Here is a 72,089-nt window from a genome sequence, read left to right as displayed (position 1 = left end):
AGCTCAGTTTTACTCCGTTTAGACTTGTTGTTGTACTTCACCAATGACCCTTTCTATTCCTCAACAGTTTCCTTACTTGTCATAGACTGTTGCACTAAGGAACCAGGTTCCCTAGAGGCATTTTTGTCTATCTGATTTACTGACACACTCTTAATGAAATCTTTGGGATTCATTTTCCTCTTTTCCCTTGTCTTGACGCTCCTCTTACTTTTCTGCAATGAGGATTTAGAATTCTCTTGCTTTAGTGACCTGGTGATGGGTGATTTAGAGGAAGAATCCAAGAGCTTGGAATGAACAGGAGGTACATGAGTGAGTTTGCATGGAAGTGAATCAGGTTCATCAGAAGGCTTTTCTGAGAATATCTCATGACCCAAGGACTCGAGGAGTGTTGTGGTTCTTACATCTCCTAGGAATGGAATGCCTTCCCCCTGATACTCAGAAGAGAGATAACCTCCTTCATTCATCAGACTCTTTGTAGATATAGCCATAATGTTATGAGATGCTTCCTTTTCAGCTGACTCCTTGAGAGTCACTGAGTCCAACATGGAGGTATTCAGGTACTGGTCAGGATCATCCTCAGGGGCTTCTAATATTCGAGGAGTAAGACCTCCTGTGTGGTCTTTGATGAAATCGTAGGATTGACTAGACATATGATTCTCAAAATAGTGGTGAACAGGGTTTATCAGAAATGGAAACACTGTAGGGGTGGAGGAGGAACCAGAAGTGTGTAAGGTGGTAGAAGGCGTGAAACAATAATGTTCTGGGAATGATTTCAATGATGATGAAGAAGTGGGAGCAGTGTTAATGGAGGGGGAATGAGAAGATTGTTCGATCGCCATTAGATGAGTACTTAGTAGATGAGTAGAGAGAGAGAAAGATAGATGGGAAGAGGATCCTAGCTATACACGGAAGATGAAGGTTCATGACTTGCGGTGAGAGAGAAAGAAAGTTTTATTGAAAGGAGAACTAATGATGAGTGGAGAGCGAATCAGGTTTTGAATAGTTTTGAAAATGGTGGTAGGTTTGTAGGGAAGTGTTACCATGCAGAGGGGATGAAGGAATTTGACAGACAAGACATGACACACAGATGTTGAAAAGTCGGATGATGTGGCAGCTGAATTACGGATATTTATATTAATTTTTTTTGTTTAGGAAGGGCATGCAAAATTTAAGCACATTACTACTAACCTGAGATACAGGAACCTGATGCTAGAGCAATCTTTTGAACAAGGTTTTAGCAGCCCCCCTCTTGCAGTTCATAACTGTACCTTTAGCTTCTATGATCGACATGCGTGTTTACCTGTAACGGTATTGATGTGAGCTAGGCTTGGTCAGAAAACACTTTAGCTGTCTTTACCCGGTGTTGTCTTACATAGCCAACTGATGGAGGATCAGGTTCTTCATTTGGCCCTTGTAACTCCATCTTCACTTTTGATTGATCCAGAGTTCTCTACTCGAGGCTTTGATGCGGATGTCTGGAATTTTGTCTTCTGTTTCTTCAATATGCTTGATCTTCTTCCCCTTTTTTGATTTGAAGACCTTCTTCAGTTGTTGATGAAGCCATTTAAGTTCTACTTCATTGTTTCCCAAGGGATGAGGCATGCATCATGACAAGAGAACCATTCCAAAAGTGTTTTCCTTTTCCATAGAAAAAGCCTGCATAGATAACATTTTCATACCCCAACAGGATTAACAAAACTATCACCTGAGTGGTAACACAGGACCAGGTCCTGAGTTCCTCTAAGGTATTTCAACTCCTTTGTGGACATCCTACAAGTAGGATTCCTACGAACTTGCACTTTGGATTTTATTCAGGAGCGAAGAGAGAAAGAAAACATGTTTATCTAACTCTTAGAATAAAAGAATGATTGACTTTGATTAAAGAGGGAGATGTGGAGATTAATTTAATTCCCCACACTTTGTGTTCTGCTACTTGTGTTGTGCCATGAGCTGCATCCTTGCTCCTCTCTCAGCTTCAGTGGTAAGGAGTGACGTACCAGGTTCTTTGTGAGACATGGAGAATGATGTTGCATTGCATTTTGCCAGTCCCCTTCATCTTGCTCATTTTTTCATTATTTCTTTCTTAGCAAGAGGAAATGTCTTGCTATGAGCACCCCCTATCATTCAGTGTGCCCTTTGTTGGAGACATTCTGGCCTTGTTTCGTGGATTGTATTCCAGAGGAATTCCTTTGCTCATCCCTTTTCATTGAGCTTCCCTGGCTAATCCTTCCTGTTGTCGAGGACATGGTATTCTTGTCTATTCAGTTTTTTCTTTCAGCAATATCACTTTACTGTGAAGTCCTTGATTGTTGGGAAATTGTGCTTGATCCCTTCTCTCCCCTCCTTCTTCCTTTTGTGAACTCATGTCTAGGGACACTTGAGCTAACAAACCATGGGCCAGGTCCTCTTGAGTTAATTTATTCGGAGGTGAGAGGTTTACATATACCAATCCTTTGTGCCGAGGTTGCGACTTTACTCATCTCATACCACCAGCTTGTGGGAATTCACACTTAGTTGGAGTGGATGTTCTTGTTTCCTTTGTCAGCTGAGACCACTTAGCGAGTTATCAGATTGGTGACTGCACTCTTTAGGCCATTCACATAGCGCACATTCCCACTTGAGTGCCAAAAGAACTTATCTACCTTTTCATTCACTTGAGAATGTACCCTTTACTTCTTTCTTAAGGATACATTCCCTTCCTGTAGGGCTGTCAGTGAGAAGAGATTCATGTTATTTTTAGCTGCATGCTTTACGTATCCATTGTTCATGATCCATAGCAGCCCGCTTCCTCTCACTGTTCCCTGCTCATGCAAATTAAGGGTTAGATTTAGGAACTCAAACTAGTTTGGCTCCCTTGTTACTATAAAAAGGATGAATGAGGGTTTTCCTAGTCCACGCAGGCAGCATACGCTTTTTGCAAGTGGTACTTGGTCCTTTGCTAGTAGTCACTCTCTCAGTAAAGGCTTTGTTATTCTGAACAGACTAAACCCTAGCCTGAAAGTTTTCTTTAAAATGGCCATTGTTTCCACAATGGGTACATAGTCAGTTATTAGGTACAGTGACATACTTGCTATATGGGTTGTAGGGAGTTTTCTCCCTTTGGAACCCGATGTCATGCTTGTTCCCACTATTGTTTAGATACATAGAAGTAACAGCATTTGAGGACCAGGTCCACTTCAAGGATTTCTCATGATCATTTCTTACTTTCTCCAACTCAGATTGGAGTTGTTGATTCCTCTCGAGTTCACTGCAAAGACTAGTTTTTACAGCAGTTAACTCCTTTTCCAGCAAGATGTGCGACTCACTGGCTACTTCCTTCCCTTTCCCAAGACTTACATTCCTATGTTCTCTATTGAGTCCCTCAATGGTTTCCTCTAGATCAGCGCATATCACTAGAAGGTCATCTCTTTCCTCTTCAGTGGAGGCAATTTTTTCTTCTAAGGAATGTTTCTCATTGCTAAGACCTTCTATTGTTTCTTTTAGATCAACAACTACTACCATTAGATCATTTCTCTCATTCTCCACACTAGTTATTTTTTCATTTAGGGCCTCCTTCTCTAGTTCAAGATTAGATATGGTTTCATTAGATTATCTCTAGATTGTTCGGCCTCCCCTAGTTCTTCAGTCAAGATCTCCTTATCATTTACAAGACTATAATAAGTGTCAATTAAGACATTTGATAAAGACCTTAGTTTCTTAACATCCCTGAAGTTTACCTCATTGTCTTCACCTTCTTCACCATCATCATCTAACTAAAGCCATCAGCGCGAACAGTGAATCGTACTTCGTTGCTTCAGTTTCCACTTCCATCATGGAACTGTTTTCTACATCTGATTCCCTTTCGGATTCACTTGAGGAGTCTCCCCAAACAGCAAGAGCCTGCTTAATGATATTGTCTGCAACACTTTTTTGATTGAATCTTTTCTCTGGAACCAGTTTCCTTTTTCCAGTTTTGTCAGGATTTTGCTTGTACTGCTCCTATTTCGCGGGAGGGCAGTCTTTGATGAAATGCCCTGGCTTTCCACATCCATGACAGATATAGTTGTTCCTTGTTTTGCGTGAACTACCCCACTTTGGTATGCCATCATTTCTTCGAACCATTTTTTGAAATCTCTTAGTAAGATAGGCCATGTCACTCTCTTCATCACTTGAATCACTCCTTTCAGCCTTAAGCACCAGGTTCTTTTCCTGCTTAGGCTCTCTTCTTTCACTATCTTTCTTTCTTTTCATCTCATATATTTTCAAATTACCAATCAACTCATCCATGGTCAAAGTATGTAGATCATTAGCTTATGTGATGGCATTTACCTTACTTTCCCAATACCCAGGTAGAACACTGAGAATTTTCCTTACAAGCTTGTTTCTAAGAATGACATCTCCAAGTGAATGAAGCTCATTTATGATGGAGGTGAATCTGGTGTGCATATCTTGTATGAACTCATCATCCTTTATCCTGAAGAGCTCGTATTCAGTGGTGAGCATGTCGATCTTGGATTGTTTGACTTGAGTGGTTCCTTCGTGTGCAGTTTGTAAGGCTTCCCATATTTCTTTGGCAGTATCACAAGCTGATACTCTGTTGTACTCATCAGGTCCTATGCTACACATCAAGATCTTCTCGGCACGATAATTCTTTTCTACAGCTTTTCTGTCAATGTCGTTGTACTCTCTTCTCCCTTTGGGCACCAATAGTCCTATTTCTTCAAGTTTCTTCATGGGAACATGTGGACCACCACAAATGATGTCCCACAGTTCTGAATCTTCACCCATTATGAAATCATGCATCCGAGTTTTCCACCATCTATAGTATTGACCATTGAATCTGGGAGGTCTATAGGTTGATTATCCTTCTTCAAAGCTTGGTGGAGCAGCCAATTAGAATCCTTCCTAGGTGTTAGCTTGATAGGAGAAACCCGCTCTGATATCAATTGATAGCTTATATGAGTCCACCAAACTATAGAGTACCTGGTACTTTATGAGACTGATACGTAGAATGTTGTAAAGGCTGAAAGTAAAGAAGGTAAGAGATTTTTCTACGTGGAAAAATCTCATACAAGGGGATCAAAAAACCATGACCTACTCTTGTAGGCTTGTAACTCAACTAACTTGTAATCTACCTATTACAACCCACTTTGCAAAAGCCCTATTGCAAAGACTTTAAACTAACTTGTGATGCAACCACCACAAGCCAATCTCTAACTCTCCTAGTTACAGAGGATTTAACTTATGACTATTTCCAGTCATAACATAAACTATAAAGTTTACGAATTTTGTTTATTCTTAAAATAGTGCGTCTAAGAAAGCAAACTAGGAATTACAATGTAGACCAATTAACAAGATTACAACTCAATTATGGATATACATAAGACTTAGTTTAGAAATTGATCCTTAGTTGAGTTGTCTTCTTGTTCTTGACACACCAGTGATTTCAATGCCGGATCGATGCTTCTTCTTCTTGAGAGAATATCACTAAATGCACAAGTAATGGTGTGTCTTGAACCAGGTTGTTTTATCACAAAAATATCATAATAGATAGTGGTGTCAACTCTTGGTGTACTTCTTCTCAGTGAGAAGTGACTACTACACTATCTGCACAGCCACTTCTGGGCAGTTGCGTTCCAGCTGGACTTTGTGCTTTATGTCAGGACATACCAATGGATCAGGTCCTAATACTTCTGTCAGGACATACACTAGGACCAGGTCCTAGTTGTGTTCCTCTTTCTGTAACAGTTGCCAGATGGTCACTTTCTTCTGCTGCATTCCGACTGTGCACTTGACTTGTACTTTGGTTAGAGAACCCTAAGGGAGCAGATCCCTGTTGTGTTCCTCTTTTTATTGACTGCGTACAGTTACTGACTTGTGCTTTTGTCGGAGAACCCTAAGGGACCAGGTCATCAGGTCCCTGTTGTGTTCCTCCATGTGGTCATTCATCCATTTGTTGATGTTCTGGGTTAATCATCCCCAGCAGAGTCGCCAGAGCTGTCACACCTCCTTTTTGCGCGCCCGCGCAGAAGGGTAGAATGCGCGAGGAAGTTTTTCCAATTTAAGTGACAATATTCGAAATGGGATTATTTATTTAATTCAGAGTCGCCACTTGGGAAAGGTTTGGCTTTTGGTGTCCCAAGTCACCGGTTTATCTTGAATCCCAAATCGAGGAAAATATTCGACTTTTCCAAATGAAGTCTGCGAACCAGAAATTCTAAGTAAGGAATTCTGTTGACCCGAGGGAAGGTATTAGGCACCCTCGAATCCCGTGGTTCTAGCACGGTCGCTTAAATTGTTATAATGGCTAATTATCTGATTTAAATACATGTTATGACTTATGTGCTTTTATTAAGTTTAAACCGCTTTGATTATTATCATTTTATTTTATAGAATTGCAACGTCGTGAAAATGTATCTCGAACTACGTTGCAATCAATGCACCCGTAATTGTTAAACACACTTCGACTCCGTTGAGATTTGGAATCGGGTCACATCAATGTGCACCCGGGTTTAAGAATGTAATTTAATTAAGTCGCGCCTAGAGAGTCTAGCGCATTATTATTTTGTAGGAAGCCATGAAATTCGCTAAAACGGCCTATCCTGAATTCTAAATATTTATTATGGTTAATTATTGAGGGCCCCGCAATTTACATTTTTCATTTGGCGAGGCTCGTCTCATTATTTTAGAAGGAACATCCTAAAGCGACTACATTTCTAATGTGTTTATCTCAGAAATAGAAGAAAAGATGCATGCTAATTCAACTATATGTTTGGCCAAATCCAGATTTTAGTTGATCGTCTGATTAATTATTTGCAGCGTGAAGAAACGTTGTACCTCATGAAAACATGCTTTTAACTTGACAGAAGAATTATATACGAGATTGATGAAATGCTACGACTGTTACAAGAGCTCCCTAACTTTAACTTATTCAGACAAGATTAATTAAAATTGCTTATTAGAAAATGCGACTAATGATATTTGAAACTCATCCTATAAACTGCCTAACGAAAACTGAAACTCAAGAGTTTGAAACTTTATTATCTTTAGCTAGATCTAAAAAGCCATTTGCCCTTACATATTCCAAGCATGCTGAAAGAGCGAGTTTGAGTTAACAATCGTATTAAATGGCTGCACATTTCATGGATTGTGTTTACATCTTGTATACTACTAAACGAATAAAATGTCACAGTTTCAGATTGGCATAAACTTTAATTAAGTACAGCCTTACTAATGTATCTCTATTAGGCTAACAGACCAAAAACTTACATATCTTAACAACATTTATATAAAAAAAAATTCGTAAGCAATACAACAGGTGATTATAACTCCTTCAGATCTTTTGATTCAGCTTTCATTGCAACATCAGACAGATTCGAAATGTGTACCTGAGGAAATGCTTATAATGAAGAAGGTAAGGGAGTCAGTTGAGTAATGGAAGCGATACCAAATAGCATCAGTAACAGCAGGTACCAATAGAACAAAAATCCCAGTGCAAGAGACCAGTAAAGCCAATGGAGGAAGGGCAGAATGAAACAAATTCCCAGTAGTATGGAATCAGAGATCCAGGCAATCCAATTCCGGGAGAAACAAACAATACAAATCCAAAAAATAGACTTAGCCGCACTTGAAAGAAGACAGAACTGATTTGGACAGTTTGAACAAACTGAGAATCGAACAAACAGTAGGAAGAAGACAATTTCTGATTTTTGTGATATCCCTTTCCCTATCTCCTTTCTTTTCAAATTCTAATGCCAATCCTCAGTTTTGAAATCTATTTGGGTTATCAAAAAGAATTCTTTTCCAGTTTCTGTTTTCAGAATTTGAACTCTCAGATGTTCCCTCTCAGTGTCTCTCTCTATCTCTGTATGCTCTGTCTGTGTATCTCTATCAGCTCTCTCTTTTTCTCTTATATCCTCACAGTGTGTGTATTTTTCCTCTCTCTATCTCCCTTTTGATCTTAGTGTCCCCCCCTCTATCTTCCCCATCCCTGCTTTTATAAGCCTTTCATTACCCCTTTTAACAGCCTGTTTAGAATATCACAATACCCCTCCCATGTGCCTTCCATTTTCAGATTCCAATTGGCTAATTAAGTATGAACAAAACCCATGATATTCCCTGGCAGACTCACTTTAGGTAATGTTTATTATTTCTGAGGTTAAAGTAGAGTATGGGCAGCAGAATGTATCTGACAGCATATGCTGTCAAATTATTTAAAACTTAACAAAAACCTTTATGCAGGCCACAGGTTGTGCACAATGCACATGAGGTGCACAAGTGCACATGCCCTCCAATTCAGAACTTAAACAAAACATTCCTTTTACATTTCTGATTCAAATTAACAACTATAAGTAAACCAACTCAGTTCCTAATTGATTCCACAAATGTGTCCAGAAGCAAATCGATTTGTTATTGTTCAGGCAGTTGAAATTAATTGACGACACATGTCGACTCGACTATATTAGTTATAACACATACAATCGACACCAAAATCAGACATTCAAAAGTATAGGACACATGATTCGAATTGTACTGACTAAACAGAATTGTACTTCGAGGAATCAGTTAATCAGTACAAATTTGGAATTCAAACTAATTGCACAACAAATACATACATACATACCATCAGAACAAGTAGAAGAAAGAAACAAATCAAACACAAAGGCTCGGGCAAGGTGGACAGGACACAGTTAATAAAACTCAAAACACCAGATTCCACCAAACATGGACAGTTTTTTAGAACAATCACATGGACCAAAACAAATAAAGAAAAGAAAGAAACTCACCTTAAACCTTGAAAAATCAAAACCTTAACTCGGACTCGGACAGACCTTTCTTAAGGCTGAACGGACTTTAATCGAAGTGTTTCTCAGATGAGAAACACTTTGATTAAAGTCCATTAGACCTTAATCTCTTCGGTTGAAAGGATATGGACCAGTGACGAAAAATCAGAAAGTTCCAAAACTTAGATCTGGGATTCATGCTTCCCTGATTAGATTCGGACCAAACCAAGCATGGTTTGGTCACGAGGGGGGTCTGGGGAGTGTCTGGTGTGAAGCTGGGGTCGGTTGGTGTAAATCGGGTTCCGACTCGAATCTTCAAATGAAGATTCGAGAAGGTGGGATGGGATTCGAGGTGTGTGGTTGGTGGATTTGGGTTCAGGATGGTGAGGAGCATCTATGGTGTTGAGGGTAGGGTCACCGGCGTCCATGCCGCCGGCTTTCATGGTGAAGGATACAGGGGCGGCTCTAGGGTTTGATGGGGAAGATGGTGAGGACGGGAGCTGGGGTATCAGATGGGGGGCAGGGTAAGGTTAAAGGGCTTATATATGGAATGGGTGGGTTGATCTCAGCCGTTGGATCAACTAAAATCAATGGCTTGGATCTAAGGGCTTAGGGGAAACGGTGTCGTTTCAACTAAAGGGGGTTTGGGTTGGTCCGGGTGGAACGGGTCGGGTTTTGTTCGTGGGTATGGGAAATATGATCTTGGCCGTTGATCAATCTGAGATCAACGGCCCAGATCAGGCTGGATTAAAACGGCGTCGTTTGGACACCCTGGGTATCAACTCGGACTGGACCGGGCAGGCCTGGTTTGGGCATTGTTTGTTTGGGCCAATTTTAACAAATTGGCCCAAATCCGGAAAAAGGAAAGGCCTCTTTTTTTCTTTTTTTATTATTATAAAAATACAAAACTAAGTAAAATCTAATTAAAATAAACACTTAATACAATTATTTGCACACACATTAAAATAATTCAAAACAGGTAAAAATCGAACAAAACAAAATCACGGACAAAGATGCCTGTTTATGCTTTTCTATTTAACAACCATGTTACGGTTCAGATTATGCATGACACGTACATTTTTTGTATTTTGTTTAAATAAAGTAAAAATGGGCCAAAGTCATAAACAATTAACGAAGTGCCATGTAAAAATCCCAAAAATTGTACAGCAGGGCCAATTATTATTTTTTTATTTCTTTTGGAGCGATTGTCGTGCGAAACAAAAATCACGTGCTCACAGCTGCCCCTCTTTGTTCGGAAACACGAAGAGTTTTCGTGCAAAGATAAAGTGAGCGTGTATGAGCGATTTTTTGCCTATGGACTACTCCGTGTGAAACACATGTTTTGAAAGATCTGACCGAATCTTGCTTCAAAGATTTCCTACATATCCTGGGCTAAACAGGAATCAGGTCAATGTAGTTCGGGAAGTTTTGGTAGCTGGGACTACCATGGGATTGCAATGCTTGCTGCTACTGCTGTTGCTGTTGTCACTGCTGCGTCACTGACCGCCTTATTACAACCAAACGAAAATTGGAAACTGAACTAACTACTTATATGCATGTCAACTGCTAGTTACAAGATTCCTATCTATGATTCTTTTACGACTTGATCTTGGGTCTTAGCTGATTCTGCTTGTAGACTCCGATCTGAATCTTGATACTTGCGAGTTGCGGCGACTTGTTTAATCTCTGGGATACTGAGTGAGACGCGATTGGCAGGGTTCAGGACCTTAACCAAATGTTGGAGTCAATTTGCCTTCCATTTACTCCGATATCTCGGGACATCTTCTCTCTTTTTCTTCTTTTTCTTCGTTGATTTCGAACCAGGACTCATCTCGTGGGTCATTTAGATCCATGTGGCTCGAGGTTAGACCTGCGGGAGAAAACAAACAAACGAATGAAATTTTCTGCCCCAGTTTCACTAGGAAAATTTCGTTGATTATTCGCCAGGAAGTTCATAAAATTGATGAAGGAAGATAAAAATGTTCAGTTCAGGGTTGGAGCCCTAATACCGACTAGTTGGGGAAAGGTTCAGCTTAGGGTTTTAAAACCCTAATGCCGAACAAAGAAAAAATTCAGTTTAGGGTTTTAAAACCCTAATGCTGATTGCATGGAAAAGCTCAGTTTAGGGTTTAAAACTCTAATGCTGGCTGAATGGAAAAAAAACTCAGTTTAGGGTTTAAAACCCTAATGCTGACTAAAGGAAAAATTCAGTTTAGGGTTTTAAAACCCTAATGCTGATTGCATGAAAAAGCTCAGTTTAGGGTTTAAAACCCTAATGCTGGCTGAATGGAAAAAGTTCAGTTTAGGGTTTAAAACCCTAATGCTGACTAAAAGGAAAATTCAGTTTAGGGTTTAAAACCCTAATGCTGATTGCATGGAAAAGCTCAGTTTAGGGTTTAAAACCCTAATGCTGACTAAAAGGAAAATTCAGTTTAGGGTTTAAAACCCTAATGCTGATTGCATGGAAAAGCTCAGTTTAGGGTTTAAAACCCTAATGCTGGCTGAAAGGAAAAAGTTCAGTTTAGGGTTTAAAACCCTAATGCTGACTAAAAGGAAAATTCAGTTTAGGGTTTAAAACCCTAATGCTGATTGCATGGAAAAGCTCAGTTTAGGGTTTAAAACCCTAATGCTGGCTGAATGGAAAAAGTTCAGTTTAGGGTTTAAAACCCTAATGCTGACTAAAAGGAAAATTCAGTTTAGGGTTTAAAACCCTAATGCTGATTGCATGAAAAAGCTCAGTTTAGGGTTTAAAACCCTAATGCTGGCTGAATGGAAAAAGTTTAGTTTAGGGTTTAAAACCCTAATGCTGACTAAAAGGAAAATTCAGTTTAGGGTTTAAAACCCTAATGCTGATTGCATGGAAAAGCTCAGTTTAGGGTTTAAAACCCTAATGCTGGCTGAAAGGAAAAAGTTCAGTTTAGGGTTTAAAACCCTAATGCTGATTGCATGGAAAAGCTTAGTTTAGGGTTTAAAACCCTAATGCTGGCTGAAAGGAAAAAGTTCAGTTTAGGGTTTAAAACCCTAATGCTGACTAAAAGGAAAATTCAGTTTAGGGTTTAAAACCCTAATGCTGATTGCATGGAAAAGCTCAGTTTAGGGTTTAAAACCCTAATGCTGGCTGAAAGGAAAAAGTTCAGTTTAGGGTTTAAAACCCTAATGCTGACTAAAAGGAAAATTCAGTTTAGGGTTTAAAACTCTAATGCTGATTGCATGGAAAAGCTCAGTTTAGGGTTTAAAACCCTAATGCTGGCTGAATGGAAAAAGTTCAGTTTAGGGTTTAAAACCCTAATGCTAACTAAAGGAAAAAGTTCAGTCCAGGGTTTAAAACCCTAATGCTAACTAAAGGAAAAATTCAGTTTAGGGTTTAAAACCCTAATGCTGACTGGCTGGGGACAAAGTTCGAGAATACTAAACGATCTCCTTTTTTTTTGAATTTTCTTGTTTTAGTAGAAGATAAAAGGGAGTTTCGTGGAAACTTACCTTTCGAGTTAATTCCTCATTGCCAAAGTATTTCTTGTGCATCTTCTTCTTTGGGTGACACCTGCTTCTTGCACGGTTGTCCTGGATTATACCTGTTTCAACTTTTCAGACAAAGAACAATTGTTAGTTCGGAAAATGACGGTCGATTTGGTGACCTTGATCGTTCCCAGTTGCTTTGTTGCGTCTCTATTTCTGTTGGGAAGTCCCGCCATTGATTTGATTCGAATGGCGAAACCCTTTAGACTGCTCAAGCTTGTATTTCCAGATTCTGCGATGACTTGCTTCGTAAGGCTCTCCTTTTTTTTTCCTTTTTTTTTCTTTTTTTTTTGTCCCGTTTTGCTTGGAGGTTCTCAACGAGGATTTTATTGGAGGTATTCTGTGGGGATTTGTACAAAAGGAAACTCTGTGGGGGAATATTTACAAAGTGGATTCTTTGTGTGGATTTTTGTACAATGGGGCATGCTGGGGATTTATTTCAAAGCGGGCTTTCTAGGATTTGTTGGGGTAAGCTTGTTGGGGAATTTTTACAAAGGGACTCGCTGGGATGTGCTGGGGAGATTCCATTTTTTTTTTATATTGGGGAGACTCTGTGGGAGATTGTACCAAAGGAGAGACTCTGTGGGGATTTGTACAGAGGGAGATTCTGTGGGGATTTGTCTGAAAGTGGACTTGCTGGGGGGGAAATTTCTCTTTTCCTCTTTACTTTAAACACCATCACACATCATGATTCATCAGGCTCGGACAATAGTAACAATGAAATGAGGCGTTTTCCTTCATGAAACGGGATTCCGTGCAAACGAACCTGCCACCTGCCCTTTTCGGTGTATCCTGAACTTGGGGTTAAAACATAAAAGAGATTCGAAAAGAAACAAAGAAAGGAGAAAACAAATTTCAGGAAGGGAGTGTCCTTTCGGGACGAGAAAAACTTATCTGAGGAAGATAACGCTGGCTTTAGATGACATGACATGCTCTTTGGACTGGACGCCTGACCTTCCATGAACTTGCGTTTCCCTGAACCAGAACGGATCTGTGATTCCAAACCGGTGGAACTTTGTCGAGACTTCCTTGGGGTAGAGTCATTCTTTTTTCGGCCAACAGCGCCCTTTGCGGGTTTTCGCTGGCTGACCTCTCTCATTTCTCTTCCTGTCATCGCTTGATAGCACTCTTTGTGAGTTTTTACTAAAAAAAGCTCTCTCATTTTTGTTTCTCTACTCCCGTCGCCTCGTGGTGCCCGAAGGTTTTCACCGACGAGACTCTCTCATTTTATCTCTCTCGATTCAGAGTGTGCTGGTCTCCATTTGCGACGCTTATTGGTTTCCCACCATATTTGGTAACTGATTTGAAAGCTTGTGCTTGGTAAAGAGAGGTATACGATGCTAACTTCTCAACTGCTCGACGTGCCCCGGTTTCAATTTCAGGGTGAATGGGATTTTATTGTTGGTGTGACTGAACCTCAGGGAGAGGCTGCCTACGTATCCTTTCGGAATCAAGTCAAACGTAGTTCAGGCCTCAATCAATGTTTTGTTTTGTTTTCTCATTTTTTTTTTTTTATATTCTCCTTTTTTTTGTAGAGAGGATTGGGTAGTGTTTGGGAGTAGTGGGGGATAAAACCTTCGCCATTTCCAATGTGTCAAGACTACTGGAGTATAATTCAGGCGTAGTATCTCTTGACTGCATCTGCATTTACTGCTGTGTCGGGGTCATTTCCTTCGATATCACCTAAATACAATGCTCCTCTCGGCAATATCTTCCTTACAATGTATGGGCCTTTCCAATTTGAGGCAAACTTTCCTTTTGCTTCTTCATGATGCGGCAGAATACGCCTCAGTACCAGCTGGCCTACTTCGAAATTCTGGGGTCGGACTTTTTTGTTGTAAGCACGGGCCATCCTTCGTTGGTATAACTATCCGTGACAAACTGCGGTCATTCGCTTTTCATCAATCAACGTCAATTGCTCCAGTCGAGCCTTGACCCACTCGCTGTCTTCGATTTCTGCTTCGACAATGATTCGAAGCGAAGGAATTTCTACCTCTGCCGGTATTACAGCCTCGGTCCCATAAACCAAAAGATAAGGAGTCGCTCCCACCGATGTGCGTACCGTAGTGCGGTACCCCAATAATGCAAAAGGTAACTGCTCATGCCACTGTCGGGAACTTTGGATCATTTTCCTCAAAATCTTCTTGATGTTTTTATTTGCAGCTTCCACAGCACCATTGGCTTTCGGCCGATAAGGAGTAGAATTCCTATGCGTTATCTTGAACTGCTCGCATACATCTCCCATCAAGTGACTGTTCAAGTTTGCTGCATTATCTGTAATGATAGTCGCAGGAATACCGAAACGACAGATAAGATTTGAGTGTACAAAATCCACCACAGCTTTCTTAGTGACTGACTTGAGAGTGACAGCTTCTACCCATTTTGTGAAGTAATCGATGGCAACCAGTATAAACCTGTGTCCATTCGAAGCCTTCGGTTCGATTGGTCCAATGACGTCCATGCCCCAGGCGACAAATGGCCAAGGTGCAGACATGGGATGCAGCTCCGTGGGAGGGGCATGAATCAAATCACCGTGCACCTGACACTGATGACACTTCCGAACGAAGCTAAAGCAATCCTTTTCCATGGTCATCCAGTAATAACCTGCTCGAAGGATTTTCTTTGCTAAGACATAACCGTTCATGTGAGGTCCGCACACACCTGCGTGTACTTCGTGCATGATTTTTCTTGCCTCCTCGATATCGACACATCTTAGATGATTGAGGTCCGGGGTCCTTTTATACAGCAATTCACCGCTCAGAAAGAAACCACTTGCGTGTCGCCTAATGGTCCTCTTTTGATCTCCAGTAGCGTGCTCGGGGTATTCTTGTGTCTTCAGGAATTTCTTGATGTCATGGTACCAAGGCTGCGTATTTGACCCTGCCTCGATTACATTGCAGTAACCGTGTCTTTCCTTGATTTGGATTTCCAAAGGATCGACGTGGGCGTTGCCCGGGTAGGGTAGCATTGAAGCCAAAGTAGCAAGTGCATCTGCCAGTTCATTGTGGCACCTCGGAATATGCCTGAACTCTATTGATGTAAAGCACTTGCTGAGGTCCTCCACATGTTGTCGGTATAGGATAAGTTTGACATCCCGAGTTTCCCATTCACCTTGGGCTTGTCGGATGATCAGGTCAGAATCTCCCATAATCAGTAAGTCTTCGACATCCTGATCGATTGCCATATGCATGCCCATGATGCAAGCTTCATACTCAGCTGTATTATTTGTGCAAAAGAAACGAAGTCTAGCTGTGGCGGGATAATGCTGACCAGAAGGCGAGATCAAAATTGCCCCAATCCCTACACCCTTGGCGTTCACGGCTCCATCAAAGAACATCTTCCAGACATGAGCGTCCTCCGTGATCACTTCTACGGTGTTTACTTCTTCATCTGGGAAGTAAGTACTCAATGGCTGGTATTCCTCATCGACCGGATTTTCGGCCAAATGATCTGCTAACGCCTGGGCTTTCATTGCCGTGCGAGTGACATAAACTATGTCGAATTCCGTAAGCAAGATTTGCCATTTAGCCAGTCTCCCAGTAGGCATTGGTTTCTGGAATATATACTTCAAAGGATCCAACCTGCTTATGAGGAGCGTGGTGTGGGCTTGGAGATAATGTCTCAGCTTTTGAGCAACCCATGTGAGAGCGCAACATGTTCTTTCCAATAGTGTGTATTTGGCCTCGTAGCCGGTGAATTTCTTGCTCAAGTAGTAGATTGCTTGCTCCTTCTTTCCGGTTACGTCGTGTTGCCCGAGGACGCAACCGAAAGAGTTCTCCAAGACTGTTAGATACAAGAAAAGTGGCCTTCCCGGTTCTGGAGGGACCAAGACCGGGGGATTCGAAAGGTATTCTTTGACTTTATCAAAGGCTTCTTGACACTCAGTTGTCCACTTAATCGCCGCATCTTTCCTTAACAGCTTGAATATGGGCTCACACGTGCTTGTCAGCTGGGCAATAAACCGACTGATGTAGTTCAACCTGCCCAAAAGACTCATCACGTCTTTCTTTGTTCTTGGGGGAGGCAGATCTCTGATGGATTTTATCTTAGTTGGATCTAGCTCGATACCTCTCCTGCTTACGATGAAGCCCAAAAGTTTGCCCGACGGAACTCCGAAAGCACATTTGGCTAGGTTTAGCTTCAAGTCATACTTCCTTAATCTCTCACAGAATTTCCTCAAGTCTTGGATGTGATTATCCTGTGTCCTGGACTTGACTATCACATCGTCCACGTATACCTCTATTTCCTGATGCATCATGTCATGAAAAATGGCAGTCATGGCCCTCATGTAGGTAGCCCCCGCATTCTTCAAACCAAATGGCATGACCCAGTAGCAGTAGGTGCCCCAAGGTGTGGTGAAGGCAGTTTTCTTGGCGTCCTCTTCATCTATCAGTACCTGATGATACCCAGCGTAACAATCCACAAAAGACTGTATCTCGTGTTTGGCACAATTATCAACGAGGATGTGGATGTTGGGTAGCGGGAAATTATCTTTAGGACTTGCTCTGTTCAGATCTCTGTAATCTACACATACCCGAGTTTTCCCGTCCTTTTTTGGAACTGGAACCACATTCTGCCAACCATGTTGTATATTGGACTACCCGAATCACTCCCGTTTTCAGTTGTTTGGTGATCTCCTCTTTAATCTTGTCACTGACCTCAGTTTTGAACTTTCGTTGCTTTTGTTGAACTGGAGGACAATCAGGATGAATCGGCAATTTATGAACCACTAGATCAACACCTAGCCCCGGCATGTCATCATATGACCAAGCAAACACGTCTTTAAATTCAAAAAGAAGTTGAATTATCGCCTCTCGCGTTTCCTTGTCCGTGTGAATGCTTATCTTGGTCTCCCGGATTTCTTCTGGGGTTCCTAAATTTACCGGTTCAGTGTCATTCAGATTTGGTTTAGGTTTATTCTCGAAATATTCCAACTCTCGGTTTATCTCCCTAAAAGCCTCTTCAGCATCATATTCTGGTTCTGGGTTCATTAATTCGCAGTTAAATAGCTCATTGTGATCTGGGCGTGAAGTCCGCAAGCATGTCATATTTAAAGCCGCATTATTAGGATTGAAAAGAAAGATAAAAGGCAAAATAACAAAAAATTAGAACAAAAGGAATAATGGGAAAGCAAAGATGATTTTTTTTTATTTTTTCTTTGGAAAGTTGGAAGACAACAATGTTTACAACTTAGGAATTCAAAACAACAATTGAAAAGGAGAAAACGTTCAAGTTATGTCCTGGAGATAACTTGTGACACAGGAAAGGTGGCAGAACAGGTCTACCCGGACTTCCGTCTAGTCGGGAATGGTGTGGCCTCCCAGTTTTGAAGTTGGGCGTTCGGTCCCATGTACAGCATCTCAGCAGTGCTTGTGCCTTCACCTGGTTGAACCATGTGGACCTCGTAGAGCATTTCTCTCATCGCCCCACATATCTCCTCGATTTCCTCAGCTGTGAAGACCTCATCATCTTCTTCTTCAGCGTACCTTGGCCTGATGAAGGTTGCATATAAATCCGGCAGTGGTTGAGGTAATTTCCAACCCTCATTTTTCCTTTTCTTTGCCAACTCTTCGTCTGCTGGAGTAGGTTTGAAACCTAGTCCAAAAGGTTTCTTGGTGACTGGCAAGGTAATGGGTTCTCTTATTCCTTGAAGGGTTCATCCAAGTCCCTTCCCTGGCCTAAATCCATGTCGGATCATCTCTTTGGCCACCATGATCGAGGCGTTAGACAAGAAAGGCTGGGGGCAGGGTATTCCCTCTTCGTGCTGCTCTGCTAGTACAATCTCAAAAGCTTGATAGACCGTATGTTCGCTCCCCTCTTTCGGTTCAAGATACGGGATGGATGGGTCTCGATAAATGGCATGCTCATCTTCCCCATGGACCACGATCTCTCGGTCGTCGTACTCGAACTTCACCATCTGGTGAAGAGTGGAAGGCACGGCTCCTGCCGCATGGATCCAAGGTCTGCCAAGGAGAAAATTGTAGGATGTGTCCATGTCGATCACCTGGAAGGTTACTCGAAATTCGACTGGTCCTATGACCAACAACAGGTCTATTTCTCCCATGGTATCTCTCTTGATGCCGTCGAAAGCTCTTACACAGACATTGTTGGGTCGGATTCTTCCGGTCCCAATTTCCATCCTTTGTAGCGTGGAAAGCGGGCAAATGTCAACACCTGATCCCCCGTCCAACATTACCCGCTTGACATAATAGTCTTCGCATTTAACTGTTAGATGCAAAGCCTTGTTGTGTGCCGCTCCTTCCGGGGGTAAATCATTCTTGCTGAAAGAGATTTGGTTAACGGCGAAGAATCTTTCTGTCATCCGCTCTAGTTGTTCCACCGAGGTTTCAACCGGTACATATGCTTCATTCAAGGTTTTCAGTAAGATCTTTTGATGCTCGGTTGACCTCATCAATAATGACAGCATGGATACTTGCTCAGGGTACTTGCGCAGCTGATCTATCACTTCGTAATCCGGCATTTTCATTTGTTGGAAGAACACTTCCGCTTCTTCAACACTCACGGGCTTCTTTGGAGGGAAGCGCCTTTGTGTGGCGTTGTTCAGTTCTTGGGTATTTGAATACCTTCCAATGAAAGTGTTTTTTGGAAGTTCTCCCATGACCTCTTTACCTTTGTACATCACCAAAGTCTTTTGGTAATTCCACGGCACTATGGACGGGTTGGTCATTGGCTTTTGTGGCACGCGTCCGATAACCACTGGCTCATTCAGCCGAGGTGGTTGAATCGTCCCCCGGACCACATAGGCCCCTTTCAGCACGTATATAGGTTTTGTCATTTTGATTCCGAAGTTCTGCGTCTTCTTAGCTTGACCTCGTGGTATGTAAAGAACTTCATCCTTTACCGGTACCACTTTCTTTTCCAACTTCTTTTCAGGCACTTTCTTTATAGCTTTGGCCTCCTCCCCCTTTTCTGGTTTCTGGTCTGTCTCGGGCCTCTTCCCCGTGTCGACAATGGCAATTATGGCTTTCAGAGCAGGGTCGAATTCTTTGTCTTCGCAAATCATTCCGATCAGCGGCCCATTATTGTGAGTAGGTAATGGATTGTTAGTTACATTCGGGATCTCCTCGTCCCTTAGCACTATTTTCCCTTGCTCTATCAAATTCTCGACCACTCTTTTCAACGACCAGTAGTCATTTGTATCATGTCCCTCGGCCCCTGAATGATAGGCGCATCTGACTCCAGCTTTGTAAGAAGGTGACGTCGGGTTTTGCCTTGTTTGAGGGATTGGTTGCAAGAAACCCAACTGGACTAGCTTCGGGAACAAAGTAGAGTATGGTTCACCGATGGGCGTGAAAGTCCGCCTTCAAGGTGGCTCCTGAGGGCGAAAGTTATTCTGCGGGGGTTGTGGGTTATAGTGGTTGCGGTAAGGAGGCTGATTTCTGGGAGGTGGAGCTGGGCCTCGGTTGGCTTGTTGTGGTGGATGGGTATAAGGTTGGGCATTCATGACCATATAAGGTTGATGAGCATATGCCAAATTTGAGTGGGGGTAGTAGTGTTGTGGGGCTCTTTCCGGAAAATGGGGCCTGGGATGACGATACTCCCTTGCTTCTGAGGCTGCCATAGTCGTTTCTTCCTTCTTCTTCCCCCTTGTCGTTCCTCCGGATCCGCTTTGGACGGCCTGGGAGGTCGCCCTTATGGCTGCTTGACTCAGAATCCTACCTGTTTTCAAGCCATTTTCCACCATCTCTCCAATCTTTATCGCTTCCGCGAATGGCTTACCCATGGCTGACATCATGTTTTGGAAATAGTCAGACTCTTGAGCCTGGAGAAAGGTAGTGACCATTTCCACTTCATCCATGGGAGGCTTCACTCTCGACGCCTGTTCACGCCACTTAATAGCATATTCTCTGAAGCTTTCCGAAGGTTTCTTCTTCAAATTCGACAGAGAGTTTCGGTCTGGTGCAATGTCGATGTTATACTGGAATTGTTTTACAAAATCTCTGGCGAGATCATCCCATATATGCCATCGGGACATTTCCTGATCCATATACCATTCCGAAGTTATCCCTATTAGACTTTCCCCAAAATACGCCATCAGCAGTTCTTCTTTTCCTCCGGCTCCCCGTAATTGGTTGCAGTATTTCTTAAGATATGCAATGGGGTCACCGTGCCCATCGTATTTCTCGAACTTAGGGGTCTTGAAACCCGTTGGCAGGTGCACGTGAGGGAACATGCACAGGTCGGCGTAAGAGACGCTCTTTTGTCCGCTCAATCCTTGCATATTCTTCAAACTTTGTTCAAGGCTTCTCATTCTCTTGGCAATCTCATTTTGTTCTGCAATTCTGGGGTTCTGATCCTGCCCAGGTGCAAGCTCGCACTGAGGCGGTAGAGGATTAGTACTGGTAGCGAACCTAGTTGGTTCCATTGAGAACGATGGTGCTTGGAATGTAAAGGAGGATGAGTCAAAGCTTGGCTTGCACGTGGTTGGCTGTGTCGCGATCGGGCAAGGCGATGCAGTAAAGATATTCATGCTTGCATCGGTGGCCGACACTCGGGGATGAAGTTCAGAAGGCGATCCAGCAGAGAAGGCTGAGGTGGCTGGGTACCCGAATGGGGTAGCAGGATAATTTATGGGAACATTAGAAATCCCACTTGACCTGGAGAATAATTCAGGGAATCCGGGGACGACACTTGGCGGCTCTTTCCCATTATTCAAATCGTCCAGCATTTCCAACATGCGGAGCCGTAGGATTCTATTTTCCTCCGCAGTTGCGGATTCAGGTGTGAGGACGGCTGAGATCGAGCTTTCTTCGGAAACAAGGATTGTTTGCAATGGAATTTCTGAAGACGTTTCCACACTTCCTTTTGACCTGGTGAAGTAAGTGTGAGTACTACTTCTGGTCCTAACAACAGGTAGTTGAACACTTCTCCTTGACCTCGTGAAGTATGAGTGCGAGGCCAGACTTTCACCAAACCGACCGTTTTTTCAAAAACCCTGGATATACTCAATGACAAACGCACGGTTAATTTGCAGCAAATAACAGATAGTTAATCTCACGTTGGGCATGATGCACCTATACAGTTAAGTGGATTACTATATGTTGCTACGAGAGCATGCGTCATTCCGGCATTTTTCCTCTTATTAGTTTTTCCCCTTTTTTTTCTTCTTCTTTTTTGTTTTGTTTTTATTTTATTTTTTTATTTTTTTTATTTTGCAGTAAAAGAAATGCGACCGGATCCGATGAGGATTGCCTACGTATCACGATGCCTACGTGAATAAGATCATTACGTAGTTCGAAAAAAAAAACACAAATGAGCGTAAAAGAAGAAACCTCTTTATTGTTGAAATGGTCTATTACAAACTATATTTTGCAAAAGAAAGAGCAAACTTTGAAAATAAACCTAGACTCAAAAATAGACTAAAAATACCCTGATGGAAAAAACAGGCAGAAGATGCTAAGATACAGGCTTGACTTATGAGTGCATTATGGTTTTGAAAATTGGTGTCCGCGGGGCATCGTTCGGCCTCACCGCGGTCCTAGGCGTGAGATCCATCTCAAGTTGCTCCAGCTCATGCATAGTCTGCTTGACATAACCCATTACTGCCGAGAGGACGGTAACGCTGGACATGTTCTCACATTGTAGACATCGTCTGGTGATGGCATGGGCAATGGCCTTGATCCTATCTCTGGTTTGCTTTTTCTCTACGAGTAGGCGTTTTATCTGATCGCTACATATCTTGAATACTTGAGCATCCTGTATATGCTGATGCTTCAGTCGCCGTACTTCCAACCTTATCTGGGCTATTGAGTCGTACCAGTATCGGCTCTCAATTTGGAAATCCTTGGCCTGATTAACTGCTTTGATCTCAAGCGCAGCCATCTCTCTCTTTATTTTAGCAACAGTCTTCTCGTGGTCGCCTTCCAATTGATTCAGGTATCTGCGATGCTTATCTGCTCTTGTATCCCACTGTGCCCTGAGCTCTGCTATGACGTTTTCAGATTTCTCCAAACCATCTTGCCATTCCCTGATTTCACTTTTTAGCCTTTTTATCAGCTGCTCATCTGATCGATGCCTTGGCTGTTTATCTGCGTCCACCCTTATCTGTTTGATCTGGGCTCTGAGTCTTTCGTTGTCCTGAATTAACCTGTTCCGCTCTCCCAGATTGGTAGCATCTTGCACGTTGTGCTCATATTTCAAACTTTCCACTTGTTGCTTTAACCTGCTGATTTCGGCGCAATAGCCTCTTTCCTTTGCTAACCAATCCCACTGCTTTTGCGATGATTCGGTGAAATTCCGGATGTGGGGCCTCTTAGCTGGCCTTTCATGCTCAAGTTCCCTTCTGTACCATGCAAGGTAACCTGGCACCGTCTCTCCTCTGGCTCGATCCCGCACGCAGGTATCTGATTTCAAATATTGACACTCACTCCAGATTTGGCGAATCTTTGCTTCTGGGAATTGTCCGTTAGGACTTATCTCAATTGCTTGAGTGCTAAGATCTTCCTCATGAGGTACTATCTGGCATCATCTGAACTGTCTCAAAACTCGGCAGGGTGCGTAAGGTTGAATGCTCTTAAGCCCCATTAGTAAGAAATGAGTTTTAGCTGCAGACATATACAGGATCTCATCAACAGGCAACCATCCCAACGTCCATTGTATTTGGCTGGCAGTAAGAGCTTGAAGGAACGAGGTCCATGCCAGGACTCCTTTGGGCAAACTGATCTCTTTGGCTCTCATGTAGGATTCTTCTATGCAAGTCTTTCCCGGGGAACCATGGCTCAAAATCTCGGAATGATGGCAGAGGTGCTCGGTCATCCATATTTGTAGGAGCAAGTTACAACCTTCGAAGAAATTTTCCCCAGCTTTACAAACTGTAAGAGCTCGAAAGATGTCAGATACCACCATAGGTGCGAGAGTACTGTCACTTTGCATAAGCAAAGTGCTGACGACCCCGGATACTTTTAAATCAATGTTCTCGTCTTTCCTTGGAAATACCAGGAAGCCCAGGAACATCATCATGAACGCTACCCGTCTGTGCTTGTCCCACTTCTGACGAATTCCTTTGCTGCACAGTTTGTTGATTGGATTATTGAATCCTCCCTCATGACCGTACCTATCATATATGAAGCATGGAGTACAAAATCCGGCTGCCAGATCCGGGTTGTGGACTGTTCTAGGTATCTTCAATGAATCTAGGAACCGATGTACCGTGACGACTCTTGGGGCGACCAAGTATTTTTCCCTCAAGGGAAGTTCAGTATTCCCGATGTATCCGGCCATTTCTTCCAAAGTCGGGGTGAGTTCAAAATCAGAGAAATGGAAAACGTTGTGCGCCGGGTCCCAGAGGTGATCAAAGCCCTTATGATATCTCCCCGAGGTTGGATTTCCAACAGACCCACAAGACCTTTCAGATATTTCTTAACCTCATTTTGTCCTTCAACACCTAGATCATTCCACCATAGCCGTAACTTGACAGGGATTTTGGTCATTATTGAAAAATGTTCATTTTGCATCGTGCTCATCCTGCACATTTATTAAGGTGATTTTAACAAAAATGACTGACTCAAAATATTTTTACAGAGGGGATCAAGTTTTGAACACGGCCTTTAAACACTTCGGGGACGAAGATTTTAAGGCTGTGTGGGTCTATTGGATAAAAGTGCTAAACAAGACCCAAAGGTGGCTATTTATGCAAAGTCAGCCTTCCGGCGTCCCTTTCGGGAACATTCGGCTATTTATGACAAAACAACGTCACCTGACTTATTTATGACTCTTTAAAAATTTGAAACGCATTTTTTTTTTGATTTTGGCTATTTTAGCAAAAATGGGGGTTGAACCCGATGAGGGTTGCCTACGTATCTCACATCCGGTGAGAATCAAACCGGCGTAGTTCGGGCATATCAGGAATCAAATAAACCTAAAAATCAAGAATACGTATTTTTATTATACTTTTCTTTTGCAAAGAGATAAAGACTAAAGAAAATATTATTATGTTTTTTTTTCTTTTTTTTTTTAGGAAATATTTGGACTATTAGTCTAAATTTACAAAGGGGTACTACAAAGGAGATCACATTTTTTGAATTATGAATTTCCATTTTTTTTTACTTTTAAAATAAATACCTTCTCTCTTTTTTTTGATTTTGGAAGTGATAAAAAGAAAAAATTTATATTATTTTTTTTTAATAATTCTCAATAAAAAGACAAAAAAAAAATTTTTAGAAAAATTCCAAGCGAGGTTTTGACACTACTTGGACATTGGTTTTATTTTTCCAAAATAAGTAATTATCTCCCCTACGCTGCTATTTTCTTTTTTAGGAACCGGTCGACATGCGGAACCGAAGCAAATAAATGCATAACACAGATAGGAATGCGGCATGATGGTCTTTTCATTTCAGGTTGCTAGTCCTAGACGGACCCAACCCCTGTGTTGAGTCCCCTAAGTCAAAATGCAACATGATGCAAATAAGCGTTCCTACTAGGGATCCGGCATGAAGTCAAGTTATTCTAGGTTCGTAACCTGGGTATTTGTTCTAGACTGTGTACCCGAGCGGACAACTCGAGCCGATGAGGGGGCTACGTACCGGGGACCCGCGAGATCGTCCGGCTTTGTAACTTGTCCGACCTCTTTATTATTTCAGGTATTGACACTAACAGAATAGGGAGTCTCGACCAGCGAGCTTCTTCCCGGAGGTAAGAAGAGAAGGGTTTCGGCACAGTTTATATACAGTCAGATAATATCAAAGCGATAAAAGACAATATTTAGCACGTTATGCAAAAACATGTAATAAAGATCAGATAATAAAGCCAAATATAACAATTATTCTAAGCTCGAATTCTTGAACCCTGAACCAGTGGTTATGGGTTTTACTTCCCCAGCAGAGTCGCCAGAGCTGTCACACCTCCTTTTTGAGCGCCCGCCCCGAAGGGTTAAATGCGCGATGGAGTTTTTCCAATTTAAGTGACAATATTCGAAATGGGATTATTTATTTAATTCAGAGTCGCCACTTGGGAAAGGTTTGGCTTTTGGTGTCCCAAGTCACCGGTTTATCTTGAATCCCAAATCGAGGAAAATATTCGACTTTTCCAAATGAAGTCTGCGAACCAGAAATTCTAAGTAAGGAATTCTGTTGACCCGAGGGAAGGTGTTAGGCACCCTCGAATCCCGTGGTTCTAGCACGGTCGCTTAAATTGTTATAATGGCTAATTATCTGATTTAAATACATGTTATGACTTATGTGCTTTTATTAAGTTTAAACCGCTTTGATTATTATCATTTTATTTTATAGAATTGCAACGTCGTGAAAATGTATCTCGAACTACGTTGCAATCAATGCACCCGTAATTGTTAAACACACTTCGACTCCGTTGAGATTTGGAATCGGGTCACATCAATGTGCACCCGGGTTTAAGAATGTAATTTAATTAAGTCGCGCCTAGAGAGTCTAGCGCATTATTATTTTGTAGGAAGCCATGAAATTCGCTAAAACGGCCTATCCTGAATTCTAAATATTTATTATGGTTAATTATTGAGGGCCCCGCAATTTACATTTTTCATTTGGCGAGGCTCGTCTCATTATTTTAGAAGGAACATCCTAAAGCGACTACATTTCTAATGTGTTTATCTCAGAAATAGAAGAAAAGATGCATGCTAATTCAACTATATGTTTGGCCAAATCCAGATTTTAGTTGATCGTCTGATTAATTATTTGCAGCGTGAAGAAACGTTGTACCTCATGAAAACATGCTTTTAACTTGACAGAAGAATTATATACGAGATTGATGAAATGCTACGATTGTTACAAGAGCTCCCTAACTTTAACTTATTCAGACAAGATTAATTAAAATTGCTTATTAGAAAATGCGACTAATGATATTTGAAACTCATCCTATAAACTGCCTAACGAAAACTGAAACTCAAGAGTTTGAAACTGTATTATCTTTAGCTAGATCTAAAAAGCCATTTGCCCTTACATATTCCAAGCATGCTGAAAGAGCGAGTTTGAGTTAACAATCGTATTAAATGGCTGCACATTTCATGGATTGTGTTTACATCTTGTATACTACTAAACGAATAAAATGTCACAGTTTCAGATTGGCATAAACTTTAATTAAGTACAGCCTTACTAATGTATCTCTATTAGGCTAACAGACCAAGAACTTACATATCTTAACAACATTTATATATAAAAAAAATTCGTAAGCAATACAACAGGTGATTATAACTCCTTCAGATCTTTTGATTCAGCTTTCATTGCAACATCAGACAGATTCGAAATGTGTACCTGAGGAAATGCTTATAATGAAGAAGGTAGGGGAGTCAGTTGAGCAATGGAAGCGATACCAAACAGCAGTAGTAACAGCAGGTACCAATAGAACAAAAATCTCAGTGCAAGAGACCAGTAAAGCCAATGGAGGAAGGGCAGAATGAAACAAATTCCCAGTAGTATGGAATCAGAGATCCAGGCAATCCAATTCCGGGAGAAACAAACAATACAAATCCAAACAATAGACTTAGCCGACACTTGAAAGAAGACAGAACTGATTTGGACAGTTTGAACAAACTGAGAATCGAACAAACAGTAGGAAGAAGACAATTTCTGATTTTTGTGATATCCCTTTCCCTATCTCCTTTCTTTTCAAATTCTAATGCCAATCCTCAGTTTTGAAATCTATTTGGGTTATCAAAAAGAATTCTTTTCCAGTTTCTGTTTTCAGAATTTGAACTCTCAGATGTTCCCTCTCAGTGTCTCTCTCTATCTCTGTATGCTCTGTCTGTGTATCTCTATCAGCTCTCTCTTTTTCTCTTATATCCTCACAGTGTGTGTATTTTTCCTCTCTCTATCTCCCTTTTGATCTTAGTGTCCCCCCCTCTATCTTCCCCATCCCTGCTTTTATAAGCCTTTCATTACCCCTTTTAACAGCCTGTTTAGAATATCACAATACCCCTCCCATGTGCCTTCCATTTTCAGATTCCAATTGGCTAATTAAGTATGAACAAAACCCATGATATTCCCTGGCAGACTCACTTTAAGTAATGTTTATTATTTCTGAGGTTAAAGTAGAGTATGGGCAGCAGAATGTATCTGACAGCATATGCTGTCAAATTATTTAAAACTTAACAAAAACCTTTATGCAGGCCACAGGTTGTGCACAATGCACATGAGGTGCACAAGTGCACATGCCCTCCAATTCAGAACTTAAACAAAACATTCCTTTTACATTTCTGATTCAAATTAACAACTATAAGTAAACCAACTCAGTTCCTAATTGATTCCACAAATGTGTCCAGAAGCAAATCGATTTGTTATTGTTCAGGCAGTTGAAATTAATTGACGACACATGTCGACTCGACTATATTAGTTATAACACATACAATCGACACCAAAATTAGACATTCAAAAGTATAGGACACATGATTCGAATTGTACTGACTAAACAGAATTGTACTTAGAGGAATCAGTTAATCAGTACAAATTTGGAATTCAAACTAATTGCACAACAAATACATACATACATACCATCAGAACAAGTAGAAGAAAGAAACAAATCAAACACAAAGGCTCGGGCAAGGTGGACAGGACACAGTTAATAAAACTCAAAACACCAGATTCCACCAAACATGGACAGTTTTTTAGAACAATCACATGGACCAAAACAAATAAAGAAAAGAAAGAAACTCACCTTAAACCTTGAAAAATCAAAACCTTAACTCGGACTCGGAAAGACCTTTCTTAAGGCTGAACGGACTTTAATCGAAGTGTTTCTCAGATGAGAAACACTTTGATTAAAGTCCATTAGACCTTAATCTCTTCGGTTGAAAGGATATGGACCAGTGACGAAGAATCACAAAGTTCCAAAACTCAGATCTGGGATTCATGCTTCCCTGATTAGATTCGGACCAAACCAAGCATGGTTTGGTCACGAGGGGGGTCTGGGGAGTGTCTGGTGTGAAGCTGGGGTCGGTTGGTGTAAATCGGGTTCCGACTCGAATCTTCAAAGGAATATTTGAGAAGGTGGGATGGGATTCGAGGTGTGTGGTTGGTGGATTTGGGTTCAGGATGGTGAGGAGCATCTATGGTGTTGAGGGTAGGGTCACCGGCGTCCATGCCGCCGGCTTTCATGGTGAAGGATACAGGGGCGGCTCTAGGGTTTGATGGGGAAGATGGTGAAGACGGGAGCTGGGGTATCAGATGGGGGGCAGGGTAAGGTTAAAGGGCTTATATATGGAATGGGTGGGTTGATCTCAGCCGTTGGATCAACTGAAATCAATGGCTTGGATCTAAGGGCTTAGGGGAAACGGTGTCGTTTCAACTAAAGGGGGTTTGGGTTGGTCCGGGTGGAACGGGTCGGGTTTTGTTCGTGGGTATGGGAAATGTGATCTTGGCCGTTGATCAAACTGAGATCAACGGCCCAGATCAGGCTGGATTAAAACGGCGTCGTTTGGACACCCTGGGTATCAACTCGGACTGGACCGGGCAGGCCTGGTTTTGGCATTGTTTGTTTGGGCCAATTTTAACAAATTGGCCCAAATCCGGAAAAAGGAAAGGCCTCTTTTTTTCTTTTTTTTTATTATAAAAATACAAAACTAAGTAAAATCAAATTAAAATAAATACTTAATACAATTATTTGCACACACATTAAAATAATTCAAAACAGGTAAAAATCGAACAAAACAAAATCACGGACAAAGATGCCTGTTTATGCTTTTCTATTTAACAACCATGTTACGGTTCAGATTATGCATAACACGTACATTTTTTGTATTTTGTTTAAATAAAGTAAAAATGGGCCAAAGTCATAAACAATTAACGAAGTGCCATGTAAAAATCCCAAAAATTGTACAGCAGGGCCAATTATTATTTTTTTATTTCTTTTGGAGCGATTGTCGTGCGAAACAAAAATCACGTGCTCACAATGTGGAGCAGGTTCTCTATCTGGTTCTTTACAACAAGTTTGTTAGATCATCAAAATATAAGGTTAAGTAAAACCCATCCGCCATTATGTAAAAAATCTATGAAAAATGATAAATTTTGCCTTTAAAATGAATTTAAGTTGACTTCGGTCAATATTTTGGGTAAACGAACTCGGACCATGATTTGATGGTCCCGGGGGTTTGTAGGAAAATATGGCACTTAGGCGTATGCCCGAAATCGAATTCCGAAGTCCCAAGCTCGAGAAATTAATTTTTAAAGAAAATTATTTTCTGGAATATATATGAGTTTTTGGAAATAAAAAATATTTTGAATTTGATGGTATCAGGCCTATATTTTGGTTCTGGAGCCCGATAAAGGTCATATATGTGATTTAAGTCGAGCCTGTAAAATTTGGTAAGAAATGGAGGTCATATGACATGATTCGGAACCTTAGTTGTAAAATTTAAATCTTTGAAAGTTCTTGAAATTTTCTTTGATTTTGATGATAAATTCATAGTTATTGATGTTATTTTGATGATTTGATCACACGAGCAAGTCCATATAATATTTTTGGACTTGCGTGCATGTTTCATTTGGAGCCCCAAGGGCTCGGGTGAGTTTTGGATAGGCCACGGGGTGTTTTGAACTTAGGAAGTTTCAGATTTTCAATTGTTGTGTGTTGCAGGTCTGTAGGCTTCGCAATTGCAAGTTCGCATTTGTGAGAGACCCATCGCAATTGCAATGATAGGATGGGGCAGGAACTCTCGCATTTGCGAGGCTTATGTTGCAAATGCGACTTCAACAGGGACCGCAAATGCGAACAATTGTTTGCAATTGCGAAGACAGCAGGATTTGGCCTACTTTCGCATTTGCGAAGCCTGGGCCGCATTTGCGAGTTCGCATTTGCGAATCTGACTTCGCAAATGCGATATCTGCACCTGTGCAAATTATAACTTAGCCAGAAATCTCCCATTTTTCAAACCCTTTCAAAACCAAAACACTCTTGGGCGATTTTTCAAAGACAAGTACTATTCCAAATCGATTGTAAGTCATTTCTAACTTGTTTTTATTAATCTTTAACATCTTTTCTCATGATTTCAACTCAAAATCAAAGGTTTTCAAGGGAAAATTGGGTGTTTTGGGTAGAACCTAGGTTTTTCAAATTTTTGTTGTGTATTGCAGGCAGGCTTTGCAATTGCGAGCTCGCATTTGCAAGAGATCCATCGCAATTGTGATGATGGGCTGGGGCAGGAACCCTCGCATTTGCGAGGCTTATGTTGCAAATGCGACTTCAACAGGGACCGCAAATGCGAACAATTGTTTGCAATTGCGAAGACAGCAGGATTTGGCCTACTTTCGCATTTGCGAAGCCTGGGCCGCATTTGCGAAGCTGACTTCGCAAATGCGATATCTGCACCTATGCAAATTATAACTTAGCCAGAAATCTCCCATTTTTCAAACCCTTTCAAAACCAAAACACTCTTGGGCGATTTTTCAAAGACAAGTACTATTCCAAATCGATTGTAAGTCATTTCTAACTTGTTTTTATTAATCTTTAACATCTTTTCTCATGATTTCAACTCAAAATCAAAGGTTTTCAAGTGGAAATTGGTGTTTTGGGTAGAACCTAGGTTTTTCAAATTTTTGTTGTGTATTGCAGATCTGAAGGCTTTGCAATTGCGAGCTCGCATTTGCAAGAGATCCATCGCAATTGCGATGATGGGCTGGGGCAGGAACCCTCGCATTTGCGAGGCTTATGTTGCAAATGCGACTTCAACAGGGACCGCAAATGCGAACAATTGTTCGCAATTGCGAAGACAGCAGGATTTGGCCTACCTTCGCATTCGAAGCCTGGGCCGCATTTGCGAGTTCACATTTGCGAATCTGACTTCGCAAATGCAATATCTGCACCTGTGCAAATTATAACTTAGCCGAAAATCTCTCATTTTTCAAACCCTTTCAAAACTAAAACACTCTTGGGCGATTTTTCAAAGACAAGTACTATTCCAAATCGATTGTAAGTCATTTATAACTTGTTTTTATTAATCTTTAAAATCTTTTCTCATGATTTCAACTCAAAATCAAAGGTTTTCAAGGGGGAAATTGGAATTTCTGGGTAGAACCTAGGTTTTTAAAATTTTGGGGATTTGGACCTCGATTTGAGGTTCGATTTCACAATAAATTATATATTTGGGTTCGTGGGGGAATAGGTAATCGGGTTTTGGTTTGAACCTCGGGTTTTGACCATGTGGGCCCGGGGACGATTTTTAACTTTTTAGGAAAAACTTTAGAAAACCTATTTTTATGCATTGGAATTGATTCATTTAGCATTTATTGATATAGTTAAGTAACTTGTGGCTAGGTACGAGCGAATTGGTGGTGGAATCAAGAGGTAAAGCGATAGTTAAGGCTTGAATTGTATTCGTGGCATCGAGATAAATGTTTGGTCTAACCTTAGCTTGAGGGATTAGGAGTCGAGTCTTAATTGCTACGTGTTAACTGTGGAGTACGATGTATAGGCATGGTGACGAGTATCTATACGTCGGTATCAAGCATGCCCGTGAGTCTTGTATTGTAATTTTATGACTCCATTGTGGTTTATTCATGCTTCATATGAGAATTATATTATTATTCCCTTGCCGGGATGTTGTTGTGATATTATTGTTCCTTTGCTGGGATGTTGTTATAATATTATTGTTCCTTGCCGGGATGTTGTTATTATATTATTGTTCCCTTGTCAGGATGTTGTTGTTACATTATTGTTCCCTTGCCGGAATGTTGTTGTTATACTATTGTTCCCTTGTCAGGATTCTTTTACGATTGGTGTTGATAAATAAAATGGGAGTGGGTTGCACGCCTGCAACAGTAAGATATGAAATGGGAGCGGGTTGCACGCCTACAACGATACTATATGAAATGGGAGAGGGTTTCACGCCTGCAATGATAAGATATGAAATGGGAGCGGGTTGCACGCCTGCAACGGTAATATAAGAAATAGGAGCGGGTTGCATGCCTGCAACGGTACTATATGAAATGGGATCGGGTTGCACGCCTGCGACGGTATTACATGTGTGCTTGTTTTCCTTGTTTCCTTATCTTTTGCTGGTAATTGATTTATGGCGTTCCTTACATTTTTCTACTGTTATTCTGTCGTTATCTCTTACTCCCCGCAGTATGTCTCCCCCACTCAACTTTAGCTGTAATTATCTGCTTTTATTTTCGCTGTATATGATTTAACTGCACAGGTTTATTTGGTAGTCTGGTCCTAGCCTCGACACTACTTCGCCGAGGTTAGGCTAGACACTTACCAGCATATGGGGTCGGTTGTGCTGATACTATACTCTGCACTGTGTACAGATACTGATACCTGGGCATTTGGACCGCAGTGAGGGTGCTGTCTTCAGTCCATTCAGGAGATCCGAGGTAGTCCTACAGGCGTCCGCGGGCCTTGGCGTCTCCTCCTATCTTTTCTCTTTCTATTTTTACTTATTCAGAGACAGACTTATGTATTTCATTTAGACCTTATTTATAGTATTCTTAGACAGTCCGTGATTTGTGACCCCAAATCCTGGGTAGTATTGTACTTCAAACTATGTAGTAGTGTTTGGGTTGAATTATTAAGTTTTCGTGTTCCGCATTTCCGGTTATTTAATTTATTTCGCTGTTTAATCACTTATTATTTTAAATTGTTGAACATGTTTAATAAAAAGGGTAATGATTTTATAATATTCGGCTTTCCTAGCTTCCACGAGTAGGCTCCATCACAACTCCCAAGGGTGGGAAATCCGGATCGTGACAACAATGAAAATAGATAAACAAATAGAGACAACGTAACTTTAAGAAGAAAAAAATAATATGATAGAAGAACAAATAGGTAATGGAACATTTGCTAAGCTTAACAAAAATGGAGTAAACAAAAGAAATAGACCCTTTAGCAACTAAATAACACACTAACAGAGTATTGTTTTGTGAACAAAAATAAAAGTTATAGCTAAATACAACATATTTACATGCTATAATATTGATGCAACAATTATCTTGGGACAAAATCAGATATTACATGTTCCACTAATAAAACGGGTTCAAATCTTTTCATTGTCATCAAGAATCTGAAATACAAAGGTTCAAGGATTACCTGATTTGTAACAAGATGAAATTCAATAGTAAAAGGGTAGAAAATCAGTAGCAAACACAGCAGAAACATCGATGAAACAGCAATGAATCCATGTTAAAACATCCTAGAAGTCTCACTAAAAGTAGTGATTCTTTAGGAGAAGGAACTCAAGGATCAAACTCTAAGACTCGTATATGTTTTTGAAAGATTTTGCACTCTAAGACTCAACCAAAAACTCATGATTTTCAGCTTACTTTTTATGTGTTCAACTGCTGAAATTTTTTATGTTTTTGTGTGTTCAAGAAATTCTCAAGATGTGTCTAGTGTGTAAAGATATTCTTTTTGGGTGTTGGAGTGTTCAAAAAATCTCTCGTTAATTGAAAGAAAGACTCTCTTTTATAGGAGAGGGTGGAATTCAATTATTATTGCAAACTTATCCAAATGATAGATTTTCTACCAAAAATTTGTCTAAAGGACAGTTTTTTATTAAATGTGTATAGTGTTTGGAACAGTATGCTCAAAATAACTATTAAGAAGTAAAAACAATCAAACATGGACCTTACACTCAAGTACCCTTTGACTTTATCAACAAATAGCTGAATCCAAAACACAAACCTTCAAACAAACCAAACTATGCATTGATAAAGCAGAAACAAGACTTAAAATATAACCGAACTAAGTATTCAAACTAAATAGATTGAAATCAATTCGATTTGTGCGATTGAGATAACAAACTAAAGTGCAAAATAGAAGTTAAACGAGCATCATTAAACAAACAGAAAATGATTAATAACAACTGAACAACGACTAAAAAAATAATGATTCAATTAATCTTTTTGATTTTTTATGAAACTAATATAAAGACTTAACTATCGACCAACTAGGTCGAAGAACTTAAAATTCAAACATAACAAATTCATACAAAATAGTCGAACGGCTAGGTCGAAGAACCAAAATTCAGAACTAACAGACAATAACGACGTACTCGACCGGCTATGTCGAAGAACCAAATTCAAATTTATAAAGTAAGCATGTAACTGAAAACTAATACTACCCTAGCTCAATTGTACACAAATAATAGCAACATGAATGGGAATTAAGCCTTAGAGATAATACTGAATACAAAATCAAAAAATCAGAAAAGATAAAATAGGAAAAGGAAATTGATGTTTTACCATACGGAGGGATTCAATGCCAAATCGAGCAACGAGACGGATGCCGGGGACCCCGAGTAGTGGTTGTCCGATCGTGGAACACTCGTTCCATTTTAGTAGACACTAAGCTCAATAAACTCGATGTCATACTAAAAGAAAACGGGTGTTCTTGGGTTGGAACTAGGCTAAAGAAAAGAGGATCAGTGGTGGGGTGGAGGTGTGAGGTAGTGGTGACGGTGGACGGCAGCGTCGGGTTTCTGTCAAAGTTTTGGGGTGAAACCAATATAGGATGATAGATCATGTGGAGCTCTACATGCCTATGTAAGCATTTTATGAAGGAGAGGTCTAAAACTCGACGAATTTACAAAATAAAGTGAGCTAGGGTTTCGGATTTTAGTTTATTCATGGAGTTTGGGAGGGATTCAAGGGATTTGGTTTGTGGATTCATGCAGAGGAAGAGGAGAGGAAGAGATTGGCATTGGTTGGAGGGCATTTGGCCACCGGAGAACGGCGCCGCCGCCGTGGGGGACGGGTAGTGGCGGCGGAGGAAGAAGAGAGGAGAAGGGGTCTCTAGGGTTTGGGAGAGTGAGGCAAGACAAGAAATCTGATTAGTAGGCCTTTTATATGACAAATAAAATTGATTTTGGGCCATTGGATCATGGATAATAGAAGGCTGAGATTTAATCTTGAATACATAACCAAAACGACGTAGTTTCGATATAAAACTACGCCGTTTCGCCCCTCCTATGGCAGCCCCATTTGAACCGTATCTAGGATCTTTGGGCTCCTAATTTTGGGCAAATTTTGGCTCAATTTCAATTAAAATATACTAGCCCAATCCCTTAACCCCCTAACTATCTTATTTAGTCCTAAGAAAAATATATAAGTAGCTAGAAAGAAAATCTTTTTGGGATACATAATTAAAAGATGCAAACTAAAATACACAAATAAAAGATAAAAAAAATATTTTTGGTATTTTTACTAAAGGAATGCAAATAAAAATGCACAAATAACTAAAAATCATGCAAATATTAGTATTTGTCGGAGAATTAGAAGCGGGCAAAAATTAGGTATTCACACACGTTGAGACAAACTTTGTGGTGGAGATTTGGAGATGCGACATGTTAAAGGCTTTGGGAAGAAGGTGAATCAAATTTATTTTGTCAGAAAATTCAGGCCAAGGGAGAGAATTGTTAGGTGTTTGTCCAGATTTTCTTACCATAATTAGTTTTCCTATCTCTTTAAGGAAAGGGCAACATGTTTATCATAATTGGATTTTCCTTCTTGTAGAAGAAAATTATAAATCTTCCATATTTGCCTAGTCATTTTTTTGGTAGGAAAAGATTTGGACTTCTATTAACTGAGGATCATTCCTTCTCATTCAGTAGCATCCACAATGTAGCCATATGGGGTTTGAGAGTCATATTTAAGGGGAGAAATTTACGGGGCAAGTGTTAGTGTGTCACTTATGTTTGGCTCTTCGTGAGGTTATTCTTTCGATATTTTGTACTCTCTTTTTATTATAGTGGATTGCTCATCTCCGATGTGGACGTAGGTCTGTTGACTGAACCACGTTAAATATTTGTGTCTCTTTCGGTATATTTCTCTTTTGTTGTCTGATTCATCGTCGTTCAAGGTTTGCATTACTAGTTTCCACATGAGACTTGATTTTCTCGATCCTAACACCAGCCTCAGTAGTTTGGGTTTAGATGATGTGGCCATTGGGAAGAAGAACAAAGATTACTTTACCATAACTCGTATGAACAGTCAATACTTACATTTACAGCAAACTGTTTACAATTCTTCTTCTCCTAATTTGAGGTACTGTCTACAATGCCCATGGGCGAATTTAGAGGCGCAAGGGATTCATCTGAACCCCCTTCGTCGAAAAATTATACTGTATATATAAGAAAAAATCTATTTTTTCCCTTTATATATATTATATTTTGAATCCCCTTGACACAACCCAAAAGCATAGCTTAGTGGTCAATGGGGTTCAAAACCTTTATGAGGTCACTAATTCGATTCACATTGGCCACAATTTCTTTTAGTTTTGTAACGTTTTTGAACAATGCCCTACATTGTTCCAAAGTGTTGTTATCCCCAATCCACAAAATCCTAGTTTATGCATTGCTTTGGACTTTGTTCCATCTAACCAACCTGTTGTCAAGTTGGTTTCGGTTCATGAAGATGAATGAAATCAATGTTCACTCAGTTATGAAATTCTCGCTCTTGGGATTGGGAGCGATCAAACTAGTTATTGCTGGTGAGCCGTTAAGATTCCACCACCTAACTTATTAAAAAGTGAACGAGATGGCCGAAAGAGGAAGAACATTGAGGTCTTACTTAGAATGGGGGTTGCTTTGCATTTGGTATGTTGAAACGGAGGATGATGATCTTGATATAGAAGTTGATGTTTTGAATATGGTTAATAAGAGCTACATTGGTCATACTACTCTCCCTAGAGGTTTCTTCTCTAAATTGAGCAGCACTAATATATCGGATTGGAATGGCCGGCTCTCATTTGCCGAACTAGTAAAAGACGAGCTCCATGTCTTGGTCTTAGACGATTACAGGAAGCTCAAATGGATTGAAAGAAAGCGGATCATCAAGCTGACATTCTTGAAACCGGATAATAAAGAGCTAATGACATTTATTACTTGTGTTGATAAGTTTATGTTGTTCTTTGTGAGGCAAGACAAGAAATCTGATTAGTAGGCCTTTTATATGACAAATAAAATTGATTTTGGGCCATTGGATCATGGATAATAGAAGGCTGAGATTTAATCTTGAATACTTAACCAAAACGACGTAGTTTCGATATAAAACTACGTCGTTTCGCCCCTCCTATGGCAGCCCCATTTGAACCGTATCTGGGATCTTTGGGCTCCTAATTTTGGGCAAATTTTTGCTCAATTTCAATTAAAATATACTAGCCCAATCCCTTAACCCCCTAACTATCTTATTTAGTCCTAAGAAAAATATATAAGTAGCTAGAAAGAAAATCTTTTTGGGATACATAATTAAAAGATGCAAACTAAAATACACAAATAAAAGATAAAAAAAAATATTTTTGGTATTTTTAATAAAGGAATGCAAATAAAAATGCACAAATAACTAAAAATCATGCAAATATTAGTATTTGTCGGAGAATTAGAAGCGAGCAAAAATTAGGTATTCACACACGTTGAGACAAACTTTGTGGTGGAGATTTGGAGATGCGACATGTTAAAGGCTTTGAGAAGAAGGTGGATCAAATTTATTTTGTCAGAAAATTCAGGCCAAGGGAGAGAATTGTTAGGTGTTTGTCCAGATTTTCTTACCATAATTGGTTTTCCTATCTCTTTAAGGAAAGGGCAACATGTTTATCATAATTGGATTTTCCTTCTTGTAGAAGAAAATTATAAATCTTCCATATTTGCCTAGTCATTTTTTTGGTAGGAAAAGATTTGGACTTCTATTAACTGAGGATCATTCCTTCTCATTCAGTAGCATCCACAATGTAGCCATATGGGGTTTGAGAGTCATATTTAAGGGGAGAAATTTACAGGACAAGTGTTAGTGTGTCACTTGTATTTGGCTCTTCGTGAGGTTATTCTTTCGATATTTTGTGCTCTCTTTTTATTATAGTGGATTGTTCATCTCCGTTGTGGACGTAGGTCTGTTGACTGAACCACGTTAAATATTTGTGTCTCTTTCGGTATATTTCTCTTTTATTGTCTGATTCATCGTCGTTCAAGGTTTGCATTACTAGTTTCCACATGAGACTTGATTTTTTCAATCCTAACACCAGCCTCAGTAGTTTGGGTTTAGATGATGTGGCCATTGGGAAGAAGAACAGAGATTACTTTACCATAACTCGTATGAACAGTCAATACTTACATTTATAGCAAACTGTTAACAATTCTTCTTCTCCTAATTTGAGGTACTGTCTACAATACCCAGGGGCGAATTTAGAGGCGCAAGGGGTTCACCTGAACCCCCTTCGTCGAAAAATTATACTGTATATATAAGAAAAAATCTATTTTTTCCCTTTATATATATTATATTTTGAATCCCCTTGACACAACCCAAAAGCATAGCTTAGTGGTCAAGGGGGTTCAAAACCTTTGTGAGGTCACTAATTCGATTCACATTGGCCACAATTTCTTTTAGTTTTGTAACGTTTTTGAACAATGCCCTACATTGCTCCAAAGTGTTGTTATCCCCAATCCACAAAATCCTAGTTTATGCATTGCTTTGGACTTTGTTCCATCTAACCAACCTGTTGTCAAGTTGGTTTCGGTTCATGAAGATGAATGAAATCAATATTCACTCAGTTATGAAATTCTCGCTCTTGGGATTGGGAGCGATCAAACTAGTTATTGCTGGCGAGCCGTTAAGATTCCACCACCTAACTTATTAAAAAGTGAACGAGATGGCCGAAAGAGGAAGAACATTGAGGTCTTACTTAGAATGGGGGTTGCTTTGCATTTGGTATGTTGAAACGGAGGATGATGATCTTGATATAGAAGTTGATGTTTTGGATATGATTAATGAGAGCTACATTGGTCATGCTACTCTCCCTAGAGGTTTCTTCTCTAAGTTGAGCAGCACTAATATATCGGATTGGAATGGCCGGCTCTCGTTTGCCGAACTAGTAAAAGACGAGCTCCATGTCTTGGTCTTAGACGATTACAGGAAGCTCAAATGGATTGAAAGAAAGCGGATCATCAAGCTGACATTCTTGAAACCGGATAATAAAGAGCTAATGACATTTATTACTTGTGCTGATAAGTTTATGTTGTTCTTTGTGAGGCAAGACAAGAAATCTTTCTCCACGTATGACATCAATACACGAGAGTTAATAACTAGCCCACTATCAAGCGACATGGATTCTAGTGAACAGGTCGTATATGCGGTCGCTCATTTGATGTTCCACAGGAGAGCTGTCTAGGAATTAATGGTGTGGTGAATGGAACTTTTATTTTCACATCTTTGCTCAAAGTGTTAAAAGTCTAAGGTTTCGTTTTTTCCTTATTTCCTTCAAATCTTTATTTTATTTTTGTACTCTTTACTATTGTGAATACAGACTTGACTGTTGATGTTTACCCATTGACAATTCCCCAGTTGAATGATTGATTCTGTAATCCATATATAAGTTAGATATATATATTTTCCTTAGTATTGTAATGATTAGCTATGTTCATTACATTTTCTTTTTTACTTCAGACGCTTTAAGTTAGCTCTTGATTTCTAAAACTCGTAATTTTCCTCGTGTCATGTAGTCTGTTCATCTTCTTTATCAGGGCTGCTAAATTATTAAGAACTCCCTTTTGCAATCTCTTTTTCTGTAAAAGGAAGAAAGAAAATCATTTCCCCTTACAAGTTGTATTGCGAACCTAAGTTGACTTCATAACGGCCTATATGAGATAGGGTCAATTGGGATTATTGGGCCGAGTAAAATGTTGGAGAATTATATTTGGGATCCAAGCCCAGTTAGCAAATGGTTAAAAAGGACAACGGGATTAGAAAGAAGCATTATTCGAATTATGTTGAAGCCTCCGCTCAGTCTATTCTTTTCATCTACTCTGCTGAATCCGTCTCTCATCCCTTTTCTTCTTAGTTTTAGGTTGCAATTTCTCTTCCCATCTACTCTTTATTTCCTTTTGTGTTGTTTTCTACTATCCTATTGATATTTGGTTATTGTAATTTTGTTTAGTGAGTTAATATAATTAGTTGGTTTGGGGTCAATATCCAGTTTGCTTCAAGTTGTGTGTTGATAGATCATTCGTCCAGTTATCCATAAAACACTTTTTGTATTCCGTTAGTTTCAATAAATTGAATATTTCATAGTCTTACAATTTTTTCAATTGTCAGACTATGAAATGATATTGCATAATTTGTAAATTGCAACTTGAAAATGTATTCTAGGTTCATGTATTGCGTCCACATTAACCATCTACCATATTAGATTTATATTGGACCTTGTTAGTGGGCAAAGAATAGTGAAAATAGCACGGGCTAGCTAGTTTTCGGACTGGTCATTGAAAAATTCATCGTTTGTAAAATCATTGAAAAATAGTCACTATTTTATTGCAATACGGAAAGTTCCAGCATAATATACTGGAGATCGGTGCACCTGTGTATGAACTTCCAGCATATTATGCTGGAACTCCAACACGCGGAAAGTTCCAGCATAATATACTGGAGATTGGAGCACCTGTGTATGAACTTTCAGCATATTATGCTAGACCGGTATATTATACTGGAACTCCAGTATATTATGTTGGAAGTCCAATATAATATACTGGAACTCCAATATATTATGCTGGAAGTCCGGTATATTATGCTGGAGTATTTTCCGGACTTTAAACAGTGTTTTCGTTCAGATTTATCTTTATATGAAAAGTGACTAAATTTCGATTACTTTTGAAACTGTGCCTATTTTTGAATGAGCACTTATAAATCTGGCTATTTTTTAATTTCTCCCCAAAGAATATGTTATAGGAATTTTTACCCCCTATAGCAAAGGTTAACACCTTATTTATTTTAAATAAATACCATTTAAAAAGATTATATTCTATAGATACCTTTTAAGGTTTATAGTAAAATATTTAATTTTGGTTACCTCCTAGCCCTAAGCCACTAAATACGCTAATCAGTTACAATATTTTCTTTCTCTCTCTACTTTAATACATCCTACTCTCTTCCACATCCCATTAAAATTTCTGATACTCTTCCTCTTCTCTGTCTACTTTGAGAGGAGTTTTCTCTCTCTTTTATATCGATTCCATTTCAGAATCCTTACAAAGTTTGGCCATACACGCGCACACACAGTTGAATCAATTTCCTCAAAGAAAACAATTATGTCGTTAACTTCAGATCCTTCAAAAGATTCTAGATCTACTTATTGTCGTAAACAGAAGTCTCTCGGTCTCCTATGTTCCAATTTTTTGAGCTTATACAATCGGGAAGGTATTGAAACCATAGGGGTTGATGATGCTGCACAGAGATTAAGGGTGGAAAGACGGCGGATCTATGATATCGTGAATACCGTCACTGCCAATTGAAAAAATTGAGATATGGATGTTGTAGGATGATTTTCTGTTAATATATATCAATGTATTTTCATGTATTTCATTGTACTCATTGTCTTTTTTTTCATTGTAATTCAATGTATCTCATTGTATTCCATGTATTTCATTGTATTCACTGTTTTTTTTCTCATTGTATTTCAGTGTATCCCGGTGTATTTTATGTATTTTATTGTATTCACTGTCTCGCTATATGCCATGAATGTATTCATAAGTTTTTTCTCAATTAATATAATTTATTTATTCAGATGTATTATATAATTTCTCTGAAGATTGCTATGTTTTTGGGGTATTTTTCGGTTGAGAATCTTTTTATAACTGAAAATACAAAATTTGTGTATTATAATTGAGTTTGTTGAGTTATATTAGAGTCTATTATGTTAGTTGATTCACTTTCTCTTTTAAAAACAGTGTCATCCCCTACCGTGAATACAGTCGAATACAATAATCTGTCCAGTTGTAATCACATGTTTCACTCCATGAATACAGTCGAATACACTCGAATACAACAACTGATTAGCTAGACTCCCCTGATTCACGCCTATTTTTGCGACTGTATTCATGAATACTATAGCTTAAATACATCAAATACAACTTATAACCACATAAAAGGTATCTATAATCCGTAATATAACAAATGATATCTATAAATGACTAATTACTACTAAAAGATAGTGCTTTATGAAAATTTCCCTATGTTATATCGATCATCGTGGGCTTTGTATGATTGTTGACCTATTTCCGATCAAGGAAGCACTCGATCATAAGGATATTGTCAACTTTGAGAGTGATAAAAATACATATATAATTGTTATACAAGTTTTTCAATGATTCTGGTGTCCAAGGTTTCAATGAAATCTTGGCGTTTAAATTCTAACTAGTAAATTTTTAATTAGTATGTCTTTTTCCATTCAAAACATCTAAGGACTCGAAGCAAAAATAGATGGTATATTGCAAATGGTGTTTGATTAGATGGATTCGACAAATAGGTCCATCTTTTACTACATATAATAAGAACACCTTTTGGTATCGTTTAAAATTGTGATTTAGAAAAAATAGGCGTTTCATCAGAATAAATAATATTTAAATGAAACTACAAACAAGAAAAGACAAACTGGACAAACCTAATAGATAGAACAAACAAAAGAGGGGGGAAGAAAAATAATATAGTAGAGATCTACGAGTAATTCTCAGATGGTAAAATACCTGTTTTTACAAATACTCGTGTGGTCTCTATTGCATAAAATAGTCCATAATTGCTTGATTAATGTTTAACAAGGTAAAGATCTTGTAATCAAAAGTTAATTACTCTCCAATTCATATTATCTCTCTTGCACACCCCTTAAGGATAATTTTCATAGTTGATACAAGTATATTTGTATATGTCTAAACTATTATTTATCTGTCATTAATATTTTACTAAATTAACAGGAATAAAGTTACCATATATAATTGACATTATGGTTAAACCAAGTGGCAAGCTAATAAATGTCAATAGTATATGGTAACTTTATTTTATATTTGACTATTTTAGCTAAATAAAAATATAATATATATAATATAATATAATATAATATATATACACATACACACACACACACACGAAATTTGAATTAAAAGATAAGTTTGAATTTATAGAAAAAGTTTTAAAATTTGAATTTAAATTAAAAATAAAATTTATCTTTTTTTATCATGTTATCATACTTAACTCGGTTAATTATCATATGCAATCATGTTAGGAACTTTTGTTATTTTTTCTAATTATTTAAATACTATTTTGCCTCTAGCAAAAAAAAAAAAACTACTCCATATAACTATAAAACTCTTTCACATTTAAAACCCTATAAGTGTAGTTTATTGAAACATTGTAGCTACTAGATTTGAATAAAACAAAATTCTTTTAAAATAAATGTAATATATAGGGTACACGTCTATGTTTATCTAAATAAAAAAATCAGTCAATATTAAAACAAAGTTATTTCTTTTTTCTTCTTGAAGAATATTTATTTGAAGAGTCAATTTGCATAAATGGACATCAAACAAATAACAAACCTTTGGCTATACAATTGTTATCATTAATTTCAATTTAGCACATTCAAGAAATTGAAGGGTATAAGCTGAAACCCCTTCATTTAGCTGTAGTCAAGCCAATATTGCAAGGGTATAATATTTTTTTTGTTGAAGAATATTAGTTTTGAATCATTAGATTATGTGAAAGGTTTTTTTTTTCAAACTCAACAAGAGAGAAATTTGTTTCTTATTGATAGTTTCTATAGTGACTTTTAAGTGTAACAAAGAGTATATATAAAAAATAATTGGTATGCCGTGAAATATTTTTTTAAAATGTAAATAAATTATTTCGAAAAAACTTTTTACTTTTTTTAATTTAAAGATAATAAAAATAAAATATATTTTTGAACATTAGTAGAGAGTTTTAAAATTATTATAATAGAATTTATATCATGGATAAACTCAAAAAACCGAAATCTTATGGAATATTTACATAATATCCGGCCATATTTATTGTTTACTTTTTATAGCTAATATAAATAGATGATATACGACAACATACGATTATGCACATATTATTTATGAATTATATATAAATTCAATTTTTAATTTAAGTGGTCGGGTGAGCACCTATTTAGGGTGATTAGATAAAACCAAAAGAAAAATATGAAATAATTTCAACCAAAGACTAAAAATATAATTAAAGTTCATATGTAGAAATTTATTAAAACTCATCCTTTTATAGTGAAATAAATTAATTTTTTGTAACAAATAAAATAATGACATGAAAAATAAGATAAAAGAAAATAAATATTAAAAAAAAATGTTAGACAAATCTAAAAACGAGAAATAAAATATGACAACAAATTTCTTCTTATGTTTCATTTTTGTTGAATATAAAAAATTTGAAAGTTAATCTCATCGATTTCAAATATATTTTTCTCAACTCAAATACATAGATTATAAGATAAGGATATCTTAGAATAATTTTTTTTAATTTACATTATGGGTCGTTTTTATTAAATCACTATTACTAACAAACTAATATGATATTTGAATTGGAATGCAATTTGAGTAGTTTGCATTGAGGTTAAGCCAAGTATGGTGTCGAAAAATAAACTACTTGACAATTTTAAGATAATATATGCAATATTTTATAATAATAATCAATTAATTTAATATTTAATGATTCAAAGAATAATTTTTTTTTTGTATATATAGGGTATTAAAAAATTCTAGGGCTAGACTAGAGATATCGATAAACTTAAAGTGGAGTCATACTGAAATAAATCCGGCCAAAAAATCATTTAAATTTTTAGATAGCCGATTAAAGTGAATTTTAAATTAAGGATAATATCTTCACTTGCATCATTATAAAGATAATCATTATTATACTATATATAAAGTTTTAGAAATTATAATTTCAAATTAGAAATATTTTTTGAAAGATAAAATCATACCAAATAAGAGTTCAAGTCGTAGTATAAGAGATTAAAATTTCAAAATAGAAATATTTTTGAAAGATAAAATCATACCAAATAAGAGTGCAAGCCGTAGTATAAGAGTCACGTCGTAATCAAAGAATCGTTTATATCATGTCAACCTTTGTGCTTTGCCATAAATATGAGTTATTATTTCACTTTGTGGCTATTTTTAGGTTCCAATGACACCTATGAGAATAGTGCAAGAATAAAATTATCACTACGAGAATTGAGAAAATGTTAGTCTTTTTTCATGTAGTGTTTCTTAATTATTATCTGGCGATTATCTATAATTATTTAGAAGGTTTAAATATTAAGATTAGTTACATATAATTCAAGTAACTTAGATATTTAACATGGTTAATGTCAACTATCAAAATGGAGTAAAAATAATTCACTAGCTAAAGAATTTTTTATATTTTTAGATAGCCAACTAAAATGAGTTTTAATTAAGCATAATATTTTCAATTATATTATTATAAAAATAATTATTATTGAAAAATAATGTTTTAGAAACTGAAATTTTAAGAAAGAAATATTTTTTAAGAGATATCAACACACCAAAGTAGTAGTAAAAGAGTTATCCAAAGAGTCATTCATTGCCTCAATATTTTATTGTTTTGCCATAAATATGAGTTATTATTTTGCTTCCTGACTATTTTTAGGATTCAATAACACTGGCAAAAATGGTATCAAAAAAGAAAAATAGAAGAAATGATTAATTTTTTCATGTAGTTAATATCCAGTTACTATCTATATTTAATGAGAAAGTGTAAATTTTAAGATTATTTAAATATAATCCAAATAATTTAAATATTTGACATGGTTAGTGTCCGCGCATCCGCGCGGGTACTAATCCTAGTAAACTGACTTTATGTTTATCTAAACGGTCATAATTTTAAAATAAATGTAGTTTTTCGAAACGATTAATATTTGCCATCACAAGAAATATTACTCTACTTTGTTATGTGTATGATATAAATATATTCCTAAGGGAACACAAAATATAATTATGGTTTCAGTTGGAAACAACAATTGATACGTTGTCGAATTCTTCGACCTTTTTGCCTCTTTTAGTTGAGCAAAAATCATAGTACTGTAACACATTTATATCACTAGTAAGTTGTCACTATACTATTTTCCCTAACCCTTCCGCTATTAATTTCGTACCATATTTATTCATCTGCAATTTATTGTCTACCTGATTATCTCCCTTTCTAGTGAAAATTATTTGGCACCATAATATCTTCGGGAAAATGTCAAATCGAAGTGCGAATAGGAAAATAATAAAAATAAAAGTATTTGTTTTTTTTAATAAACGAGATTGGGATCTTTACACAAATAGTCGGTTATATTTATTGTTTATTTTCTCTAGTCATATACATAGATTATACATTGATTATACGCAATTATACACATACTAGTCTTATGGTACGCGCGTTGCGCGTGTAACTTATCTAAATGAATATAAAGCTTTTACAAAACCATATAAACGATATTTGAATTATAAAGTAAAAGTGTAATTTATATTTAAAAAAATATTGATTTTATATAACTGACTCAATAAAGAATATCGATTTATACCTTCTTTAATTATGTTTTCTTTTTCTCTTTTAATTGTTTCATTAGATTGAGCTCATATGTTGTTATATCTTAAGTCTTTGCAAAAGCTTCCAAATTCTAATCTTCAATTTTTGAAGGCTTAAAATAAGATCTACAGTTTTATTAGCAGATTTCCAACGTACGTTTATATGCACTTTATCTAAGACATATATGAAAAAAGTCATAATTACTTTATATAATTCAAATAAGCAAAAGATTTATAATTAATTTTCTATTTGGTTTTGAATTCCTAATAATTAGGTGTTTCTATACATATGTAGTTCGAATAAGGTAATATTTAATAACTATAATTTTAGATTATTTTAAAATCTTAAATATTAGGAGAATAACTAAATTACGATTATATCCAATATATAACCTATTTTTAAAGGGTAAAAAAGGTGAACGACATTTCGCTAAAGGCCTTTGTGCTTTTAATATAATATAGATAGTACATAAATTATACATATATTATACCATCACCGGCTATTTTTAGTTTAAGTGGTTGAATGAACGGCTATTTGGGTTAATTTAATACACGGAAGAGATTTATATTCTTTCCATTTCAATTTAAATGTTTTATTTTGTCTCTATAATCATGTTAATCAAATTTCTAATAAAATAATTAAGTGACTTCGTGGCTAACACTAACTCAATTTAACCTATTCCTTCATTAACTTTAAAAAAAAAATTATAGTTCATGGATGAACGATGAAATGGGCTGACACCTGGGAGGGGACTGGGATTGGTTTATTGAGAAATGAGGCCCCACCAACAAATTGTCCAAATGAGCTTTTTTGCAAGTTCCAAATGATAAGTCCAATAAAAATTGTAGTGAAGTGATAAATACTTCTTTATTTTTAATAAGATGTTTTGGGTTCGCTGAAGTCGCCTTTCTTAGGAGCGCGTACCCCCTACCGTGGGATTACTCAACTTAAATTCAAATTTTATCGGATATCAATGCGGGTACCGAATACCAGTAAGGAAAAAAAAAAGTTGCAAATGATAGGGACTCATCGATGGGCTTCTTTTATGTGAACCGTTCATAGGGTTCCAGTTAGGTAATGAATGTTAAGATTGTACAAATCAATTCTCAGCCGTTGACGCTTCTCTCTTTCCACAGATGCTGCCATGTGATAATTCGTCACTCCAATATTCAACCGTTGTTTGATTCATCTGCAACTTGTTCTTTTTTGTTTTCCATAAGTCTGCGTCTAAAGTACTAGTCAAGATATGATATTTATGTCATATCGTTCTAGACGCTGAGATAACAATAACAAACCAGTGTAATCTCATAAGTAGAGTTTTGGGGAGGGACGGAGGGTAGTGCACGCTACCTTATTCTTATCTTGCAAAGGTAAAAAGACAATTTTCGATAGACTCACGACTCAATCAAAACAATTGTAGACGCTGAGAATGATGTTTTGCACAAAGAATAAAAGGGTTTGATTTTAAATAACGATGTTGAGATTGTCTTAGGCTCTTAGCAGCATAAAATATAGTAGATGAATTGTTATGACTTATGAGTTAGATTGTCTACTTTACTTGTTCGGATATTGCTAATAAGATGTCTTCTATTTTTCATATTGTTTATTGAAACCTTTTAATCAAATCAATTAATGAAGATGGAGAGGTAAATCTCAGCCTAGTATAATAAAATCTAGATTAAATGATGCAAGAGATGAACGAGGTAAATAATGCTTCTTAGTATGTCGGAACCAAATGATTAAGCATAAATGTGATAACTTCAAATGTGGAGAAAATATTGTAATGAATGCGATTAGCCAAGATAAAGGAAGATGTATGGATTTCAGAACTGTAGTAAGCAAAGTTGTATCTTTTTTTGTATTCACTTTTCGATCCCCCTCTACAAAATGTTCTCCCTCTATTTATAAGGGACAATCCCCTTTTAAACCCTAAAAAGGTATAACATAAAGAATATTCGAAAAGCATATTCCTACTGTCTCCTGCTACGCTTACATTGCTGCAGAAACCGTACGCTCGCTAACCACTGTCAGTCATCACCCTTTATAACAACCAAAGGATGCTACATCGTAAGGACCTTGTTCCTTGTCGTACTCAATAGTGGATGTGATCGTCCAAATTTGGACCTATACACATATGCTGTCACCTAAAAAATACATAGACTCTCTTATATAAAACGCTAGTACTATTAATGGAAATACCAGAGTTCAATATCTGGAAATTGAATGTTGTATATAGTCGTGCAGATATTATTTAGTAATAGAGTGTTTTATGCTACAAATCAAATATTATTTTTTTAAGCGCAATTTTATGCTGAGATTATTTTTCTTACACGAGTCAACCAAACGACACTTCAATTACTTCATGGTATGTTGTTGGGGACTGCAAACATGAGTGTTCTAGACGAGGGTAGAAACCGATACCATATTTCACATATGAACAAGAAGTCCCATGGAATAAATAAGAAGGGAATGAATTGAGTTTTGTTTTTAGGTATATTTAGAGACATATTCCGGATTTTAATTTTATGGGTTCTAAATTTCAAAATGATGATTGTAGTGCTAATAACCGGAATATTTAATGAATTTTTAAACACAAATATATTATTTGAACAAAAGCTATTGAGTTACTCGAATATGTACCCGGACTCCTAGCTCCTTTAGAAGGGTGGGAACATATGTTTCACGTGATTCATACGGGTCCTGCAATAATATGTGTGGTGATATAGCATGAGCTTTCTTTTTGATAATGTGAAGAATTAACCCAAATAGCCGTTCACCTAACCGCTTAAATTTAAAATAGTCGATAGAGATATAATATATGCATAATTTATGTATTATATATGTATGATTGTGTATAATTAATGTATAAACTATGTATATGGCTAAAAAAGGTAAACAATGAATATGACTGGTATGGAGCTCGACTAAATTTGAATTCGCGCAGGAAAATCTCACATTGGGGATAAAGCCCCGAGAAGTTTCACATTCTAGTTAGCTCATATGCTCAATAAAAAGAGAATCTTATAGAAATGTCCCAAATAAGTTTCAACTTATCAACCTCTAGCCATTAATCATAAACTTACCAAAACTAGCCAAGCACATATAAAAATTGAAAACCCAAATAAATAAAGTTTTTTCTTCCTAAGAATCACACGCAAAGATCCCCTTCCATATTTTTAATCATGATGGAAGACGGAAAGGAAATTTTAGGATGCGGTAGCAAAAAAGGAGATGAAATACAAAATATCTAAGCAGAAAAGGATTTTTTTTCAATGGGTATGGTTGAAATTCATTGTAGACATACAGATGAGTCAATAAACAAAATTTGAGGAAGATTTGAGGTGATTTGGACTGATTTAGTATCAAAATCTTTAGTTAAAATCGAGTTCAAAAAATTCTTCTGCGACACATGTATCAAACATATATAACGCATGTATCTCGCACGTAGGTATACATGGATATACATGTAATACACGTTTGATACAAATATGATACATATGTGATACACAAATGATACATAGTGTGATACACATATCATTTTTTTTTATGATCATCTTCTGCTTCGAATTTTTAATTCAAACTACCTCGAAACTCCACCGAATCATCCCAAAACTGAGATTCAGGCTCCTTAAGATGTATCCAATCTATTCTAATGACATTCGCTCAAAAAAAAGCAAAAATTTAACCTTTTTTTTTTGCTACAAATAGCTAATGGCTAATATTATTAATATTTGACTAATATTAATAATATTTTATAAATTGACTAATTTATGTAATATGCTACTTATAAATGGACTTAACTGGTAGTTTCCCGAATAAAAATCACCCGCCTAAATGCTTCACTTCTTTACGTAGAGGACTAACTTCACTTCTAGTTGCAGGAATACCAAAAAGTATTCTATTTAGTTGACGAGCTTTTACGAATATAGCACAAGTGACAGACACGTAAATATGAAAACCATGCGGACAATGATGGAATCTCCCAAATTATGAAAGAAGACAAGTACATTTTTACAATTAAACCTTCAATTATGTAACTAACCTGTAACATGGACTGTCTCACTGCCTCCTCGACAAACCTCTCCTACTTAATCTTTAGTGCTTGCAATCTTAACCTCGACAAACCGAAGACATGACAGTAGATAGAAAGTTGTGGAGGTCGAGCATTAAGGTTGTAGGTTAGGAATACGTAATTGTGCATATTTCTACGGCACACCAGAGTGAGGCTAGTATGTTAGGGCTTAGTCTTACACTGTCAATGGCTAATATTGAGCCACAATACTATTTCGTTCCTCTTAGTGTCGGGCTTTATTTATTGGTTATTGTTTTGTTTTTCATTTATTTTCTGGTTCTGGTAATGTTGTTATTTGTTCTATGATTTATATTGATCGTACTGATATATTGCCTCTTTTCGTCTTCTTTCCGGCTTCTTGAGCCAAAGGTCTTTCGGAAACAACCTCTCTACCCACTCGGAATAGGGGTAAGGTCTGCGTACACACTACCCTTCCCAGACCCCACTATTGGAATTTCACCAGGTCATTGTTGTTATTGTTGTTGTTGTTGTTGTTGTTCTTTAATGGCGGTTCGAGTCAATTTGGATGCATAGCTTATTCTACTGCATATCTATTACACCTTACATCACGGCCTAGACAGATGAAAAGAAATTATCTAATTTAATCATTTTCACATGCTTCATTGACAACTAAGAGTATGTAAGTGCAAAAATTAAACACCCAATCTTTTGGGGAAAAAATCGAGTTAATAGTGCAACCAATATTTTGTCCTAAAATGCAAGATTTGTGCAAGAATGAAAAGATTTTGAGGTGCTCCATATTGGTAGATAGTGGTAAGATTTCAATTAGGAAAAGACATTAACATCACATTAATGTCAATTTACTTTCTGATCAGACGAAAATCTAGACAATAAAGAATAGCATTATCAACACAACTTGCTGAAGATTTTGGACTAGGATTGTCAGCTAATATGCAACTGAATAATGTTTAACTTGGACCCCACCAATATTTTGATAACAAAGATCTCAGCCGTAGGTGGGAAATCAACTTGATTTTCCTAACCAAAAGACAAACATATGTGCAGATTTCATGTGCAGATTTTACTATTTGTGTAGTGATTTAGCAATAGCATTAAAAAGACAAGTGTTTGGGCTGTAATGGGTCTCTGTTGTCCATTTCTGGGTAGAGCGTATACACATGGACTATGGTCTCCTGCCAAATAATCTTGGAAGATTTCATATGCACTACTTTTCAAGTCTAATTTTCAGTGATTTATTTTTAGAATAGTCTAACTTCTGTGAACTTAAAACTTTTTATATTATGTTATAATATAATAGTAGCAAAAAAATATTCAAAATAAATAAAGCTATTATAAAAAGGGTAAAGGTAGGCCAAAGAAGTATTGGGAAGAGTTTACTAGGCAGGACTTGGCATTGCTTCAGCTCACTGGGTACATAACACTTGATAGGAAGGTGTAGAGGTCGATGATTAGGGTAGAAGAATAGTAGGTAGTCGAATGTGTGTCTTCCACTTACCGGTAGTAGTAGTAGTTAGTTAGCCTTATTTTTCGGTTATTGACAACCTTGATTACTACATGTTTTCTTATTATATTGTTGTTGATAATGCCTGCTCTCTTATTACCCTGTTATGGTAACTGCTTGTTTCTTATTATTCTGCTGGTGGTCTTATTGTCGTTACTGCTTTCTTTTTCTTTATTTGGATCGAGGGTATATCGGAAACAACCTCTCTATCCTCAAAGGTAGGGATAAGGTTTGCGTACACACTAACTCCTTAGACCCCACTCGTGAGATTATATTGGGTTTGTTGTTGTTGTCGTATAAAGACATTTGACTGTCTAAGACTACTACATATAAATTACTCCAGTGTAAGTAATATACGCTTACAATATATATAACTTTTTATATCATCATGTTAGGTTTAACTTATAACAACAACATGATTTTTTCTTATCAATCTATTATAATAATCTGAAAAATAAAATAATAACGTACTAGAACTAATTAAATTGCATTGATGATATAAATACTTGTTTACTCTATTAGTATATAATATGCATTGAATTCAAATTTATATTATAAACATTGATGGTAATTTTTGACACACAACATAAATGTTTAAGGAAAGCAGTATAAATAGAAAGATTGCAAGGTTTCTCGTGAGAACTCACAAGTCAATAAAGCTGACCGCCATTGCCATTACGCCACCACTCCAACTTGATCACTCGGGAACTTGTGATTCCAAATGCTTCCTCTATTTCTTCAATTCTAGATCTTCTTCAACTTCCATTTGCTAACTTTCTTCTTACTTTTCAAGATTCTTGATTCTACTAGGAATTTTCATTTTCCTTTTGGTGTTTGGTTATTTCTATGATCCGTGCTTCTCTGACACTCTTGTCTTAACCCTTTAATCCTGCAATATAAAAGATCATCAGTGTCCAGGTTCAAAGTCTAGTCTTTTCATTATCTTATTTTATTAAGCTTTTAATGCTATATTATGGAACTTAATGAGTCCTAATGGAGGATAATAAATATTCATATTATTGAAATGTTATTGTAATGCTTTGAAGTACTAGTACTAAGCATATTATAGCTAACTTGGGTTTTGGGTCACTGACCATTTTTTTAATTAGTGATATTTTCTTTATGTATTTTATACTTTTCTTGGTTGCTTAAAAATTAGCTACACTCTCCCACTTTATTGGGATTAGAATAGTTCTACTTGAATTGGATCTCATTGACAATCATATTTTTGGGGGGTTGCTGATTTTCTTGATTGGGTGCAGAAGTGTAATCAACTGATATGGATACTTGCTTTGTGGCTTTGAAATCAACTGCCCATTTGGGGAGAGTGAGCAAAGGTGGCTTTGAAAATGGTGAGAAGGAGTTTTTGGGGGAGCAGATTAGAGGGAGTTTAAACAACAATAATCTCAGGGTTAATAATTTGTCGAAAAGTTTGAAACTTGAGAAGAAGGAAAGCAAGATCAAACCTGGGGTTGCTTTCTCTGTTATCACTACAGAAAATGGCAAAGAAACTCTGGTAAAACTCATTTCTTTTTATTCTTTGGGACATGTCTTGGTTCAACTAATGCCACAGTAGTGTTGTAGATTTGGTGGAAAGAAGTTGATATATATAATATGAACTGTACTCAGCAGAGATGGATCCAAGATTTAAACTTGATCGGTCCAACGTTTAATCACTGAGTTCACTGTACTTTCGAAATAATATTTGTTGAAATTTTAGTAGTTTTTTGCTATATATTTGTGTTTCATGTAGAAACAAGTTGATATGTGTGATATGAAATATACTATGAATGCAGGCGTCCAACATTCAAGATTTTTAGCGTTGAACTCACTGCACTTTTGCAACTATGTGTTGCTAATAATATTTGTTGAAATTTTAGTACTAGTTTTTTACGATATATTTTGGTTCATGTTGAAAATACTGTGTTTGGTTGAACCTACAATATATAGGCTCCATCAGCCTCTGATTGTGAATGTTTGTTGGATCTGTGTAGACTGTAGAGGCACCACGTTTTGACAGACGACGGGCAAATCCAAAGAATGTGGCTTCAGTCATACTAGGAGGAGGTGCAGGGACCAAGTTATTTCCACTTACAAGTAGAGCTGCAACCCCTGCTGTAAGATATCTATCTTTGCAGCTCATCAACTTACTTATATTATAGATGACTTAATGTCCTAGTTAAATCTCTGATATTTCGTCCTAGTTGAATTTATTGTTCTGAAGTTTATTAAGGGGAAATTGGACCATCTGTGTATATTTCATATTTTTACCTTTTTGTTTAGGATGTGCTAGGATTTTTCTTGTTGTATTATTAGTTGATTTATATCTTAAACAGATCGACTAGAAATAGATGGAGAACAGGTGTACAAGATCGCAAGTTGATGTTCTCTATATCGGTCATTTTTTAAAGATTCTGATATTTTGTGCCACATGATATCAGGTACCGGTTGGAGGATGCTACAGGCTAATAGACATCCCAATGAGCAACTGTATCAACAGTGGTATTAACAAGATTTTTGTGCTGACCCAGTACAATTCTGCTCCCTTGAATCGTCACATTGCTCGAACATATTTTGGCAATGGTGTGAGCTTTGGAGATGGATTTGTTGAGGTTAGAGACTGTATTTATGAATTTCCTGAAAGAACCCGTATTAGAGTCCCATGTTTGTTTTGTCGTGTTTGTTAGATATCACGGGTGAGCTAATAAATATGGGACTTTTCTAGTGCTCCAACTGATTTGTTCAAACTAAATTTTCAACAATGCAACAACTTCGGATGATTTGCTCTTTTGTTTTTTCTGTGTTCTTGGTTTGTTTTACTGACTGAAAAGGAATTCCTTCATAAAACAGGTGTTGGCTGCAACTCAGACACCTGGGGAAACTGGGAAAAAATGGTTTCAAGGAACTGCAGATGCTGTTAGACAATTCATATGGGTTTTTGAGGTTAGTCTCTAAGACTTTTGAGGACACTAATCCACCACTTCTCTTCTGTTGACCTGATATAATTTATGGGGAAAATTTCAATTTTCTTTATTGTTTCTTGAATTGGTTATTATGTACTAGTATTTTTGTGATTACAGTTGCAACAATTCTTGCAGGATGCCAAGAACAAAGATGTTGATAATATCCTTATATTATCTGGGGATCATCTTTATCGGATGGATTATATGGACTTGGTGCAGGTATGTCCATTTTCACTATACCTATACCCTCCTCATTCTTGTTTAAGAAAAGTTTCTGACTGTCTCCTTCAAACAGAACCATATCGACCGGAATTCTGATATTACTCTTTCATGTGCACCGGCCTGCGACAGGTTTGTTTAAATTTCTATGATTTGATTTTTCATCATTACTAATAAGCAATTAGCTATGGTTTCTTCACGTTAAGTGAATTGAGTGATCAGAAATAAGAGGGAGAATAATGTTTCTACTTTAATGCTATATTTGGATACAATATGCATTTTTTAAAGTAAAAAACAAGACTTCTCTTTATACCTCATTGTGATTGCATTAGGCTGAGTTTAAGCTTCATCTTTTCAGCCGAGCATCAGATTTCGGGCTGGTCAAGATTGACAGTAGAGGCAGAGTTGTCCAGTTTGCTGAAAAACCAAAAGGTTTTGATCTAAAAGCAATGGTAGGTGTAGTTGAACTCTTTTCTTTTATGATCTGTGCTGATTTCTTTATACATGTCAGTGTTAAATCAACCAGCATAAGTATAACAGGATATGATCATTTGATTAGAACCTAAACCCATCCTTTTATGAGAATGCGAGATTCAGAAAACAAAAGAAAGGCAAATTCAATTTAGTAATTCCAAGTTATCTAATTCAACATTCAGACTGGTTCTCCTACATAATTCAATTCATTATCTGTTGATGAGACTTGACCTGATTACTGTTCTTTTTTCGCGCTGCAGCAAGTAGATACTACTCTTATTGGATTATCTCCACAAGAAGCGAAGAGATCCCCTTATATCGCTTCAATGGGGGTTTATGTATTCAAAACAGATGTATTGTTGAAGCTGCTGAAATGGAGATATCCTACAGCTAATGATTTCGGCTCTGAAATTATACCAGCAGCCATAAATGAGCACAATGTTCAAGTAAAGGATCTTGGATCTTCCTATTGAAATTATATTTGCGTATGAGTTCACTGGTTATGCAACTGAAAAATTAGCTCTAGTTTTACCTAAATTTATGATATTTTTTCAGGCATACATATTCAGAGACTACTGGGAGGACATAGGAACAATAAAATCTTTTTATGATGCTAACTTGGCCCTCACTGCAGAGGCATGTTGCAAATTTCCCTTTATGCTACTCATCATATGCAATGAACTTGTCCTCATCTTTTAGAAATTTATCTTAGGTGATTTCAAATCAGTGCATAATCCAACTGATTGGTTTTCCATTGCAGTCTCCAAAGTTCGAATTTTACGATCCAAAAACACCTTTTTACACATCTCCTAGGTTCCTTCCACCAACCAAGATTGACAACTGCAAGGCAAGTAGATAAATAGAGCAAGTGTTTTGCATTAACAGTTCTTTTCTAGATTCTGATATATTTCTTTTGCTGGTTTTCAGATTAAGGATGCCATAATCTCTCATGGGTGCTTCTTGCGCGAATGTTCAGTGGATCACTCCATAGTGGGTGAAAGATCGCGCTTAGATTGTGGTGTTGAACTGAAGGTTTGCATGTACCTTAACATATGCATTTATTTTCTCTCATTCATGCAAAATGCGCTTTTGTTTCTAGTGCATTTTCTTGTACACTATGGACCTCAAACACCGGTTTTACTCCCATTTCAGGATACTCTGATGATGGGAGCAGATTATTACCAAACAGAATCTGAGATTGCATCGCTGCTAGCAGAGGGGAAGGTACCAATTGGAGTTGGAGAAAACACAAAAATAAGGTAAATGGACATTGAATTTAACAGTGATTATTTCAGGAGACTTATATGACACTAAAAAATTCTTACAATTCGATCATGGTTTTCCTCATACAGGAATTGTATCATTGACAAGAATGCAAAGATAGGAAAGGATGTTGTGATCATGAATAAAGATGTAAGCTTTTTCCCGTCCTCCTTGGACCTTCTTTTATGCTATGTTGCACGGATCCTTCATTTGTCTTCACAATACCCATGTCTAAAGGGCGTGAAAGGGTGTCGATACTTCATGTAGATTCTTTCAAATATACTAAAAATAACGAGTCCGAGCAGCATAGATTTTCTTTGCATCTTAATTTTCAAATTTCAACTAGTAAAGATATTATTGGAGTTATAGAGTGGAACAAATAGAGGGCTTATATTCCTGAGGCCAACTAGTTTGTTTATTAAGGCATAATTGATTGATTGAGCGATATTTTTAGAGTTACACTCTCACTGCTGTTCATTTCATTGAAACTCAGGGTGTTCAAGAAGCAGATAGACCGGAGGAAGGATTCTACATAAGGGCAGGATTAACCATTGTAGCAGAGAAAGCTACAATTAAAGATGGAACTGTCATATAAATATGAGAAGCATCTCTTGTTGGTCTACTAGAGATTCATTGGAAATTAAAATCTGGACTTGAAGAAGAACAAGGGTGACCTATTTCCCAACACAACCAAGCAAATTCAGCAGCTGACACACTGAAGGAAGCTTTCTGTGCTCATGCAAAAAGAGGAAGTATAGTCGAGGCACTCGTCTAAAATAAAAGTGAAGCTGCACCTCTAGATACCTAGTTCATGTTGTAAGAGTCAAATATACGTAAAATCACTGTTATAGGTGTAGTATTCTGAAGAATAATGGTTATTACTCAACCTAGACTTCTACTACTGTAAAAAAGAAAACTCTACGTTAAAAGAATATCTTACGATGTATCTCTTATCATGAGCACGTGCTTTTTGCCCTATATGAATTACCTCCATAATTTCAAAACAAAATAATTTCTTTTCAGTATTTGCACTTTTGTGGATTTTGTGGCATTTTCTGATAATTGTTTGCATTTGTCTATGCATTTTTATTTAATTAATGAAAAAATACAAAAATATATTGCATTTGCACGAAGGATTTAATTTTACATTAGGTGGTAAATTAGTTATTTTATAAAAATGAAGAAAAAAAAAATCAATCACAAAAATAGTTTATTTTGTACATTTTTAACTTTAGCTTTTGATTTTGGTATTTTTCCTTTAAGTTTAGTTTTTAATTAATTGTGATAATTATTATCTAGGTTTAATTAGTGTTTTGATAGGTTAATTTGGTTTTAGGATTTAACTTTGATTTTTAATTTAATTTCGAAAAAAAAAGAGAAAAGGAATTAAAAAAGAACTAAGAATGGAAAAGAAAGAATTCAGTTCTGGGCCAAGCATTATAAGTTTCCCCAAGCCCAAGAGATTTCCCACCAGAACCCGTGTGAACCCAGCCCAAACACAATTCTTACCCGGTCCAGCCCCATCCCAACCCAAATGACCCCGTTTAGGTTAGTTTTGATCTCAACCGTCGAGGTTGTGAGATCAAACAATTGAGAAGTGGGGATTCGTAGGTATATTATTGTCCAAACGCCTCCCCCCTTTTCATCTCATCTTTCTCGCCCTATCTTCAGAGAGTCGAACTCAAACCCTAGAGCCGCCCCTTTTTCCACCGCGTCTGCCTGGCGGTGCCACTCCGAACCGCCCCCAAACTAACACCCTGAAACCCCCATGACCCCCTCTTTCCAAATCCCTAACCCATATCCCTCGAATCCTTCCCAAATCCGTCGAATCCTGAATCTAAGGATAGAGCTCGAAGCCCCAAGAAGTCAAAATGGTTCAATCTTTGATTTCGTGGCTTGCATGGCTACTTGCCCTTGTTTTTCTGAAGGTTGAAGGGTGATTAAACACGAAAGTGATGTTGTTCACTTGTTTTTTACGAAGAATAACTGGGTAACATCACTTTTCGTTTAAATCAGTATCAATTAGGTTTCGAGCTTTGATTCGGTAAGTGCCTCCTCGTAATGTATTTTATCTTCTTTCACTGTTTCATCTTCCTCCCCATCCCTTCTCTTTTGGTTTGGTCGAAGTTTGTTTGAGGGTTTTTCCGAGTTCAAATTGGTTCCATTTCTTGTTCTATTTTCCTCGTTGTCGTTGTGGAGCTTGATTATCTTATTTCTTTAGTCCGCCCTGTCTTGTTTGTCTAAGTCTTTGTAATAATAGCACAATTATGGTTTCATCATCAGTTTAATCACTTAGTGAATGAAATTAGGCCCATGATTTAATTAATTTGTTGTTATGAAATTGTACTGGTTAGTTCATTCAGTTTGCTTCTGGTTTCGGCTGTTTTTAAAACAAATGGTTCCAGACTTCTTTGTTTAGGGAAAGTTTGGGTCAGTTTCTCAAAATTGGAGTCATCGTTTGATTTTAATTGGACTCTGAGGAATCAGAAGCCCAAGAAGGAACTGAACCTGGATTATTAACCCGTATCAACTCAGGTCTTTGGGTCAGCTTGACCTATGAGTTGTTGAGTGTAAATAACAGGGGTATGGGGGTAGTTTTGGGTATTTGCTTAGGGGAATCTTTGTATAACAGATTAGGAAGCTTCTTAGAAGCTGACTTGGGGATTATTTTGAAACTTTGAAAACTAAATAGAGATATCTCGGCAAAAAATGAAAACATGAAAAGGGTCTAATTGCAAATCTGATTTTGTTTAAGCTGCCCTACTTCCTTGCCTATAAAGGCATGGTTTTCTTGCCTTTCAAGGCAAGGATTGAAGAGAAAAAAATCAGGAAAAAAATGGAAAACGGCTGGAAATACTAAATATCATTGTTTCATTGATTCTCTTCTTCATTTATTGGTTACAATTTAGTCTCTGAAGTAATTCATGAATCATTTGGGGGTTAAAATGGATTCAACTTGGGTTTGTGGAAGTTTGATTTGAAGTTGTTGAGGTCACTGTTCAATTGAAATTGTTTTCTGGACTGTTGCACCTCACTCTTGGGTTCGAGTTTGGTTTTATTGGTTATTCCTAGTTGTTGGGTTCTGCTACTTTGCTGCTTGGCTACTGACCTCCTCTTGCTTTCTTTCATTTCATATTCAGGTACATGTTTCTAGACTCACCTCGCATGAGGCTTGATATTGAAGTGAAATAAAATCTGGAGTTCTAAATATGGCTTCTACATATTCAGATCCTTTAGTTCAGTTTCAGTCTTTTTGGAGTTAATTGATGCATTGTATGTTCAACATGAGAACTCTTAGTCAGCTTGCATCTGTTTGGAGTTAGTAGAGCCCTTGTAGTTAAATGTTGCTTGCTTTTGAATCTCTTACTATTATAGCTGGTCTTGGACTGTTGAGAAATGGAACTTGATAAAAATATTGATCATTAGCTAAATTTTGTTATTAAGCAGTGTTAGCTAAGCGTATGGTGTCAAATCCCTTATGCCTTTGCAGCTCATTTGAATATTGAGGCCTAATGATATGTCCAGGATTTCATGTTACTGTTTGATAGATTAAGCTGTATGATATGAGTATTAGTTGAATGTTTTATTTTGAAAATCAACTGTTGGTTTGAAGTTGTTTGAGAATGATGATTTAAGGCAAGGAAAATGAGATAAAGTGAAATATATGTTAGTATACGTGTGCTGGGTTTGGGGAATCATGTTAGTGTAGATTCGAATAATCTGCTTAGGAATTGCAATAACAGCTTGACAGATTCAATTGATAAGGGCCTGAACTTTATATATTTGGCTATTTCGAGAATGTTAATGGTTTGTTTGTTCACGATGTTGACTCAGTAGATTCGTTCTTCGTGATTCTGTAACGGTCATTTGGAGTCCAATTTCCTTACTCGAATTTGGTTGATGAGGCTCCATCTAGACTCGATGCCGAGTCAGTTCGTGAGAAAACTTGGGCTCTCCCCAGGCCCAAGTCTAAGGTCCTTTCACGAGCAGGGCCTTGTATATGCTAATGTTTATGTTCTTTTTATTCGAACCAGCTCTTAATTAATAGTTGCATTGGACCAAACCATTTCATGTAATTAAAATACCTGCTGATCTCACTTGGGTTTATGACCATTAAAAGCAATTTGAGTCTTAATCTAGAATAGGCTCAAACATCTTAGGCCCGTTTAATTAAGTATTGTTTTTATAATAAATCGAGGCGCGCCGTGCCGAACAAAAATGACAACTGCATGGCCCTCGTTTAATTAATTTTGTTTATCCTTAGAAATCGAGGCGTGCCATTTAGCGAATTTTCATGGCCCTCGCAAAGTTGCAAATTCGTAATTGCTTTAGGCGCGTTAGTTTAATAATATTACTTTCCTAAATTCGGGTGCGCATTTATGTGACCCAAATCCAAATCACAACAATGTTAAAATATGTCAAAGATCATGGGTGCATTTATGTGACGTGGTTTGAGACGTGTTTTAATGACGTTGCAATTTTCTCTAAAAAATTAATAAAAGCGGATAAAAAGTTAAAATTTGTGTAGGTTCATAATTGTTTAAAATCAGATAATTAAGCCGAATATAACAGTTGAGCGACCGTGCTAGAACCACGGAACTCGGGAATGCCTAACACCTTCTCCCGGGTTAACAGAATTCCTTACCCGGATTTCTGGTTCGCGGACTATAATACAGAGTCAACATTTTCCTCGACTCGGGATTTGAACCGGTAACTTGGGACACCATAAATTATCCCAAGTGGCGACTCTGAATCTTTTAATAAAATAAATCTCGTTTCGATTGTCAATTTAATTGGAAAAAACTCTCGTATACCCCTTCTGGAGGGGTGTAGTAAAAAAGGAGGTGTGACAGCACTGGCGACTCTGCTGGGGATCGAACCCAGAATCTCTGGTTCAGGGTTGAGAATTTGAGCTTAGATGAATTGTTGTATTTGGTTTTATCTATTATCTTATTTTATTACATGTTTGGGCCTAATGTGCTAAATGTTGCTTTTACAGCTTTGATATTATCTGAACTGTATATAAACTACTACGAAACCCTTCTCTTCTCATCTTCGGGGATGTGCTCGCTGGTCGAGACTCCCTATTCTGTTAGTGTCATACTTTGAAATAAGAAAGAGGCTCAGACAAGTTACTAAGCCGGATGGCCTTTTGGTTCCCGGTACGTAGCCCCCTCCTCGGCTCGAGTTGTCCGCTCGGGTACACAGTCTAGAACACATACCCAGGTTTTTGAACCTAGAATAACGTAGCTTCATACCGGATCCCTAGTAGGAACGTTTGTTTGCATCATGTGCATTTGACTTTGGAGACTCAACACAGGGGTTGGGTCTGTCTAGGATAGGTGTACCCGAAATATAAAGACCATTATGATGCATCTTACTTGCTACTTGTGCATTCATTTGCTTCGGATTTGCATGTTGACCGGCTTATAAGGAAAATTTAGAAAGGTTAATGAGATGGTTGAGAGGGATAAGTGCCTATTAAACCAATGTCCCAAAACATACCGAAACTCTGCCGAAATTTTGAAAAAAAGAGAGGGAATTTTGTTGTTTTCAAAGAAGAAAAAAAGGGAAAATATTTGTGTTTTAGAAAGGAAAAATAGTTGGTTTTATTTTGTCAAAATTGCCCGAACTACGCCAATTTGATTCTCACAAGGTGTGGGATACGTAGGCAACCCCCATTGGGTCCAACTTTCCTTTTGCAAAAATAGCCAAAAAGAACAAAAAATTTATTATAAATAGGTAAGGTGATGCCATTTTTGTCAAAAATAGCCGAATGTCCCCAAAAGAATGCTGGAAGGCTGTTTTTTGCAAGAACGGCCACCTTGTGTCTTTTTTCCAATTTTTGGCTAGCTAGCGGGCACAGCCTTAAAATCTTCCTCCGGAAGTGCTGAAAGACCGTATTTGCACAAGCTGGGTTTTTTTAGTTTTGTTTTGTTTTAGAAGTAAGAATCTGAAAAAAAGTGTCAGCTTTGATTTTGAATCAAAATAGAGTAAACCATGATTTTTTGCCTAACCACCTTAATAAATGTGCAGAATGAGCACAAGTCAAAATTTGCCAATAACAATCATGAACAAGATCCCTTTGGAGTTGCATATATGATGGGATGATTTGGGTGAGTTAGGGTGAGACACGGTCAATCTATATTTGGGGGGCCTCACTGGGTTGTTGAAAATTAATCCTGGGGGAGACATTATAAATGCATTGGTTACATTCTGGGACCCGGCCCACAACGTATTTCATTTCTCAGATTTTGAATTTACCCCAACATTGGAAGAAATAGCCGGATACATTGGGGGTCCCAAAGTTCCTCTAAGACACCAGTACATGATCGCTCTGAGGGTCGTAGTCGTACACAGGTTCCTAGATTCCTTGAAAATAAGCAGGGGGGTCCACAACCCAGACTTGGCAGCTGGTTTTTGTACTCTGCAATTTATATACAACAGATACGGTCATATAGGGGGGTTCAACAAGCCATAGAACAAAATCTGCAGCAAAGGAAACCGCCTTAAATGGGAAGAACACAGGTGTTTTGCATTTATGGTGGTCTTTTTGGGACTTTTGGTGTTTCCTAGAAAAGATGGGAATATTGACATACGAGTAGCTGGGGTTGTCAGCACTGTGCTCACTCAGGCCAACAGTACCCTCACACCCATGATAGTAGCCGAAATCTTCCGCACTCTCACAGCCTGTAAAGCCGTAGGAGACTTTTTTCAGGGGTGCAATGTATTGCTGCAAATGTGGATGATCGAACACCTATGCCATCGTCCTCAATTTTTGAGTTATGGGTCGACAGAGAAAACATGCATAGAAGAATTTTATATGAGGGTTGAAGGGATCAGCTTGCCAGAAAGGGTCACAGAGTGGGTAGCACGCCTCCATTCCATCACTGCAAACCAAATAGAGTGGACATTTGGGTGGTTGCCTGTGGATGAGATCATATACATGCCAGCCACCGGGCCTCATTTCCTCTTGATGTGACTCGGGAGTATCCAGCCTTATGCCCCATATCGGGTTTTGAGGCAGCTGGGGAGATGCCAAATAGTTTCGAGAGATTAAGATCTTAGTTCCCAAGTAGTCGAGATCGGATCTAATGGTCAGTTTCATGAAGCAACAGTCCGCCAAATTTGGAGCGAATGTCAATACTTAATAGTAAATACCTGTGTACGTGATCGATCCAAAGGTAAGGTTTCACTGGGGTATCCGGCTTGGTATAGAAGAGAAATTGAGTTTGGGAGGCCGGCCAAAAGACCCCACCTTCAGGAATTCGTCGAGGCGTCACAAGAACAATGGGCTTGGTTGGCCAAGGAGAATGAGTACAGGGCCACAATAGGAAAGTTGGAAAAACAATTCAAAGAACTTCAATTCGAAAATAGCTTGCAAGCCGCGACAGATGAAGGGGAAAAGAAAAAGCTGACCAAAGAAAATGAGGATCTTCGAGCCCAGATTCAGAAAATGAAAATAGCGGCAAAAGATCCCGTCAGAAGTGCCAAAGATGAAAAACTCATAGATAATCTGAGGCAGAAAGTGAGTGACTATAGTTTTGATTTGAACAAAGCAGAAAGTGAACTAGCCAGGGCTCGAAAGCAATTGGCTAAAAATGCGGATGAACGAGCACGCCTGGTCAAGAAGTTGAAAGAAAAGTACGACAATGAGGTCGTGGGATTAAATAAAAGGGTCGTTGCCGAAAAGAACAAAGTGATCAAGCAGGCGAAAGACTTTAAGGCAGAAAGAGAACATTGTTATACAGCATTGGCACAATTAGAAATGGATTTACAACAACTTCAGGAGCAGAATCATGTGGCCGAGCAAACTTTGGAAGCCAGGGGACCAGCAGATCAGGCGTTTGTTGCAAAAAAAAAGGAGTCATAAGAGAGAGAATTAGAACCATAGCCGATTACATTGTTGTGAAGTGCCAAGCCTGTGAGAATACGAATTGCACCACCTTCTTCGCGGCAGTGAGGACATTTGTTAAACAGATAATGAGTGACTTGGATAGACTTCAAAGGGATCTTTCATATAGGCCCGCGGCGAGACCAAATGATGTCCCTCGGGTACCAGGAGCATTAATGTATTCATGATTTTTCATTTGAGTCTGTATTTCCTTTTCCGTTAGAGTCTGTCAGTTGTTTGAGTCTGTATTTTCTTTCTGCTGGAGTCTGTCAGTTGTTTTCGAGTCTGTATTTTCTTTTATGGGAGTATGATAGTTTATATTTGGAGTTTGTATTTCGTCTTTGCATCAGAGTCTGTTAGTTTCTTTTGGAGTTTGTTGGTTTTGAGTCTTTGTAATCAAAGCATTTGTTTTTTTATGAAAATTGAAAATCCCAAAATATTTTATTATTTACTTTCACACTTATCTCCCAGAACTACGCTCGGTCTGATTCATGCGGGGTCATGATATGTAGGCAATAACCATAGGATTCGACCATAACCAAAAAAAAGAGAGAGGAAAAACAAGAGAAAAACAAGAAAAGAAAAGAGAAAAAAACAAGAAACTATGGGGCGGAAACCGTGTGAGATCAAGAAAGGAAAGGCAAAAAGAGAGAAAAGAGAAGTTGCAAATGAAAATAAGGAAAAGCCGGGATGACGCAAGCAGTCAATCAAATGCATAATAGAAATTATTAACTGCTTAGGTGAATTCATTCCCCAAAATGTGTGATTACCAATTTGTTAAAGCCCTAGTCACTAACAAGGTTGTTGTTAATATATTGAGATCCAGGCAGGTGGTTAGTTGATTGGCATTCTGGCAACTCATTCCTACAACACCCGATCAAAAGACAAGCTGAACATGGCCAACCAAGAACCGGAGTCAAGTATCGTCGATCCGTCAAAAGAGGTGGAAGAATTGGATGTTAATGCAATGAAGGAAGAGATGTATAAGTTAAAGCAGCAAATGGCTGAAATGTACCAGGCCTAGGCAAAGGGGCATCCACCACCGGTGTATCCCGCCAACCCTACTCATATCCCACCATTGGCTCAACCTCAGGAACCTCCCACTGTGAATTCGTCTTTGGCCTTTCCCCTCTACCAACAATACTATGGCACCACTTCCCATACATCACAAGATCCACCACCCAAACAAGTCTCGTACCCTCCTCTACCAGTCACGCTTGTTTTTGTGGCGCCTCCACCTGCTGCATTACACCGGTCTTCCAGTAAGCCTCTGTTCCAGACTCACAACAACTAGTATTATCCCCATGTGCCCACCTTCAAAGTTCCAGAACCATATTCTTACACCCTTCATCTTGATCTCCCAGCAAAGACCGAGAAGCCACCCAAAAATCCTGAATATGAGGAGATGATCAGAAAGGTCAAAAGCTTAGAACAATTGTTCAGAATATGAGGGGGTTGGGAGGTCAAGTAAGTGTGGCCTATAAGGATTTATGTCTATTCCCGGATGTTCAATTACCAGCAGGATTCAAGATGCCCAAGTTTGATTTGTACGACGGGCATGGTGACCCAATAGCACACTTAAGAGGATTTTGTAGCAAGATGAGAGGAGCAGGCGGAAGAGATGAATTACTGATGGCCTATTTCAGCCAAATTCTGAGTGGATCGGCATTGGAATGGTATACCAGATAAGATCACAGCAGGTGGTACACATGGGACGATTTGGCCCAAGCCTTCATCTGCCATTTTCAGTACAATCTTGAAATTATCCAGATCGTCTGTCATTGACGAAGATTGAGAAAAAGCCCAGTGAGAGTTTCAGGGAATATGGATTCCGTTTGAGGGAGCAAGCAGCGAGGGTTGACCCTCCGATGAAAGAAAGCGAGATGGTTGATTATTTCTTGCAGGCCTTGAAGCCCACTAATGAGGTTGTAAAAATGGGAGGCATGATAGAAGAGGGACTCAAGTCTAATAAAATCATGAGCTACTCAGCAATTAAAGCAACTACTCAGGCCATTCAAAACGGTACTGGGGGTGTACTCGGAAAGAAGAAGAAAGAGGATGTTGCGACAATTGAGTCGGGAGCTTGGGTCGAATCCAGGGGCCCTTCACATTACTACAACCAGCCTCGACCCTATCACCAAACTTACCACCACACTCCATATAGCCCACCACAACACTACTACCCACCGCCAGATCCCTATTTTTCTGTCCATCATGTACAAACATACACTCAGCCTCCCGCTCACGCGCAATGGCGTGCGCCAGGTCCACCTAATCCCTACCCAACTCTACAAAATACCTATCCACCCCCAAGAGCCTACCGAAATCCCCTTGGAACAGGTTTCCGGCCCAATCAGGCCACCAAGAATGAGAGGTTGTAGAAGAAGAAAACTTTAACTCCATTGGGAGAATCCTATACCAGTTTGTTCCGTAGGTTGAGACAATTGGGTATGCTGACTCCGATCGAGCCAAAATTACCAAATCCTCCCCCCGAGGAATCTTGATCACTACGTAAGTTGCGAATATTATTCTGGTGCCCCGGGGCACGACACAGAGAAGTGCTGGCAATTGAAAACAGTTATTCAAGAGCTTATTGATACTAATCGGATTGAGGTCCAAGCTCCGGAGGCACCTAATATCAATCAGACCTCATTGCCAGCTCATCAAGAGACGAATATGATTGAGATAGTGCATAAGGAAGGGGAGCCTAAGAAGCCTTCGCAAACTGTCATGATGATTCGGTCCAGTGAAGCCAGGCCGTTCGAAAAGTCAACAAGTGAGAAGTCTGCGATCAAGTTGAATAGGGCAAATAGTGAACCATCTGTGGTGGTCAAGAACGGGTCCTCAAGTGACGTGGTAGTGAAACACGAAAGAGTGAAAGTGGTTGTGCCAGGAGTGGTGAACAAGCCTGTTGTAATTGTGGAAGGTGCCCGCATAGACCCTGTCATTATCAAGCCGGTAACTCAATTACCAATAGTCAACAGCATAGCGGTTCCGTGGAATTATGAACGGGTGACAGTAACTTACAAGGGGAAAGAAGTTAAAGAAGAAGTATGTGAGACCCATGGTTTGACTCGATCGGGGAGATACTTTGTCCCCGAAGAGTTGAGAAAAGCTAAAAGCTCCAAAGACAACCCAGTATTGGCGAAGAAAGCTGTGACTGAGGACGAAGCAGAGGAGTTCTTAAGAAAGATGAAAGTGCAGGATTATTCCATTGTGGAGCAGTTGAGGAAGACACCGGCTCAGATTTCATTATTGTCATTATTGATCCATTCAGACGAGCACCGTCGAGCTTTGATTAAGATCCTGAATGAGGCCCACGTTCCCGACAAAATCTCAGTAAACCACTTGGAAAAGATAGCTAACAAGATATTTGAGGTGAACAGAGTCACTTTTTCTGATGATGAGTTGCCCATGGAGGGTACCGAGCACAATAGAGCCCTCTATCTGACAGTGAAATGTGAAGATTTCGTGGTTACTCGGGTGTTGGTTGACAATGGTTCCAGCGCGAGCATTTGCCCTCTCTACACTCTGAACAAGTTGAAGGTGGATGATGAAAGAATTCACAAGAACAGTATCTGCGTTTGGGGATTCGACGGTGGAGGGAAAGATTCAGTCGGGGACATAGTGTTTGAGCTTACAATAGGGCCAGTTGAATTTACCATGGAGTTCCAGGTGCTCGATGTGGCTGTTTCTTACAATCTGCTTTTAGGTAGACCCTGGATTCATGCTGCCAAAGCGGTCCCGTCTACTCTGCATCAAATGGTCAAGTTTGAATAGGATAGACAGGAAATCGTTGTGCATAGCGAAGATAATTGGTGTGTTCCCAGCGATGCCATTGTTCCGTTCATAGAGTTCAAGGACGACAAGGGGACATGGGTTTATCAGGTTTTTGACACGGTATCGGTAGAGAAAATTCTAGAAGGGAAGTGCGTTCCAACCCCGAGGGTAGCTGCCGCATCAGTCATGGTAGCTACCAAAATGTTGAAAAATAGTTTTGTACCGGGCAAGGGTTTGGGTGCATCTCTGCAAGGTATCATACAGCCGGTGTCTCTCCCCAAAAACTTAGATACGTTTAGTTTGGGGTTCAAGCCCACAAGGTATTGTACAGCCGGTGTCTTTCCCCAAAAACTTGGATACGTTTGGTTTGGGGTTCAAGTCCACAACTGTGGAAGTGAAAAGAGCTAGAAAGTTGAAACAGAGGGCCTGGGTCCTTCCAAAGCCCATCCCACGGCTCTTCAGATCATTTGTTAGGCCTGGCACCAAGAAACGCCCAGTGGCAACAGTTCCCAGTTCAGTGGTTGATATAGATAGAGATTTGATTGAAAAGTTTGAGAGGTTATTCGCCGATGTGAACATGTTGGAAGCTGGATAGGGTTCGAGTAAAGTGGATGTGCAGTTTGTTGGGCCCAGTGCAAAGATTAACAATTGGGAAGCTACTCCTTTCCCTACCAGGAAGGAATTTTGGTAGTTTGCTTTGATTTTCTTTCAGTTTATTTGGATTATTCCAGGGTTGTAATTCAGATTCTAGGTTCCGTCCGTTTGGATGTATAAACCTTGTTATCTTTAATTTCAATGAAATGTAATTTCCTTTTTTTCTTCCTTCCTGATAGTTTTACTTTTGTTTTTCTTTTCTTCCTTGTACAGTTCTTTTTATGCTGGCTTCAATGATATGACATGCATGAGGAATCTCCGGCCCAATCTTAAAAGCCAATCTAATTCTGAAATAGTAATTCAAGAAATAGAGTGTGATGGTGAATCGGAATATGACGAGGATGAAGCCTTTGAAGTGATTAGTAAAGAATTAAGCCATTTTGAAGAAAAACCCAAGCCTAACCTGAGTGATACAGAAGCAATCAATTTAGGGGACCAAGATAATGTCCGGAAAACTAAAATAAGTGTCCATCTTGAACCACAACTCAGAGAGAAGATAATTAAAGCATTGTTCGAGTATAAAGATATTTTTGCATGATCCTATGACGATATGCCGGGTCTAAGCACTGACTTGATGGTTCACAAATTGCCCACTGACCCGGCATTTCCCCCTATCAAGCAGAAGCTAAGGAAATTTAAAACTGATATGAGTGTGATGATTAAGGAAGAGGTCACCAAACAATTCGAGGCCAAAGTCATTCGGGTCACCCGGTATCCCACCTGGTTAGCCAATGTTGTGCCTGTGTCGAAGAAAGATCGCAAGACCAGGGTGTGTGTTGATTATCGAGATCTCAACAAGGCAAGTCCCAAGAATAACTTCCTATTGCCGAACATCCATATATTGATCGATAATTGTGCCAAACATGAGATTGGTTCTTTTGTGGATTGTTATGCGGGCTACCACCAAATCTTAATGGATGAGGAGGACACAGAAAAGACGTCATTCATCACACCATGGGGAACATACTGCTATTGGGTCATGCCATTTGGTTTGAAAAATGCTGGGGCAGCCTACATGAGGGCGATGACGACCATATTCCACGACATGATACACAGGGAGATCGAGGTTTATATGGATGATGTAATTGTAAAGACTAGAAAGCAGTCTGACCATGTCAGAGATCTAAGAAAGTTCTTCCAAAGGCTTCGCAGGTACAATCTCAAGCTCAATCCTGCAAAATGCGCGTTTGGTGTTCCGTCTGGAAAGTTGTTGGAATTCATAGTTAGTCGCCGAGGTAATGAATTGGACCCGTCAAAGATCAAAGCTATCCAAGAATTGCCACCCCCAAAGAACAAGACTGAGGTGATGAGTCTGTTGGGGAGATTGAATTACATCAGCAGGTTTATTGCTCAGCTCACGACGACTTGTGAGCCTATCTTCAAACTGTTAAAGAAAGATGTCGCGGTCAAGTGGACGGATGAATGTCAGGAAGCACTTGATAAGATAAAGGGGTACTTGTCAAACCCACCTGTGTTGGTCCCGCCAGAACCAGGGAGACCTTTGATTCTGTATTTGACGGTCTTGGACAATTCATTTGGATGTATGTTGGGACAGCATGACGTCACCGGCAGGAAGGAGCAGGCCATCTATTATCTTAGCAAGAAGTTCACATCTTACGAGGTTAAGTACACTCACCTTGAGAGGACATGTTGCGCCCTGACTTGGGTAGCACAGAAGTTGAAGCACTATTTGTCATCTTACACTACTTACCTCATCTCTCGTTTAGATCCGTTAAAGTATATCTTTCAGAAACCTATGCCTACAGGGAGACTCGCAAAGTGGCAAATATTGCTCACAGAATTTGACATCATCTATGTGACTAGGAATGCAATAAAAGCCCAGGTATTGGCCGATCATTTGGCTGAGAACCCCGTGGATGAAGAATATGAACCTTTGAAGACTTACTTCCCTGACGAAGAAGTCATACATATTGATGAATTGGAACAAATTGAAAAGCCAGGATGGAAACTTTTCTTTGATGGGGATGCTAACATGAAAGGCGTTAGGATAGGAGCGGTACTTGTTTCTGGAACAGGGCATCACTACCCTGTTACGGCTCAGCTTTGGTTCTACTGTACTAACAACATGGCTGAGTACGAGGCATGCATTTTGTGTTTAAGGATGGCTGTGGATATGGGTGTACAGGAAGTCTTGGTCTTGGGTGACTCGGACCTCCTGGTGCACCAGATTCAGGGAGAATGGGAAACACGAGATTTAAAACTCATATCGTACCGACAGTGCTTGCAGAATCTTTGTCAACGGTTCCAATTAATAGAGTTCAAGCATATTCCAAGGATTCACAATGAGGTCGCCGATGCTTTGGCTACTCTGGCATCAATGTTGCACCATCCCGATAAGGCTTATATGGATCCTTTGCAGATTCAGATCCACGATCAGCATGCTTACTGTAATGTGATGGAAGAAGAGATCGATGGGGAGCCTTGGTTTCACGATATCAAGGAATACATCAGGATGGAGGTGTATCCAGTACAAGCCACAGGTGATTAAAAGAGAACAATTAGGCGGTTGGCAAGCGGGTTTTTCTTCAGCGGAGGGGTTCTATACAAAAGGACCCTAGATCTTGGGCTGCTGAGATGCATAGATGCTAGGCAGGCTACAGCTATTATGACCGAAGTACATTCTGAAGTCTGTGGACCTCATATGAGTGGGTATGTTCTGGCAAAGAAGATTCTTCGAGCAGGTTATTATT

At 38.4% G+C, this 72,089-nt stretch overlaps 1 protein-coding gene across 3 annotated transcripts; it reads left to right on the top strand.

Annotated features, from left to right (window-relative positions):
• Nucleotides 1-52,536: 52,536 nt before the first annotated feature.
• Nucleotides 52,537-58,059, top strand: LOC107826565 (glucose-1-phosphate adenylyltransferase large subunit 1). Of its 3 annotated transcripts, none has more exons than XM_016653553.2 (15): nt 52,537-52,842; nt 53,394-53,647; nt 54,126-54,248; nt 54,573-54,743; nt 54,982-55,074; nt 55,230-55,313; nt 55,390-55,445; nt 55,672-55,765; nt 56,048-56,233; nt 56,343-56,423; nt 56,548-56,634; nt 56,715-56,819; nt 56,940-57,046; nt 57,140-57,200; nt 57,544-58,059. In XM_016653553.2, exons 2-15 carry the CDS (start codon nt 53,411-53,413, stop codon nt 57,643-57,645), a joined length of 1,587 nt encoding a protein of 528 aa, XP_016509039.1. In that variant the 5' UTR covers nt 52,537-52,842; nt 53,394-53,410; the 3' UTR covers nt 57,646-58,059. The 3 variants fall into 3 exon arrangements, with proteins under 3 accessions (XP_016509039.1, XP_016509038.1, XP_075074266.1); XM_016653552.2 differs by having other exon boundaries at nt 52,662-53,049; XM_075218165.1 differs by lacking the exon at nt 57,140-57,200 and having other exon boundaries at nt 52,662-53,049; nt 56,940-57,069; nt 57,505-58,059.
• Nucleotides 58,060-72,089: the final 14,030 nt, after the last annotated feature.

The sequence above is a fragment of the Nicotiana tabacum genome, chromosome 7, assembly GCF_000715075.1.
Source record: "Nicotiana tabacum cultivar K326 chromosome 7, ASM71507v2, whole genome shotgun sequence".
Taxonomy (NCBI): Eukaryota; Viridiplantae; Streptophyta; class Magnoliopsida; order Solanales; family Solanaceae; genus Nicotiana; species Nicotiana tabacum.
The sequence above is the reverse complement of the archived record's forward strand: the minus strand, read 5'-3'. Positions and strand labels throughout refer to the sequence as shown.

Bases quoted from the DNA above. Each gene is read 5' to 3' on its own strand.
- LOC107826565 (XM_016653553.2), top strand. From the start codon at position 53,411: ATGGATACTTGCTTTGTGGCTTTGAAATCAACTGCCCATTTGGGGAGA. The intron at 54,249-54,572 runs GTAAGATATCTA...ACATGATATCAG, and splicing joins GTAGAGCTGCAACCCCTGCT to GTACCGGTTGGAGGATGCTA. The intron at 57,047-57,139 runs GTAAATGGACAT...TTCCTCATACAG, and splicing joins GGAGAAAACACAAAAATAAG to GAATTGTATCATTGACAAGA.